This window comes from Triticum dicoccoides, chromosome 2B (assembly GCF_002162155.2).
Source record: "Triticum dicoccoides isolate Atlit2015 ecotype Zavitan chromosome 2B, WEW_v2.0, whole genome shotgun sequence".
Lineage (NCBI taxonomy): Eukaryota > Viridiplantae > Streptophyta > Magnoliopsida > Poales > Poaceae > Triticum > Triticum dicoccoides.
In genome coordinates this window covers 367,549,594-367,621,682 of record NC_041383.1, presented here as the reverse complement: position 1 = coordinate 367,621,682, position 72,089 = coordinate 367,549,594, and positions in this window count along the sequence as shown.

The window sequence follows — 72,089 nt, the reverse complement described above, 5'->3', positions numbered from 1 at the left end:
GATAACACTCTTCATGAATTAGTATCTCTTGAATATCACGGTTTAATCCTCCCCAAAATCTATCCATAAAATCATCTTCACTTTCTTCTAAAGAGGAATGCAACAAGGTAGTTTGTAAATCATCATAATATTTTGTTACAGTTTCACTACCTTGTTTTAAGTGTTGCAACTTCTTAATCATGCCACGAGTATAATAAGCAGGGACGAAAGTATGTCGCATGGCAAGTTTCAAATCATCCCAAGTAGTAGGTATATAATCAGGGTGTAACCGACAATATTCACTCCACCAAACCAAAGCATAACCAGTGAAAGAACCAACCGCAACCTTAACCTTTTTATGTTCATCGAAATTATGGGAAGCAAATATATTTTTTATGTCGAACTCCCATTCAATATATAAAGCAGGTTTAAAACGGCCATTAAATGGTGGTATAGATACATTAACCTGATCATGTGCATTTGGATGTTTGTGCACCTCTCGTGACGGTTGTGGTATTTGCAAAGGTGGTTGCACGTCTCCCGCGATCGACGAAGCCCATGAATTGACTCTGGATCCTGTCATGATTAGTAGAACAAGAAACAAAACCCAAAAATAATGTTCCTATAACTACTAGGATGTGGTGGTAAAACGCTCACAGTAAAGCAAATATCAATGTCTTACAAGTTCTTACCATGCAGCAGGCGGTGATCGGCAACCAGCGGTGTCAAGTAACTCCGAATATTGAGTAAAGCGATTGCCACGGGAGCGTACGTATACACGGTGTAGAAATATGTGGAGCTGGGTTGGCTATTATGGTAGCAAAAGATTAGCAATAATCAATTCAAAGATGCAATGTTGAATAAACGCTCAACGACGGTACTGTGCTGGTCCTAGGCTAGACCGGACTAGAGACGCGAGCCTAGAACACTAATGAGGTCACAGCGTAGCACAACTAGCATCAATAAAGGATACTAAGTAGCTCTTGACAGCAAGATATAAGTGAAGATCACAATGGCAGTGAAGATAATGATGAAAAATAACTGCCAAGCAGGATATACAACAACTCTCTCTCCAACTTTCCTCTTGAAAAGTTTGAGACAATTTTCTGATAAATTCTTTCAAAGAATGCTACTAACTCAAGCTTTCCAATGCAAAAAGAATCACTCAATTCCGAGTTGATATGAGGAGTCAAAGAATTCTAAAACTGGCCTAAAAAATTGGAACAAGCTGTGTTCACGAACTTCGGAGGGCAAAAAGACCTATTTAGAAGCCGATCTTGAGGTGTCAAATATTGAACTAGCTTCTGCAACTATTTAGATGCGGCTCGTCGCTATCTTCAATTTGAGTACTCACGGAGCCAAAACGGGCTTCGTATGAGGAAGATACACCTGTTTTACTGAACAGTGCGCAAAACAGATTCCAATCCGAATTCAGGTACGAGATTGATTCTAGATAGATCCAATTTTTTTTCTTCTCTTTTTTTTTTCTCACGCTTTTTTTTCTTCTCTCTCTTTTTCTTTCCTTTTTTTCTCTTTTTTTTTCTCTATCTTTTTTTTTCTCCCTCTTTCCAAGACAAACTAGATAAGATGCAGATTGGATCAGGCGAAGATGTGAATGACCTCAACTATGATTATGACAATGAACAGTGCATAGCAGATGGTGGAAATTAATAGATGGGATGGTGGACAGCGGAACGGATAATGATGCAGCGGCGGCGTGACTAATGTGAACAGAACTCGAAACTCTAAAGGAACTAGACACTAAGACCAGCAACTGACACGACGATGCAACCGATAATTCAACTATGCAAGCAATGAATAGAAAATTGCAAAGGCTCAGACTGGCTTGGATAAAGGATGAACAGATCTAACTTTTTTTGTGGCTTTTTCTTGGACAATAGGTAAGAAAATAAATCTAATCTAAGAAAAACTGGAAATTCTCACCGAGCAACCTGAAAACTGATACCACTTGATAGAGGCAAAGGTCCCGATCTTTCGATGAGATGATAACTATCGATTTGGTGGAGACGACTTTGACGATCCGACTACAAACATGCACGACGTTGCGTCTTAGCAATCGCTAAACCAATCTCCTGAGGTTACTGACGATGCTGGAAGCACGGTCAGCCTGACCACGAAGGTCTATTCCTGCAAGCAATCGAAGAACGAGCAAGAATATGATAAAGCAATCTGAATATTGCAAATATATATGAAGTATTGATAATGGTGGGGATCCGGAAGCGGTCTTGGTCTGGTCGTTGGACACAAACGAAGTACACGAAGTTGCAATGGCTAACTTTTAACTAAACAAATCCCAAGAAAAAGCTACTAGATGGATCTACTTATATAGGAGCAAGGGGTGGCGGCCAAGGAGGTGGGAGGACGTCCCAAGGCAGCCTAAAACTAAATCTAGGTCGTACAAGGCCAATGGGCCCAAGTGGAGGTGATGTAACACCTTTGGACTTGTAGTTTGACTCGGATTCTGCTGCAGCATCAGATTGTTTCGTCCACAACTCAACGCTCCGGACGAATTTGAAGGTGATTCCAATTGGGTTGGAAAGTGCACGAAATCTAGTTTCCAACAAAAAAAGAATCACCCAATTCGGAGTTCGTATGAAAAACTTGTGTGCGTTTTGAGTCAGGTGTGTCTGTGCAGTCCGAATCTGAATCCAGAACGTGAGAGACTTGGACTCTATCTTCTCTTGGGCCAAAAGTGACGTGAGAGAACTTTTTGGACAGCAAATAAACATCTCTTTCTTCCTTATCTTCATATGTGGATTGTACAAATGTCCCATACACCTGCAATTAGACAAAACACAAAAGTGTGTGAAGTATTTTTGTTCTGGATAACATAAATAGATTATTGAATAGTTTGCACTAGAAATCACCTGACAAATATGTTTGTATACAATATTTTTGGTCGTATCCAAGGTAGTCATGTCCTCATCATCCTCCCCTTTTTGAAAACAAAGCCGTCCTCGGCGTTGCTTAATATGAAATGTGGCTAAGAAAAGAGACAAGGTATACATGTTGTATATGTATATGTCATCTATTTTTACTTTCCTTGATTTTTGCACATATGACACATGTATACATGAGTAACTTTCATATATCATAAAATATAAAGGCAAAATATTATCATAAGTAGAAGGCATGAAAATATTGCAACTCAGTTTGCACATATAAGTGAAGCTCCTATTCCTATCAAATGATTGACAATATTCATCATTAAACCATCCCAACATTGGTGAATAAACCTTATTTGCATCAAATTTACATGCTACAACATGCTTAAATAAGCAAACATGCAATAAGTCATTCAACACAGAATCATCACCAAGATTAGAGGTCATATCAAAATGATTAAACATTGGTTCTTTTGCATCAATAGTTAATTCAATGGGTGCACCCAAAATTATTGGCATTTCAGTTGTTTGATCACATGGCAAAGTCAAATTATCAACGTAGTCCTCTAAAATAGGTGGTGTGATCAAAGTAGTGGGTAGCTCATCAGATGGTGCATTCAAATTGACAAGGCATTCATCATTCTCATGTAGAGATGGAAGATCAGTACCTTTGTCATTACCTCTTATGATCAACTCAGATGATGTAGCCACTCTCGGGGGCGATGTGTCACATGGTGGAGGTGATGTAGTCCTGACAACAACAGATGTGGTTGTCATAGTATGCCTAGTAGTTGAAGGAACAATCATATCAACTCTTGGAATGTGCATCGTGCGCTTGTTCTCCTCGTGGCCAACACGTCGTTTTATTTCCTGTTCAGCTTTGCAAGCAAGATGAAACAAATGGTCCATAGGATAACACTCTTCATGAATTAGTATCTCTTGAATATCACGGTTTAATCCTCCCCAAAATCTATCCATAAAATCATCTTCACTTTCTTCTAAAGAGGAATGCAACAAGGTAGTTTGTAAATCATCATAATATTTTGTTACAGTTTCACTACCTTGTTTTAAGTGTTGCAACTTCTTAATCATGTCACGAGTATAATAAGCAGGGACGGTGTCCCGATCTTTCGATGAGATGATACTACCGATTTGGTGGAGACGACTTTGACGATCCGACTACAAACGTGCACGACGTTGCGCCTTAGCAATCGCTAAACCAATCTCCTGAGGTTACTGACGATGCTGGAAGCACGGTCAGCCTGACCACGAAGGTCTATTCCTGCAAGCAATCGAAGAACGAGCAAGAATATGATAAAGCAATCTGAATATTGCAAATAAATATGAAGTATTGATAATGGTGGGGATCCGGAAGCGGTCTTGGTCTGGTCGTTGGACACAAACGAAGTACACGAAGTTGCAATGGCTAACTTTTAACTAAACAAATCCCAAGGAAAAGCTACTAGATGGATCTACTTATATAGGAGCAAGGGGTGGCGGCCAAGGAGGTGGGAGGACGTCCCAAGGCAGCCTAAAACTAAATCTAGGTCGTACAAGGCCAATGGGCCCAAGTGGAGGTGATGTAACACCTTTGGACTTATAGTTTGACTCGGATTCTGCTGCAGCATCAGATTGTTTCGTCCACAACTCAACGCTCCGGACGAATTTGAAGGTGATTCCAATTGGGTTGGAAAGTGCACGAAATCTAGTTTCCAACAAAAAAAGAATCACCCAATTCGGAGTCCGTATGAAAAACTTGTGTGCGTTTTGAGTCAGGTGTGTCTGTGCAGTCCGAATCTGAATCCAGAACGTGAGAGACTTGGACTCTATCTTCTCTTGGGCCAAAAGTGACGTGAGAGAACTTTTTGGACAGCAAATAAACATCTCTTTCTTCCTTATCTTCATATGTGGATTGTACAAATGTCCCATACACCTGCAATTAGACAAAACACAAAAGTGTGTGAAGTATTTTTGTTCTGGATAACATAAATAGATTATTGAATAGTTTGCACTAGAAATCACCTGACAAATATGCATGTATACAATATTTTTGGTCGTATCCAAGGTAGTCATGTCCTCATCACACTGTCAGTGACCATGGGCCGGTCCACACTGGCGTAAGTGGAGGCGTAAACTCAAAGTACGTCTCCTACATGTATCTATTCGAAATGTTTTTTTTTCTTTTTCTGTTTTATTTAAAAACAGAAATTTGACTAACCTTTGATTGGCTATAACTTTTTAAATATAACTCCAAATGAGTTGATTCTTTTTCCTACCTTCCTCAAATTTTGTCTAGCTTATTTTCATATTTATTTGAAAAAAATTCAAACAACGTTTTTGCACTATTTTGAAACTATGTGTAAATTTTAATATTTTCAAAAATAAGATTTGTTGGAGAGAGAAGAAAAGTTTCAAAAGTTTTGGAATGCACCCTGCCTCCCCACAACTTGAAGGCAAGCATTCTGAACCCTGGCATAATATCGTCGTGTGTTATTTGATACGGTTACAACACCCCTTGTCTCAGAGTTTTCTTTATTTTATGTGATGACATGAACATACTCACAAGTGCATATTGATGATTCCGTGCTATTGGAATTTGATATGTTGTGATAGTAATCACCATCATATGCGTTTCATGCATACCGGAAGGAAGCCGAGAAAGTCTCTGTCTTGGGTAGACACGAGCTTGTCTCTAGTTCCTCGTCGAGATAGTGGTGCCTGGTATGGCATGATGAGGTATGATGAGTGGTGATTCTGTCTATTGATTGAAATATATTTGTTATGCTAATCATGCAGGGAATACTTAAACCTCCTGAGTCGACCATAGATCGAATCTTGTTCCAGTAACCCCCATACTTGTTTCGTACTACCACTTGTCCCTGCGGCAGGTAGGGTACAGCTCAGTAAATTGTCAACCCCTCTCTTGGCACACACCATACAGAGAGGCCATAGTGGAAGATACCGGCTGCATCCGGTAGGCAGGCTATTTGGTCCGGGGGCATGGGTGTTTCCGGTTGGGAACAAGAGGGGGGCACCCCTTAGTAGCGCGCGGTATAAATTTGATCCCATGCTAATCAAGGTTGTAGCCTCCCCACTTAGAGTTTTGCTTGACAGGTGTCGTGGGTGATTCCAGACACCAGTAAGTTAAGCTGGTGTCTGCGGGTCAGGTGTGTTTTTAATTAAAAGACCATAGACGGAATTATTCTCGATGGACTAAAGGAATCCGTTACTCATGGGTAAAGTGATGAGGACATGACTACCTTGGATACGACCAAAAATATTGCATACATGCATATTTGTCAGGTGATTTCTAATGCAAACTATTCAATAATCTATTTATGTTATCCAGAACAAAAGTACTTCACACACTTTTGTGTTTTGTCTAATTGCAGGTGTATGGGACATTTGTACAATCCACATATGAAGATAAGCGAAAAGGAGATGTTTAGGTTGTGTTCAAAAAGTACTCTCACGTCACTTTTGGGCCAAGAGAAGATAGAGTCCAAGTCTCTCATGTTCTGGATTTAGATTCGGACTGCACAAACATACCTGACTCAAAACGCCAACAACTTTTTCATACGGACTCCGAATTGGGTGATTTCTTTTTTTGTTGGAAACTAGATTTCATTCTCTTTCCATCCTAATTGGATTCATCTTCAAATTCGTCCGGAGCGTTGAGTTACGGACGAAACAATCTGACGTTGCAGCAGAATCCGAGTCAAACTACAAGCCCAAAGGTGTTGCATCATCTCCACTTGGGCCCATGAGCCTTGTACGACCTAGGGTTAGTTTTAGGCTGCCTTGGTACGTCCTCCCACCTCCTTGGCCGCCACCCCTTGCTCCTATATAAGTAGATCCATCTAGTAGCTTTTTGCTTGGGATTTGTTTAGTTAAAAGTTAGCCATTGCAACTTCGTGTACTTCGTTTGTGTCCAACGACCAGACCAAGACCGCTTCCGGATCCCCACCATTATCAATACTTCATATATATTTGTGATATTCAGATTGCTTTATCATATTCTTGCTCGTTCTTCGATTGCTTGCAGGAATAGACCTTCGTGGTCAGGCTGACCGTGCTTCCAGCATCGTCAGTAACCTCAGGAGATTGGTTTAGCGGTTGCTAAGGCGCAACGTCGTGCACGTTTGTAGTCGGATCGTCAAAGTCGTCTCCACCAAATCGATAGTTATCATCTCATCGAAAGATCGGGACCCTCGCCTCTATCAAGTGGTATCAGTTTTCAGGTTGCTCGGTGAGAATTTCCAGTTTTTCCTAGATTAGATTTATTTTCTTACCTATTGTCCAAAAAAAGCCACAAAACAAAAGTTAGATCTATTCATCCTTTGTCCTAGCCAGACTGAGCCTTTGCAATTTTCTTTTCATTGTTTGCATTATTGAATTATCGGTTGCATCGCCGTGTCGAGTTGCTGGTCTTAGTGTCTAGTTCCTTTAGAGTTTTGAGTTCTGTTCACATTAGTCACGCAGCCGCTGCATCATTATCCCATCCGCTGTCCACCATCCCATCCACCAATTTCCAACATGTGCTACACACTGTTTATTGTCATAATCATAGTTGAGGTCACTCACATCTTCGCCTGATCGAATCTGCATCTTATCTAGTTTGTCTTGGAAAGAGGAAGAAAAAGAATATAAAGAAAAAAAAGAGAGAAAAAAGGAAAGAAAAAAAAAGAAAAAGAGGGAGAAGAAAAAGAAAAAAAAGCGTGAGAAAAAAAAAAGAGAGAAGAAAAAAAATTGGATCTATCTAGAATCAATCTCGTACCTGAATTCGGATTGGAATCTGTTTTGCGCACTGTTCAGTAAAACAGGTGTATCTTCCTCATACGAAGTCCGTTTTGGCTCCGTGAGTACTCAAATTGAAGATAGCGACGAGCCTCATCTAAATAGTTGCAGAAGCTAGTTCAATATTTGACATCTCAAAATCGGCTTCTAAATAGGTCTTTTTGCCCTCCGAAGTTCGTGAACACAGCTTGTTCCAATTTTTTAGGCCAGTTTTAGAATTCTTTGACTCCTCATATCAACTCGGAATTGAGTGATTCTTTTTGCATTGGAAAGCTTGAGTTGGTAGCATTCTTTGAAAGAATTTCTCAGAAAATTGTCTCAAACTTTTCAAGAGGAAAGTTGGAGAAAGAGTTGTTGTATATCCTGCTTGGCAGTTGTTTTTCATCATTATCTTCACTGCCGTTGTGATCTTCACTTATATCTTGCTGTCAAGAGCTACTTAGTATCCTTCATTGATGCTAGTTGTGCTACGCCTTAACCTCATTAGTGTTCTAGGCTCGCGTCTCTAGTCCGGTCTAGCCTAGGACTAGCACAGTACCGTCATTGAGCGTTTATTCAACATTGCATCTTTGAATTGATTATTGCTAATCTTTTGCTACCATATATAGCCAACCCAGCTCCACATATTTCTACACCGTGTATACGTACGCTCCCCTGGCAATCGCTTTACTCAATATTCGGAGTTACTGACACCGTTGGTTGCCGATCACCGCCTGCTGCATGGTAAGAACTTGTAAGACATTGATATTTGCTTTACTGTGAGCGTTTTACCACCACATACTAGTAGTTATAGGAACATTATTTTTGGGTTTTGTTTCTTGTTCTACTAATCATGACAGGATCCAGAGTCAATTCATGGGCTTTGTCGATCGCGGGAGACGTGCCACCACCTTTGCAAATACCACAACCGTCACGAGAGGTGCACAAACAACTAAATGCACATGATCAGGTTAATGTATCTATACCACCATTTAATGGCCGTTTTAAACCTGCTTTATATATTGAATGGGAGTTCGACATAAAAAATATATTTGCTTCCCATAATTTCGATGAACATAAAAAGGTTAAGGTTGCGGTTGGTTCTTTCACTGGTTATGCTTTGGTTTGGTGGAGTGAATATTGTCGGTTACACCCTGATTATATACCTACTACTTGGGATGATTTGAAACTTGCCATGCGACATACTTTCGTCCCTGCTTATTATACTCGTGACATGATTAAGAAGTTGCAACACTTAAAACAAGGTAGTGAAACTGTAACAAAATATTATGATGATTTACAAACTACCTTGTTGCATTCCTCTTTAGAAGAAAGTGAAGATGATTTTATGGATAGATTTTGGGGAGGATTAAACCGTGATATTCAAGAGATACTAATTCATGAAGAGTGTTATCCTATGGACCATTTGTTTCATCTTGCTTGCAAAGCTGAACAGGAAATAAAACGACGTGTTGGCCACGAGGAGAACAAGCGCACGGTGCACATTCGAAGAGTTGATATGATTGTTGCTTCAACTACTAGGCATACTATGACAACCACATCCGTTGTTGTCAGGACTACATCACCTCCACCATGTGACACATCGCCCCCGAGAGTGGCTACATCATCTGAGTTGATCATAAGAGGTAATGACAAAGGTACTGATCTTCCATCTCTACATGAGAATGATGAATGCCTTGTCAATTTGAATGCACCATCTGATGAGCTACCCACTACTTTGATCACACCACCTATTTTAGAGGACTACGTTGATAATTTGACTTTGCCATGTGATCAAACAACTGAAATACCAACAATTTTGAGTGCACCCATTGAATTAACTATTGATGCAAAAGAACCAATGTTTAATCGTTCCCCTGGCAATCGTTTTACACAATCTTCGGAGTTATTTGACACTGCTGGTTGCCTGTCACCACCTGCCGCATGGTAAGAACTTGTAAGATATTGATATTTGCTTTACTGTGAGCACTTTACAACCACATCCTAGTAGTTCATAGGAACATTAGTCTCGAATTTTGGTTCTTGTTTCTACTAATCATGACAGGTTCCAGAGATAGAAGTTCTTGGATGACGGACACATCTTCACCATCACGAGAGTTGGGACAACACACACAAGCATATGGTCGGGTTATCTCTTTACCATCATTTGAGGGTAGATTTAATCCTGCTATTTATCTAGCTTGGGAGCTTGAAGTAGAACAAGTTTTTAGTCACCATGATTTTTCTGAACTTGAGAGAGTACGAGCTACCATTAGAGCATTTACTGGTTTTGCTTCTGTTTGGTGGAGTGTACATTGTAAGAAAAACATTGATAACCAACCCACAACTTGGAAAGTTTTGAAAGCTGTAATGAGACAACAATTTTTTCCTCCTTACTATCGTCGTGAATTGCGTCGCAAATTGGAGCAATTAAAACAAGGCAGTAACACTGTTCATGCTTACTACCAAGATTCAAATCTTATATGCATCATTGTGACATACAAGAATCTGAGGATGATACAATGAATAGATTTTTTGGTGGTTTGAGCCATGATATTCAGGCAAGATTTCAGTATATTCCTCATTGCATTACTGGTATGTATGTCCGTGCTTGTACCTTTGAGAGACAAATATAGGAGGATGCATTGGGTGACTACAACAACTACTATTCCAGTTCATGCTCACCACCGCCGGTTGGTTACTCCACTATTGCACCTACTAGAGCAGCCCCACCTCGGATTGTGAGCGCGATATCATCTCAAGAGTATGGTACATTGTCAACGTCCGAACCTACATCAGCTACATCTCTGCGAGGTAATAGTAAAGGTCTTGATGATATAACTTCACATGAGAATGAAGCATGCCTAGTTAACTTGAATGCATCATGTGTTGAGTTACCTGTTGATTTGAGCACACCACCTATTTTAGAGACTCTTTTTACTGTCATGAATGCGTCATGTGATCAAACAACTGAAATATCAACAATTTTGAGTGCACCCATTGAATTAACTGTTGATGCAAAAGAACCAATGTTTAATCATTTTGATATGACCTCTAATCTTGATGATGATTCTGTGTCCAATGACTTATTGCATGTTTGCTTATTTAAGCATGTTGTAGCATGTAAATTTGATGCAAGTAAGGTTTATTCATCGAAGTTAGGATGGTTTAATGATGAACATTGCCAATCTTTTGAAGTGAATAAGAGCTTCACTTATATGTGCAAACTGAGTTGCAATATTTTCATGCCTTCTACTTCTTGTGATAATTTTTTGGCTTTAGATTTTATGAACAATGAAAGTTACTCATGTATACATGTGACATATGTGCAAAAATCAAGGGAAGTTAAAATGGATGACATATACATATACAACATGTACACCTTGTCTCTTTTGTTAGCCATATTTCAGATTAAGCAATGCCGAGGACGGCTTTGTTTTCAAAAAGGGGAGGATGATGAGGACATGACTACCTTGGATACGACCAAAAATATTGCATACATACATATTTGTCAGGTGATTTCTAATGCAAACTATTCAATAATCTATTTATGTTATCTAGAACAAAAGTACTTCACACACTTTTGTGTTTTGTCTAATTGCAGGTGTATGGGACATTTGTACAATCCACATATGAAGATAAGCGAAAAGGAGATGTTTAGGTTGTGTTCAAAAAGTACTCTCACGTCACTTTTGGGCCAAGAGAAGATAGAGTCCAAGTCTCTCATGTTCTGGATTTAGATTCGGACTGCACAAACATACCTGACTCAAAACGCCAACAACTTTTTCATACGGACTCCGAATTGGGTGATTCTTTTTTTGTTGGAAACTAGATTTCGTTCTCTTTCCATCCTAATTGGATTCATCTTCAAATTCGTCCGGAGCGTTGAGTTACGGACGAAACAATCTGACGTTGTAGCAGAATCCGAGTCAAACTACAAGCCCAAAGGTGTTGCATCATCTCCACTTGGGCCCATGAGCCTTGTACGACCTAGGGTTAGTTTTAGGCTGCCTTGGGACGTCCTCCCACCTCCTTGGCCGCCACCCCTTGCTCCTATATAAGTAGATCCATCTAGTAGCTTTTTGCTTGGGATTTGTTTAGTTAAAAGTTAGCCATTGCAACTTTGTGTACTTCGTTTGTGTCCAACGACCAGACCAAGACCGCTTCCGGATCCCCACCATTATCAATACTTCATATATATTTGCGATATTCAGATTGCTTTATCATATTCTTGCTCGTTCTTCGATTGCTTGCAGGAATAGACCTTCGTTGTCAGGCTGACCGTGCTTCCAGCATCGTCAGTAACCTCAGGAGATTGGTTTAGCGGTTGCTAAGGCACAACGTCGTGCACGTTTGTAGTCGGATCGTCAAAGTCATCTCCACCAAATCGATAGTTATCATCTCATCGAAAGATCGGGACCCTCACCTCTATCATAAAGAGTACACCCTCTGCAGAGATTAAATCTATTCAAATAGCCGTGTCCATGGTTAAGGTATACAGTCTGGGATGGGTCAAGTGTCGGTCTTAGTGTCGGTCTTCGGAGGAGAAACTGCTAAACCAGAACATGGATCCTGACTTGTTACTTAAGATGATTATGATTATTATTATTATGGACTAACCCTATATATTATTTGAATTATTGAGTATCCCTGGGACAGTTCTACCTCCTGGATATTTCTCTGTGATTACTTTCTTATAAGCCCTTTATGCGGTGTCGCTCAGACGCCCGACTGTGGCATGCTTGTTATTTTTATAAGCCCTTTATGTGGTGTCGCACAGACGCCTGACTGTGGCATGCTTGTTCTCTCTTTTATTTATAAGCCCTTTATGTGGTGTCGCTCAGACGCCCGACTGTGGCATGCCTGTTACTTCTATTATTTATAAGCCCTTTTGTGTGGTGTCGCTCAGATGCCCGACTGAGGCATGCTTTAAATTATTATCCTTTCGAGGCGTCGCTTCAGACACTCGATCGGTGCATTCTATTTCTACTCCATTACTGCTTATTCATGTTGTATCTGAATAACCTGCTTGTGTGCATCAGGGATTTTATTTTATGACTGTTGTTGTGATCATAGAATATTTCAGAGCAGGAATTATCGTTTGTTATATTATACCTGTGTTCATAATGTTTGCGAGTACATTCAAAAGTACTCACTGGCTTGTCCCTGGCTATTGTCTTGGCCAGATTTCTTGCATGGAGAGGAGCGTTGCGATGACAGCCCCGGAACCCACGCAATGGTGATAGCAGCCTCGCGAAGATAGGAGTTATCCTGGTCTGCTGTTCCTGTGGGAAATGGAGTCCCATAGACGCAGATGAACCACAAACCGCTTCCGCCATCAGCCACTAGAAATCTATTGTTGTACTCATAGGCCAGAATGGTCTTGTACTACGTATTATGTATTTTGCTTGGAGTTTCTGTATCAAGTTGGTGTCTCGCCAACTAACAGTAATCCTGGGGCTGGTGAGCACAAGGGCCATTTTCTGGGAAATTAATATCCCAAAAAATCCGGTCCTGACAAACTTGGTATCACAGTCAGGCTGACCATTGGCTCATCCTATCTTAGCCAGGTCGAAAAACCTAGGTTAACCATTCCACCAGACCTTAACGGAACCTCGGCCAAGCTTCTCGCATAAGATAGCCACACAGTGACCCCGGCACCCTTTTTGGCCGTCGGTGCCCAACCTATCAGCCTAGCCTGTCGATAACGCGCCAGTGATCGACACCTAAATTGTCTCATTCACAAGCGTGCGAAGGAAGACTCCGTCCCCTTTTTCTATAAAAAGGGCACGCTAGCCTCAACACAGCACAGCATAGCCTCTTCCTCAAACCGAGCTATAATGCCTGGCCCCGTCGTGCACAATGAGACCACAGCAACCAACCTTGGAGGTTTTGTGACCGTTCTAGCAAACCTCACCCGCCGTGCCTTTGCATTAGAAGAGCCCCCAGAATATGTTGTGTTCCAAGGACCCATGAGCGGTGAGAGCCGGCAATTCTGGGCCACTGTGCACATCTATGGTAGGGGTCTATCTCCAGAATGCCCCTACAGGTTCACCGGAAGGACAACTTCCTTCGAGCCACAAGCCATCCAACTAGCTGCCCGAGAGGCTATAGTTCAACTCCGGCACTTGTCGCCCAGAGTTAACTGTCGCTCGTTCTACTACTACCCCAGCCGTGACGGATATGGTAGGCCACCCCAGGTTGCCAACGGAGATCACGAGATGGATCCTGCTTTGTTGCATCTGGTGCGCTATGTAAGTGCACTAGAGGATCTGTTCGATCAAATCACTCTTGATCTGATCGCAGCTCGTGGAGAACTGATCTGCCGAGCCCCTGCAAGAGGAGAAGATGAGCCCGATGCCGACAACCCAGTCATACTGTTCGGACAACCGATCGAGTCCTTGAGGTCTGCCCTAGTCATCGACCAAAATACTTTGATGTCCCCAGAAGTGCTTCGTCGCCTTTTGGGAACACGCTCCTACGGGATTGTGGCCAACAACCCCCGCGATGGTCATCATCGCTTCCCCGACCCGGCAGTTCCTCAAACCCCTCCAGCTAACCCCGACGGTGAAACCCGTGGAGAAGCCTCAACGTCAACAAGGCATGCCCGCTTAGATATTAACGAGGTAGACTGAGTCACCCGAGTAGTACCGAGTCTTAGTATGTCCACGCCCTGTAACTGTGTGATCCTGTATCACCATAATTAAATGTTGTTTGCTTGTGATGAGGACATCAATACAATTGTTACACCCACAGCCCCTGCTGCTATACATACTGGACCAATTACTAGAGCTCGTGCACGCCAACTAAATTACCAGGTACTTTCGTTTCTTGGTAATGACTCTAATGTTCATGAGAATATGATGCTGCCTAAATTGGATACATTTGTTTTGCTTACAAATGAAGGGCCTAGCTTGGAGAAGGATGAACATTGGAGCAAGAACAAGCATGGAGATGATGGCATGCGCAAGGGGAACAAGAACGGAGTTACAAGTGATGATTTCAGGACTTTGAAGCCATCATAATGGGTGCATGAAGCCTTGGACGAAATATACAAGATGCCACTTCATAAATTTCGTCCCGAGGCTATTTTAGGTGCTGCGTCACCTTATTATTGGGCCAGGCCCATGTAATTTCGAAATACATAAGTATAGGCTATTTTTAGAGTCCGTATGTGTGGGGAAACAAGAGATAGGGTTGATTTCGGACCCCTCCACCAAGGGCCACGAAATTTCCCCCCTCTTCCTCCATATATACAGCCCTTAGGGCATCGTTTAGACTTTGGGTTTTGTTTAGATTAAAAGTTCGCCATAGCTGCAACTTCGCGTACTTCGTTTGTGTTCAACGACCAGACAAAGGCGTCACAGAACCCCACCTTGATCAATAAAGCTTTCATCTTATATTCGCAATATCCAGATTGCAATCATAGTTTCTTGCTTGTTCTTCGTTTGCTCGCAGGAAACAGACCCTCGTGGTCAGGTTGATCGTGCTCCGGCGTGGTCAATAACCTCTCGGAGTTGGTTTAGCGATTGCTAAGGCGCGACGTCCTCGCACGTTCGTAGTCGGATCGTCAAAGTCGACTTCCACCAAAGCGATATCCATCATCTCATCGAAAGACGGGACACCTTTGCCTCTATCAAGTGGTATCAGATTTCCAGGTTGCTCGGTGAGATTTTACAGTTTTTCGTAGTTTAGATCGAGTCTGTTATTCATACCTACAGTCCACGAAAAAGCCACAAAAAAAATTAGGGTTAGTTCATCATATCCGAACCAATCTGAGCCTTTGCATAATCTTTTTAGGGTTTTGCTTTGTTGAATTTGCGGTTGCATCGTCGTGTCTAGTTGCTGGTCTTAGAGTCTAGTCTTTTAGAGTTTCGAGTTCTGGTCATAAGTTGTCACGCCGCCGCCGCACCATCATCATCGCCCCTGCCATCTACCACCACCGCTTATCCGCCACCGCTCCGAATCCGTATCCATATACCACCACCAATCCGTGTCCATATACCACCATCGATCCATATCCATATACTACCACCGCTACCACCACCGCTGCCATCTACCACCACCATATATCCACCACCAATCCGAGTTCCTTGCATATTAGGTTTGTTTTCGAGATCCATCTAGATTCCGTTTCGTGTTTCCTTGCCGGAGTAGGTTTCGGAAAAAAAAATTCTGGTCGGGTAGCCACGCTCCGTTTAGGCCCAAAATTTTTCGAAAACGCATTTTTCGAAAAAATTTCTGGCTATCCTATTTTTAGGTGTTTCTGAGTGTTTTGAGACAGGTGCCATTATAGGAAGTTTTTTTTGACCCGTTTCCAGTTTTTGGGTCCGGGCAGTCGAAAAAAAAAATTGGTCGAACAAATTTCGTGCCCATCCTGTCCGTTTGAGCTAGGAAGAGTTTTCAGACACTCGCCATTATAGTGATTTTTCGCAAAAAAAAAGCAGCGCAAAAAAAAGAGCGCAAAAAAAAAGAGCAAAAAAAAATTCAGAGTGTGCTTTTCCCTTGTTTACGTGCCGCGCCGTGATTTTGTTGGTGTTCTAGGCTCGCGTCTCTAGCACAGTCTAGCCTAGGACCAGCACAGTACCGTCGTTGAGCGTTTATTCAACTTTGCATCTCTGAATTGATTATTGCTGACCCTTTTTGCTACCATATTATAAGCCTTCCCAGCTCCACATACATCTACGTTGTGCGTTTGACTCTCCCTGGTAATCGCTCTATCCAAGCTTTGAGAGTTTTGACTACAACGGTTGCCGATCACCGCCTGCTGCTGGGTAAGAACTGGTAAGAATTTGAGATTTGCTTGACGGATTTGTGATACACCACCACCACTTCTTAGTAGTCTGTAGGATCATATTCTTGTGTGTTGTGTTTCTATTGCTGCTAACCATGCTAGGATCACAAGCCGACGAGATTGACTGGGAGAACTTATCGAACAAGGAGGTTCATGATAAGTTTCAGCAAATGATGACTGAACAGGTGCAAGATGTGCTGAACAATTTTGAAGAGGCCATGGAGAAGATTACTGGCCTTGAGAAGACGTTCGAAACAAAGCTCGATAACAGATTTAATGAACTACTTGCGCGTCTTCCACCACCGGCTGCACCTGTCGCACCTCTGCAACAACAACAACTACGCCCCCTTCCGAATCAGTATGGACGAGCACAGCGTGTTCCTATTGAGCTAGGACAACATTCTGGTGCCGCTGCTACTGCTGTTGGTGCTTCTTTGGCTCCTGCTACTGCTGCTGCTGGTACCCAGGAGGATGATGATTATGTGGGAGATTATGAGGATGAGGTTGATCAAAATCCGAACTACGTGCAGCCACCAGCACCACCACCACCAGGTCGACCTCAGGTATATATTCGTAATGGTAGGCCCGCACCACCACCTCAGGTACGAGATGATGTCCATATTCCTAAACTGAAATTGAATATTCCACCATTTGAGGGTAGATATGTTCCTGATATATATCTTACTTGGGAGTTAGAAACTGAACAACGATTTACATGTTTACAATATCCTGAGGAGAGACGAGTTGCTGCTGCTGTTTGTGCTTTCACTAGTTTTGCATGTGTATGGTGGTCTGAACATTGTAGATTATATCCTATTCAAACTACTTGGGCTGCTTTGAAAACTGCTATGCGTACGCGTTGGGTTCCACCATATTATCAACGTGAATTGCTTCAAAAATTGCAGCGTTTAAGACAAGGGAAAAATTCTGTAGAAGAATATTATCAGGAATTACAAACTGGCATGATTAGATGTGGTATTGTTGAGGAGAATGAAGCTATGCTTGCACGTTTTCTGGGTGGATTAAATAGAGAGATTCAGACCATTCTAGACTATAAGGAGTATACTAATATCACTCGTTTATTCCATCTTGCTTGTAAAGCTGAACGTGAAGTGCAGGATCGACAAGCATTGGCGCGAACTAACTTTTCTGCAGGCCGACCTTCATCATGGACACCGCGTGCATCTTCTACTTCAACTGCACCAGCACCTCAATCAGGTGCCTCCTACAGCCGTGATACAAGAAAACAGGAACAACCACCATTATCTGCCAAGAGCGCACCTGCCGGGCCTGCACAGAGTTCTTCTTCTTTCAGGGCATCAACAGGGCACACAAGTGATATTATTTGTCGTCGTTGTAAGGGAGGAGGTCATTATGCGAGAGAATGCAAATCTCCGCGTGTGATGATTGCTACCGCGGATGGTGGATATGAGTCCGCTAGTGACTATGATGAGGAGACATTGGCTCTTATTACACGTGAAGAACATGGTGGAGATGATTCTGATCATGAGACGCAATACATGGCTCCTGAAGACGCTGACAGGTATGAATGTTTAGTTGCTCAACGTGGTTTGAGTGTGCAGGTCACACAAGCTGAGCAAAATCAGAGGCACAATTTGTTCCATACCAAGGGAGTTGTGAAGGAACGTTCTGTGCGCGTCATAATAGACGGAGGGAGCTGCAACAACTTGGCTAGCATGGAGATGGTGGAGAAGCTTTCTCTCACCACAAGACCACATCCACATCCTTACTACATCCAATGGTTCAACAACAGCGGCAAGGTTAAGGTAACACGTACTGTTCGTGTGCATTTTAGTATCTCTACATATGCTGATTATGTTGATTGTGATGTGGTACCTATGCAAGCATGTTCCTTATTACTTGGTAGACCATGGCAATTTGATAAAAATTCTGTACACCATGGTAGAAACAATCACTATACTCTTGTTCATAAGGATAAAAATATTACTTTGCTTCCTATGACTCCTGATTCCATTTTGAAAGATGATATTAATAGAGCTAATAAAGCACTACAGGAGAAGAATAAGAGTGAAAATCAGATTGTGGCAAAAGAATTTGAGCAACAAATGAAGCCTAATAATAAACCATCTAGTGTTGCTTCTGAAATTAAATTGAAAAGTGCATGTTTATTTGCCACCAAATCTGATATTGATGAGCTAGATTTCAGCAACTCTGTTTGCTATGCTTTTGTGTGCAAAGAGGCATTATTTTCATTCGAGGACGTGCCTTCCTCTTTGCCTCCTGCTGTCACTAACATTTTGCAGGAGTTCGCTGACGTTTTTCCACAAGACGTGCCACCGGGATTACCGCCTATTCGAGGGATTGAGCATCAGATTGACTTAATTCCCGGTGCTTCACTGCCAAACCGTGCACCATACCGTACCAATCCAGAGGAGACGAAGGAGATTATGCGTCAAGTACAAGAGCTTCTCGACAAAGGTTATATACGTGAATCCCTTAGTCCTTGTGCTGTTCCTATTATTCTAGTGCCGAAAAAGGATGGTACATCACGTATGTGTGTTGATTGTAGAGGCATTAATAATATTACTATTCGTTATCGTCATCCTATTCCTAGGCTAGATGATATGCTTGATGAATTGAGTGGCTCTACAATATTCTCCAAAGTTGATTTGCGTAGTGGCTACCATCAAATTCGTATGAAATTGGGAGATGAACGGAAAATAGCATTTAAAACTAAGTTTGGATTATATGAGTGGTTAGTCATGCCTTTTGGGTTAACTAATGCAGCTAGTACTTTCATGAGATTAATGAACGAAGTTTTACGTGCTTTCATTGGACGATTTGTGGTAGTTTACTTTGATGACATATTGATTTATAGCAGATCTTTGGAAGAACATTTGGAACATTTACGTGCTGTTTTTATTGCTCTACGTGATGCACGTTTGTTTGGTAACCTTGGGAAGTGCACCTTTTGCACCGACCGAGTATCTTTTCTTGGCTATGTTGTTACTCCACAGGGAATTGAAGTTGATAAAGCCAAGATTGAAGCTATTGAGAGTTGGCCGCAGCCCAAAACGGTCACACAAGTGAGGAGTTTTCTTGGCCTCGCTGGATTCTATAGGCGTTTTGTGAGAGATTTCAGCACCATTGCTGCACCTCTCAATGAGCTTACAAAGAAAGATGTGCCTTTTCTTTGGTGTACCGCACAGGAAGAAGCCTTCATGGTATTGAAAGATAAGTTGACACATGCTCCTTTACTCCAACTTCCTGATTTTAATAAGACTTTTGAGCTTGAATGTGATGCTAGTGGAATTGGATTAGGAGGTGTGTTATTACAAGATGGCAAACCTGTTGCATACTTTTCTGAAAAATTGAATGGGCCTAGTCTGAATTATTCTACTTATGATAAAGAATTATATGCTCTTGTTCGGACTTTAGAAACATGGCAACATTATTTATGGCCCAAAGAATTTGTTATACATTCTGATCATGAATCTTTGAAACATATTAAAAGTCAAGCTAAACTGAATCGTAGACATGCTAAATGGGTTGAATTCATTGAGACTTTCCCTTATGTCATTAAACACAAGAAGGGAAAAGAAAATGTTATTGCTGATGCATTGTCTCGTAGCTATACTATGCTTTCACAACTTGACTTCAAAATATTTGGTTTGGAGACCATCAAAGATCAATATGTGCATGATGCTGATTTTAAAGATGTAATGCAGAATTGCAAAGAAGGAAGAATGTGGAACAAGTTTGTCGCTAACGATGGATTTGTGTTTCGTGCTAACAAGCTATGCATTCCAGCTAGCTCCGTTCGTCTTTTGTTGTTGCAGGAGGCGCATGGAGGAGGATTGATGGGACACTTTGGCGTGAAGAAGACGGAGGACGTACTTGCTACACATTTCTTTTGGCCAAAGATGACACGGGATGTTGAGTGTTTTATTGCTCGCTGCACTACATGTCAAAAAGCTAAGTCACGACTCAATCCTCATGGTTTATATATGCCTTTGCCTGTACCTAGTATTCCTTGGGAGGATATATCTATGGACTTTGTTTTAGGTTTACCTCGAACAAAGAAGGGGAGGGATAGCATATTTGTTGTCGTGGATAGATTCTCGAAAATGGCACACTTTATACCATGTCATAAAAGCGATGATGCTGTTAATGTTGCTGATTTGTTCTTTCTTGAAATTATTCGCTTGCATGGTGTGCCAAATACTATTGTTTCAGATCGTGATACTAAATTTCTTAGCCACTTTTGGAGATGTTTATGGGCTAAGTTGGGGACTAAACTGCTTTTTAGTACTACTTGTCACCCCCAAACTGATGGACAAACTGAAGTAGTCAATAGAACGTTGTCTACTATGCTTAGGGCTGTTTTGAAGAATAATAAGAAAATGTGGGAGGAATGCTTGCCTCATATTGAATTTGCTTATAATCGTTCATTGCATTCTACTACTAAGATGTGCCCTTTGGAAGTTGTGTATGGTTTCCTACCTCGTGCACCTATTGATTTGTTGCCTCTTCCATCTTCGGAGAAGGTTAATTTTGATGCTAAACAACGTGCTGAATTGATTTTAAAAATGCATGAGTTAACTAAGGAAAACATTGAGCGCATGAATGCTAAATATAAACTTGCTGGAGATAAGGGTAGAAAACATGTTGTGTTTGCACCTGGAGATCTTGTTTGGTTACATTTGCGTAAGGATAGATTTCCTGATTTGCGCAAATCAAAGTTAATGCCACATGCTGATGGTCCCTTTAAGGTGTTAGAGAAAATAAATGATAATGCATATAAACTTGAGCTGCCTGCAGATTTTGGGGTTAGTCCCACTTTTAACATTGCAGATTTGAAGCCTTAGTTGGGTGAGGAAGATGAACTTCCGCCGAGGACGACTTCATTTCAAGAAGGGGAGGATGATGAGGACATCAATACAATTGTTACACCCACAGCCCCTGCTGCTATACATACTGGACCAATTACTAGAGCTCGTGCACGCCAACTAAATTACCAGGTACTTTCAATTCTTGGTAATGATTCTAATGTTCATGAGAATATGATGCTGCCTAAATTGGATACATTTGTTTTGCTTACAAATGAAGGGCCTAGCTTGGAGAAGGATGAACATTGGAGCAAGAACAAGCATGGAGATGATGGCATGCGCAAGGGGAACAAGAACGGAGTTACAAGTGATGATTTCAGGACTTTGAAGCCACCATAATGGGTGCATGAAGCCTTGGACGAAATATACAAGATGCCACTTCACAAATTTCGTCCCGAGGCTATTTTAGGTGCTGCGTCACCTTATTATTGGGCCAGGCCCATGTAATTTCGAAATACATAAGTATAGGCTATTTTTAGAGTCCGTATGTGTGGGGAAACAAGAGATAGGGTTGATTTCGGACCCCTCCACCAAGGGCCACGAAATTTCCCCCCTCTTCCTCCATATATACAGCACTTAGGGCATCGTTTAGACTTTGGGTTTTGTTTAGATTAAAAGTTCGCCATAGCTGCAACTTCGCGTACTTCGTTTGTGTTCAACGACCAGACAAAGGCGTCACAGAACCCCACCTTGATCAATAAAGCTTTCATCTTATATTCGCAATATCCAGATTGCAATCTTAGTTTCTTGCTTGTTCTTCGTTTGCTCGCAGGAAACAGACCCTCGTGGTCAGGTTGATCGTACTCCGGCGTGGTCAATAACCTCTCGGAGTTGGTTTAGCGATTGCTAAGGCGCGACGTCCTCGCACGTTCGTAGTCGGATCGTCAAAGTCGACTTCCACCAAAGCGATATCCATCATCTCATCGAAAGACGGGACACCTTTGCCTCTATCAGCTTGTGCGCCCCTATTTTAAATAGTAGCCATGCATAAGTATGTTGGTGTACGGTTGCATTTTTAATTCTGGGCATAGCCACCAAAAACCAACCCCGACGACACAAAGTTTGTACTATGAGTAAACTATTTGGTTCCAGCTAATAGGAGTAATATTTTCAAAACAACTCTTAGCACATCTTGAGGACGAGATTTTCTTACGGGGGGTAGTGTTGTAACACCCCAAAAATTTAACCATGATTTGTTTATTAAAATCTTGCTAGGAAATTAAATTTTTATTTTCTAGATTTTTGTTTGATTTCAGAACGTCTCTTTTCTTTGATATTGTGGAGTTTTCACTCCAAGTAAAAACTTTTCAAAAATATTGTTGGACTTGTATACCCTCTCAAGAAAAGCATTTCTTTTATCAGTGGAATTATTTATATAATTATTTTCCATGAGCTCTGTTTCCTTAAAAATGATTTTCTTAAGTTTTAGGGTCCCATTTGCACTACAACCCTTTGATAAATTTATTTAAAAATCCCACCAAAATTTGGGGATGACATATGATGTCCCTAAATCACTTTTATGCAAAAAATATCTTTTAGTCATTGGAAATTTTGAGCTTTAACCCATGTTTTCAAATATGGTCCAGTTTGCCCTTTTACACTACGACCTATTTAAATATTTCTTTAAAACTTCCACCAAAATTAGGGGATGTCAGTAGGAGTATATAATTCAACTTTGTGCAAAAATCCATTGGTGTTCTTTGAAAAATTTGAGCAAATCATCCTCTTTGGCTCTCTGGTCCAGTTGGGTGTTTTCTACTGCAGCTCTATTTTATTTTGCTCTAGTGCCCATGATCTTTCTCCTGCTTATTAACCACCCTACAAAACCCTTAAGTCCAGAAGAGTGGACCCATTGGAGTATTTTTGGTCCATGAAACTATGCCCTTTTCTTTCTGTCCAGAAATGGTTTTCTCAAAATCTTGCACTAACTAGTTTCTAGTTTTGCCAAACTAACATTGCCACCCCCTCAATCATCCAAAGAGACTATGATCTGGAGCTTTTGGCCACCCCAAGAGATGCCTAGATGCACATGGCATTTCATCGAACAGGTTAGGAGCATGGCCAGTTTTGGCATGCTTTTGGACTTGCATTATGAAGTTACCCTAATGGCCTAACCAGCATGTCCACTAAGCTCCTAGATGACTCTAATCTAGACCTGTTAATCCCTAGCCCCACCCAAGCCGCCTGGTAGGCATTGGCATTTTGCCAAACACCTCACGTGCGTGCGCTGGGCCTGCCCAGAGCGCACGTTTTGCACGCGCGTGCACCGAGCCACCGCGTCTCACTGCCGCCTCCCCGCGCTTGTTCTGGCCCTTCCCCACTCACAGCCAACACGCCCGCCCACTCCCTCGCCACGGAGCCGTCCCTGGAACCCCACAGCACCGCCGTCAGGTCGGCCGTGGCAACTAGCGGTCGGCCACGGCAGGCTCCTGCCCTTGACGGCGCCTCCCGAGCCACAACCGCGCGCCAGCTCGCCCTGAACAGCTCGATCTCATCCCCTCACCCTGCCAGACCCCGCCAGCCATCGCCACGTCGCCCTGCAACTATAGAACGGTGGTTCGCCATCGAGCTTATCCCCGGCCACCGCGGAACCGACCTCGGCCGACTATAAAAGGAGCCCCGAGCTCGTCCGGACCCTCGGGCAACCTCAAGCCACTCCTCCAAAGCCCCCACGGCCAGCAAGCTATGATGGGAAGCCTTCTTCCTCATCTCCGACCAGTTCGGACGCTGCCGCACTCCGGTCGCGTTCGTCGCGAGCAGGCCCTCCCCCGTCCATCCAGCAGCACCACCCGACTCCCCTTGACCATGCGGAGCTGCCCAGCCTCTCAAACACGACCGGGAACCACCATAGCGCGAAGCCCCAATTCACCCGAAGCTGCCATCCGCCGCGGAGCTCGCCGCCGGCGACTCCCTCCACCCCCACCAACCTAGCGACCATCAGGAGGACTGCCCTGGACTGGCAGATCCATCCCTGCCCTCTGGAGCCCGAGAGGAGCCGCCAATTGCCGGCGTCGATCGCCGGAGCCCCGTCTCTGTTCGGCCAGAGGAGGAAGGAGGCGGGGGCGACTGGTCAAACCTGACCAGTGGGCCCAAGGGACCCGCTGTCAGTGACCATGGGCCAGTCCACACTGACGTAAGTGGAGGCGTAAACTCAAAGTACGTCTCCTACATGTATCTATTCAAAATGTTTTTTTTCTTTTTTAGTTTTATTTAAAAACAGAAATCTGACTAAACTTTGATTGGCTATAACTTTTTAAATATAACTCCAAATGAGTTGATTCTTTTTCCTACCTTCCTCAAATTTTGTCTAGTTTATTTTCATATTTATTTGAAAAAAATTCAAACAACTTTTTTGCACTGTTTTGAAACTATGTGTTAATTTGAATATTTTCAAAAATAGGATTTGTTGGAGAGAGAAGAAAACTTTCAAAAGTTTTGGAATGCACCCTGCCTCTCCACAACTTGAAGGCAAGCATTCTGAACCCTGGCATAATATTGTCGTGTGTTATTTGATACGGTTACAACACCCCTTGTCTCGGAGTTTTTGTTATTTTATGTGATGACATGAACATACTCACAAGTGCATATTGATGATTCCGTGCTATTGGAATTTGATACGTTGTGATAGTAATCACCATCATATGCCTTTCATGCATACCGGAAGGAAGCCAAGAAAGTCTCTATCTTGGGTAGACACGAGCTTGTCTCTAGTTCCTCGTCGAGACAGTGGTGTCGGGTATGGCATGATGAGGTATGATGAGTGGTGATTCTATCTATTGATTGAAATATATTTGTTATGCTAATCATGCAGGGAATACTTCAACCTCCTGAGTCGACCATAGATCGAGTCTTGTTCTAGTAACCCCAATACTTGTTTCGTACTACCACTTGTCCTTGCCACAGGTAGGGTACAGTTTAGTAAATTGTCAACCCCTTTCTTGGCACACACCATACAGAGAGGCCATTGAAGATACCGGCTGCATCCGGTAGGCAGGCCACTTGGTCCGGTTGGGACCAAGACGGGGGCACCCCTTAGTAGCGCACGGTATAAATTTGATCTCATGCTAATCGAGGTTGTAGCCTCCCCACTTAGAGTTTTGCTTGACAGGTGTCGTGGGTGATTCCAGACACCATTAAGTTAAGCTGGTGTGTGCGGGTCAGGTGTATTTTCAATTAAAAGACCGTAGACGGAATTATTCTCGATGGACTAAAGGAATCTGTTACTCGTGGGTAAAGAGTACACCCTCTGCAGAGATTAAATCTTTTCGAATAGCCGTGTCCATGGTTAAGGACTACAGTCTGGGATGGGTCAAGTGTCGGTCTTAGTGTCGGTCTTCGAAGGAGAAATTGCTAAACCAGAACGTGGATCCTGACTTGTGACTTAAGATGATTATGATTATTATTATTATGGACTAACCCTATATATTATTTGAATTATTGAGTATCCCTGGGACGGTTATACCTCCTGGATATTTCTCTGTGATTACTTTCTTATAAGCCCTTTATGCGGTGTCGCTCAGACGCCTGACTGTGGCATGCTTGTTATTTTTATAAGCCCTTTATGTGGTGTCGCACAAACGCCTAACTATGGCATGCTTGTTCTCTCTTTTATTTATAAGCCCTTTATGTGGTGTCGCTCAGACGCCCGACTATGGCATGCTTGTTATATCTATTATTTATAAGCCCTTTTGTGTGGTGTCGCTCAGACGCTCGACTGACGCATGCTTTAAATTATTATCCTTTCGAGGTGTCGCTTCAGACACCCGATCTGTGCATTCTATTTCTACTCCATTACTACTTATTCGTGTTGTATCTGAATAACCTGCTTGTGTGCATCAGGGATTTTATTTTATGACTGACGTTGTGATCAAAGAATATTTTAGAGCAGGAATTATCGTTTGTTATATTATACCTGTGTTCATAATGTTTGCGAGTACATTCAAAAGTACTCACTGGCTTGTCCCTGGCCATTGTCTTGGCTAGATTTCTTGCATGGAGAGGAACGCTGCGATGATAGCCCAGGAACCCACGCAATGGTGATAGCAGCCTCGCGAAGATAGAAGTTATCCAGGTCAGCTGTTCCTATGGGAAATGGAGTCCCATAGACGCAGATGAACCACAAACCGCTTCCGCCATCAGCCACTAGAAATCTATTGTTGTGCTCATAGGCCAGAATGGTCTTGTACTACATATTATGTATTTTGCTTGGAGTTTCTGTATCAAGTTGGTGTCTGATGAGGACATGACTACCTTGGATATGACCAAAAATATTGCATATATGCATATTTGTCAGGTGATTTCTAGTGCAAACTATTCAATAATCTATTTATGTTATCCAGAACAAAAATACTTCACACACTTTTGTGTTTTGTGTAATTGCAGGTGTATGGGACATTTGTACAATCCACATATGAAGAGATGTTTATTTGCAGTCCAAAAAGTTCTCTCACGTCACTTTTGGCCCAAGAGAAGATAGAGTCCAAGTCTGTCACGTTCTGGATTCAGATTCGGACTGCACAGACATACCTGACTCAAAACGCACACAAGTTTTTCATACGGACTCCGAATTGGGTGATTCTTTTTTTATTGGAAACTAGATTTCGTGCACTTTCCAACCCAATTGGAATCACCTTCAAATTCGTCCGGAGCGTTGAGTTGTGGACGAAACAATCTGATGCTGCAGAAGAATCCGAGTCAAACTACAAGTCCAAAGGTGTTACATCACCTCCACTTGGGCCCATTGGCCTTGTACGACCTAGATTTAGTTTTAGGCTGCCTTGGGACGTCCTCCCACCTCCTTGGCCGCCACCCCTTACTCCTATACAAGTAGATCCATCTAGTAGCTTTTTCCTTGGGATTTGTTTAGTTAAAAGTTAGCCATTGCAACTTCGTGTACTTCGTTTGCACATATAAGTGAAGCTCTTATTCATTTCAAAAGATTGACAATGTTCATCATTAAACCATCCCAACATTGGTGAATAAACCTTACTTGCATCAAATTTACATGCTACAACATGCTTAAATAAGCAAACATGCAATAAGTCATTCAACATAGAATCATCACCAAGATTAGAGGTCATATCAAAATGATTAAACATTGGTTCTTTTGCATCAATAGTTAATTCAATGGGTGCACTCAAAATTGTTGGTATTTCAGTTGTTTGATCACATGGCAAAGTCAAATTATCAACGTAGTCCTCTAAAATAGGTGGTGTGATCAAAGTAGTGGGTAGCTCATCAGATGGTGCATTCAAATTGACAAGGAATTCATCATTCTCATGTAGAGATGGAAGATCAGTACCTTTGTCATTACCTCTTATGATCAACTCAGATGATGTAGCCACTCTCGGGGGCGATGTGTCACATGGTGGAGGTGATGTAGTCCTGACAACAACGGATGTGGTTGTCATAGTATGCCTAGTAGTTGAAGGAACAATCATATCAACTCCTGGAATGTGCACCGTGCGCTTGTTCTCCTTGTGGCCAACACGTCGTTTTATTTCCTGTTCAGCTTTGCAAGCAAGATGAAACAAATGGTCCATAGGATAATACTCTTCATGAATTAGTATCTCTTGAATATCACGGTTTAATCCTCCCCAAAATCTATCCATAAAATCATCTTCACTTTCTTCTAAAGAGGAATGCAACAAGGTAGTTTGTAAATCATCATAATATTTTGTTACAGTTTCACTACCTTGTTTTAAGTGTTGCAACTTCTTAATCATGTCACGAGTATAATAAGCAGGGACGAAAGTATGTCGCATGGCAAGTTTCAAATCATCCCAAGTAGTAGGTATATAATCAGGGTGTAACCGACAATATTCACTCCACCAAACCAAAGCATAACCAGTGAAAGAACCAACCGCAACCTTAACCTTTTTATGTTCATTGAAATTATGGGAAGCAAATATATTTTTTATGTCGAACTCCCATTCAATATATAAAGCAGGTTTAAAACGGCCATTAAATGGTGGTATAGATACATTAACCTGATCATGTGCATTTGGATGTTTGTGCACCTCTCGTGACGATTGTGGTATTTGCAAAGGTGGTGGCACGTCTCCCGCGATCGACAAAACCCATGAATTGACTCTGGATCCTGTCATGATTAGTAGAACAAGAAACAAAACCCAAAAATAATGTTCCTATAACTACTAGGATGTGGTGGTAAAACGCTCACAGTAAAGCAAATATCAATGTCTTACAAGTTCTTACCATGCAGCAGGCGGTGATCGGCAACCAGCGGTGTCAAGTAACTCCGAATATTGAGTAAAGCGATTGCCAGGGGAGCGTATGTATACACGGTGTAGAAATATGTGGAGCTGGGTTGGCTATATATGGTAGCAAAAGATTAGCAATAATCAATTCAAAGATGCAATGTTGAATAAACGCTCAACGACGGTACTGTGCTGGTCCTAGGCTAGACCGGACTAGAGACGCGAGCCTAGAACACTAATGAGGTCACGGCGTAGCACAACTAGCATCAATGAAGGATACTAAGTAGCTCTTGACAGCAAGATATAAGTGAAGATCACAACGGCAGTGAAGATAATGATGAAAAACAACTGCCAAGCAGGATATACAACAACTCTCTCTCCAACTTTCCTCTTGAAAAGTTTGAGACAATTTTCTGATAAATTTATTTCAAAGAATGCTACTAACTCAAGCTTTCCAATGCAAAAAGAATCACTCAATTCCGAGTTGATATGAGGAGTCAAAGAATTCTAAAACTCGCCTAAAAAATTGGAACAAGCTGTGTTCACGAACTTCGGAGGGCAAAAAGACCTATTTAGAAGCCGATTTTGAGGTGTCAAATATTGAACTAGCTTCTGCAACTATTTAGATGCGGCTCGTCGCTATCTTCAATTTGAGTACTCACGGAGCCAAAACGGACTTCGTATGAGGAAGATACACCTGTTTTACTGAACAGTGCGCAAAACAGATTTCAATCCGAATTCAGGTACGAGATTGATTCTAGATAGATCCAATTTTTTTTTCTTCTCTCTTTTTTTTCTCACGCTTTTTTTCTTTTTCTTCTCCCTCTTTTTCTTTTTTTTTCTTTCCTTTTTTCTCTCTTTTTTTTTCTTTATATTCTTTTTCTCCCTCTTTCCAAGACAAACTAGATAAGATGCAGATTCGATCAGGCGAAGATGTGAGTGACCTCAACTATTATTATGACAATGAATGGTGGGTAGCACGTGGTGGAAATTGATGGATGGGTGGTGGACAGCCGAAGAGATAATGATGCAGCGGTGGCGTGACTAATGTGAACAGAACTCGAAACTCTAAACGAACTAGACACTAAGACCAGCAACTCGACATGACGATGCAATCGATAATTCAATTATGCAATCAATGAAAAGAAAATTGCAAAGGCTCAGACTGGCTTGGACCAAGGATGAATAGATCTAACTCTTTTTTGTGGCTTTTTCTTGGGCAATAAGTAAGAAAGTAAATCTAATCTAGGAAAACTGGAAATTCTCACCGAGCAACCTGAAAACTGATACCACTTGATAGAGGCGGGGTGTCCCGATCTTTCGATGAGATGATAACTATCGATTTGGTGGAGACGACTTTGACGATCCGACTACAAACGTGCACGACGTTGCGCTTTAGCAATCGCTAAACCAACTCCGAGAGGTTATTGACCATGCTGGAGCACGATCAACCTGACCACGAAGGTCTATTCCTGCAAGCAATCGAAGAACGAGCAAGAATATGATAAAGCAATCTGAATATTGCGAATATATATGAAGTATTGATAATGGTGGGGATCCGGAAGCGGTCTTGGTCTGGTCGTTGGACACAAACGAAGTACACGAAGTTGCAATGGCTAACTTTTAACTAAACAAATCCCAAGGAAAAAGCTACTAGATGGATCTACTTATATAGGAGTAAGGGGTGGCGGCCAAGGAGGTGGGAGGACGTCCCAAGGCAGCCTAAAACTAAATCTAGGTCGTACAAGGCCAATGGGCCCAAGTGGAGGTGATGTAACACCTTTGGACTTGTAGTTTGACTCGGATTCTTCTGCAGCATCAGATTGTTTCGTCCACAACTCAACGCTCCGGACGAATTTGAAGGTGATTCCAATTGGGTTGGAAAGTGCACGAAATCTAGTTTCCAATAAAAAAAAGAATCACCCAATTCGGAGTTCGTATGAAAAACTTGTGTGCATTTTGAGTCAGGTATGTCTGTGCAGTCCGAATCTGAATCCAGAACGTGAGAGACTTGGACTCTATCTTCTCTTGGGCCAAAAGTGACGTGAGAGAACTTTTTGGACTGCAAATAAACATTTCTTTCTTCCTTATCTTCATATGTGGATTGTACAAATGTCCCATACACCTGCAATTACACAAAACACAAAAGTGTGTGAAGTATTTTTGTTCTGGATAACATAAATAGATTATTGAATAGTTTGCACTAGAAATCACCTGACAAATATGCATATATGCAATATTTTTGGTCATATCCAAGGTAGTCATGTCCTCATCATTCATCCTTGGTCCAAGCCAGTCTGAGCCTTTGCAATTTTTCTTTTCATTGATTGCATAATTGAATTATCGATTGCATCATCGTGTCGAGTTGCTGGTCTTAGTGTCTAGTTCGTTTAGAGTTTCGAGTTCTGTTCACATTAGTCACGCCACCGCTGCATCATTATCTCTTCCGCTGTCCACCACCCATCCATCAATTTCCACCACGTGCTACCCACCATTCATTGTCATAATAATAGTTGAGATCGTTCACATCTTCACTTGATCCAATCTGCATCTTATCTAGTTTGTTTTGGAAAGAGGGAGAAAAAAAGAGAGAGAAAAAAAGAGAGAAAAAAAGGAAAAAAAGTCAGAGAAAAAAAAGGAGAGAAAGAAAAAAAAAGTGTGAGGAAAAAAAAGAGAGAAGAAAAAAAAACAAAAAAATCGGCACAAACTTTTTCAGAGGAAAGTTGGAGACAAAGTTGTTGATATATCCTGCTTGGCTGTTGTTTCACCTCATTATCTTCACTGTTGTTGTGATCTTCACTTATATCTTGCTGTCAAGAGCTACTTAGTATCCTTCATTGATGCTAGTTGTGCTACGCCGTGACCTCATTAGTGTTCTAGGCTCGCGTCTCTAGTCCGGTCTAGCCTAGGACCAGCACAGTACCGTCGTTGAGCGTTTATTCAACATTGCATCTTTGAATTGATTATTGCTAATATTTTGCTACCATATATAGCCAACCCAGCTCCACATATTTCTACACCGTGTATACATACGCTCCCCTGGCAATCGCTTTACTCAATATTCAGAGTTACTTGACACCGCTGGTTGCCGATCACCGCCTGCTGCATGGTAAGAACTTGTAAGACATTGATATTTGCTTTACTGTGAGCGTTTTACCACCACATCCTAGTAGTTATAGGAACATTATTTTTGGGTTTTGTTTCTTGTTCTACTAATCATGACAGGATCCAGAGTCAATTCATGGGTTTTGTCGATCGCGGGAGACGTGCCACCACCTTTGCAAATACCACAACCGTCACGAGAGGTGCACAAACATCCAAATGCACATGATCAGGTTAATGTATCTATACCACCATTTAATGGCCGTTTTAAACCTGCTTTATATATTGAATGGGAGTTCGACATAAAAAATATATTTGCTTCCCATAATTTCAATGAACATAAAAAGGTTAAGGTTGCGGTTGGTTCTTTCACTGGTTATGCTTTGGTTTGGTGGAGTGAATATTGTCGGTTACACCCTGATTATATACCTACTACTTGGGATGATTTGAAACTTGCCATGCGACATACTTTCGTCCCTGCTTATTATACTCGTGACATGATTAAGAAGTTGCAACACTTAAAACAAGGTAGTGAAACTGTAACAAAATATTATGATGATTTACAAACTACCTTATTGCATTCCTCTTTTGATAGAGGCGAGGGTGTCCCGATCTTTCGATGAGATGATAACTATCGATTTGGTGGAGACGACTTTGACGATCCGACTACAAACGTGCACGACGTTGCGCCTTAGCAATCGCTAAACCAATCTCCTGAGGTTACTGACGATGCCGGAAGCACGGTCAGCCTGACCACGAAGGTCTATTCCTGCAAGCAATCGAAGAACGAGCAAGAATATGATAAAGCAATCTGAATATTGCAAATATATATGAGGTATTGATAATGGTGGGAATCCGTAAGCGGTCTTGGTCTGGTCGTTGGACACAAACGAAGTACACGAAGTTGCGTTGGCTAACTTTTAACTAAACAAATCCCAAGGAAAAGCTACTAGATGGATCTACTTATATAGGAGCAAGGGGTGGAGGCCAAGGAGGTGGGAGGACGTCCCAAGGCAGCCTAAAACTAAATCTAGGTCGTACAAGGCCAATGGGCCCAAGTGGAGGTGATGTAACACCTTTGGACTTGTAGTTTGACTCGGATTCTGCTGCAGCATCAGATTGTTTCGCCCACAACTCGACGCTCCGGACGAATTTGAAGGTGATTCCAATTGGGTTGGAAAGTGCACGAAATCTAGTTTCCAACAAAAAAAGAATCACCCAATTCGGAGTCCGTATGAAAAACTTGTGTGCGTTTTGAGTCAGGTGTGTCTGTGCAGTCCGAATCTGAATCCAGAACGTGAGAGACTTGGACTCTATCTTCTCTTGGGCCAAAAGTGACGTGAGAGAACTTTTTGGACAGCAAATAAACATCTCTTTCTTCCTTATCTTCATATGTGGATTGTACCCATAATTCAACTATGCAAGCAATGAAAAGAAAATTGCAAAGGCTCAGACTGGCTTGGACCAAGGATGAATAGATCTAACTCTTTTTTGTGGCTTTTTCTTGGACAATAGGTAAGAAAATAAATCTAATCTAGGAAAACTGGAAATTCTCACCGAGCAACCTGAAAACTGATACCACTTGATAGAGGCGAGGGTGTCCCGATCTTTCGATGAGATGATAACTATCGATTTGGTGGAGACGACTTTGACGATCCGACTACAAACGTGCACGACGTTGCGCCTTAGCAATCGCTAAACCAATCTCCTGAGGTTACTGACGCTGCCGGAAGCACGGTCAGCCTGACCACGAAGGTCTATTCCTGCAAGCAATCGAAGAACGAGCAAGAATATGATAAAGCAATCTGAATATTGCAAATATATATGAGGTATTGATAATGGTGGGGATCCGGAAGCGGTCTTGGTCTGGTCGTTGGACACAAACGAAGTACACGAAGTTGCAATGGCTAACTTTTAACTAAACAAATCCCAAGGAAAAGCTACTAGATGGATCTACTTATATAGGAGCAAGGGGTGGCGGCCAAGGAGGTGGGAGGACGTCCCAAGGCAGCCTAAAACTAAATCTAGGTCGTACAAGGCCAATGGGCCCAAGTGGAGGTGATGTAACACCTTTGGACTTGTAGTTTGACTCGGATTCTGCTGCAGCATCAGACTGTTTCGTCCACAACTCAACGCTCCGGACGAATTTGGAGGTGATTCCACTTGGGTTGGAAAGTGCACGAAATCTAGTTTCCAACAAAAAAAGAATCACCCAATTCGGAGTCCGTATGAAAAACTTGTGTGCGTTTTGAGTCAGGTATGTCTGTGCAGTCCGAATCTGAATCCAGAACGTGAGAGACTTGGACTCTATCTTCTCTTGGGCCAAAAGTGACGTGAGAGAACTTTTTGGACAGCAAATAAACATCTCTTTCTTCCTTATCTTCATATGTGGATTGTACAAATGTCCCATACACCTGCAATTAGACAAAACACAAAAGTGTGTGAAGTATTTTTGTTCTGGATAACACAAATAGATTATTGAATAGTTTGCACTAGAAATCACCTGACAAATATGCATATATGCAATATTTTTGGTCATATTCAAGGTAGTCATGTCCTCATCATCCCACCTCCTTGGCCGCCACCCCTTGCTCCTATATAAGTAGATCCATCTAGTAGCTTTTCCTTGGGATTTGTTTAGTTAAAAGTTAGCCATTGCAACTTCGTGTACTTCGTTTGTGTCCAACGACCAGACCAAGACCGCTTACGGATCCCCACCATTATCAATACTTCATATATATTTGCAATATTCAGATTGCTTTATCATATTCTTGCTCGTTCTTCGATTGCTTGCAGGAATAGACCTTCGTGGTCAGGCTGACCGTGCTTCCAGCATCGTCAGTAACCTCAGGAGATTGGTTTAGCGATTGCTAAGGCGCAACGTCGTGCACGTTTGTAGTCGGATTGTCAAAGTCATCTCCACCAAATCGATAGTTATCATCTCATCGAAAGATCGGGACACCCTCGCCTCTATCAAGTGGTATCAGTTTTCAGGTTGCTCGGTGAGAATTTCCAGTTTTCCTAGATTAAATTTATTTTCTTACCTATTTCCAGTTTTCACACAGCTTGTTCCAATTTTTCAGGCCAGTTTTAGAATTCTTTGACTCCTCATATCAACTCGGAATTGAGTGATTCTTTTTGCATTGGAAAGCTTGAGTTAGTAGCATTCTTTGAAAGAATTTATCAGAAAATTGTCTCAAACTTTTCAAGAGGAAAGTTGGAGAGAGAGTTGTTGTATATCCTGCTTGGCAGTTGTTTTTCATCATTATTTTCACTGCCGTTGTGATCTTCACTTATATCTTGCTGTCAAGAGCTACTTAGTATCCTTCATTGATGCTAGTTGTGCTACGCCGTGACCTCATTAGTGTTCTAGGCTCGCGTCTCTAGTCCGGTCTAGCCTAGGACCAGCACAGTACCGTCGTTGAGCGTTTATTCAACATTGCATCTTTGAATTGATTATTGCTAATATTTTGCTACCATATATAGCCAACTCAGCTCCACATATTTCTACACCGTGTATACGTACGCTCCCCTGGCAATCGCTTTACTCAATATTCGGAGTTACTTGACACCGCTGGTTGCCGATCACCGCCTGCTGCATGGTAAGAACTTGTAAGACATTGATATTTGCTTTACTGTGAGCGTTTTACCACCACATCCTAGTAGTTATAGGAACATTATTTTTGGGTTTTGTTTCTTGTTCTACTAATCATGACAGGATCCAGAGTCAATTCATGGGCTTTGTCGATCGCGGGAGACGTGCCACCACCTTTGCAAATACCACAACCGTCACGAGAGGTGCACAAACATCCAAATGCACATGATCAGGTTAATGTATCTATACCACCATTTAATGGCCGTTTTAAACCTGCTTTATATATTGAATGGGAGTTCGACATAAAAAATATATTTGCTTCCCATAATTTCAATGAACATAAAAAGGTTAAGGTTGCGGTTGGTTCTTTCACTGGTTATGCTTTGGTTTGGTGGAGTGAATATTGTCGGTTACACCCTGATTATATACCTACTACTTGGGATGATTTGAAACTTGCCATGCGACATACTTTCGTCCCTGCTTATTATACTCGTGACATGATTAAGAAGTTGCAACACATAAAACAAGGTAGTGAAACTGTAACAAAATATTATGATGATTTACAAACTACCTTGTTGCATTCCTCTTTGGAAGAAAGTGAAGATGATTTTATGGATAGATTTTGGGGAGGATTAAACCGTGATATTCAAGAGATACTAATTCATGAAGAGTGTTATCCTATGGACCATTTGTTTCATCTTGCTTGCAAAGCTGAACAGGAAATAAAACGACGTGTTGGCCACGAGGAGAACAAGCGCACGGTGCACATTCCAAGAGTTGATATGATTGTTCCTTCAACTACTAGGCATACTATGACAACCACATCCGTTGTTGTCAGGACTACATCACCTCCACCATGTGACACATCGCCCCCGAGAGTGGCTACATCATCTGAGTTGATCATAAGAGGTAATGACAAAGGTACTGATCTTCCATCTCTACATGAGAATGATGAATTCCTTGTCAATTTGAATGCACCATCTGATGAGCTACCCACTACTTTGATCACACCACCTATTTTAGAGGACTACGTTGATAATTTGACTTTGCCATGTGATCAAACAACTGAAATACCAACAATTTTGAGTGCACCCATTAAATTAACTATTGATGCAAAAGAACCAATGTTTAATCATTTTGATATGACCTCTAATCTTGGTGATGATTCTGTGTTGAATGACTTATTGCATGTTTGCTTATTTAAGCATGTTGTAGCATGTAAATTTGATGCAAGTAAGGTTTATTCACCAAAATTGGGATGGTTTAATGATGAACATTGTCAATCTTTTGAAATGAATAAGAGATTCACTTATATGTGCAAACTGAGTTGCAATATTTTCATGCCTTCTACTTCTTGTGCTAATTTTTTGGCTTTAGATTTTATGAACTATGCAAGTTACGCATCTATTCATGTGTCATATATGCAAAAATCAAGGGAAGTAAAAATGGATGACATATACATATACAACATGTACACCTTGTCTCTTTTGTTAGCCACATTTCAGATTAAGCAACGCCGAGGACGGCTTTATTTTCAAGAAGGGGAGGATGATGAGGACATGACTACCTTGGATATGACCAAAAATATTGCATATATGCATATTTGTCAGGTGATTTCTAGTGCAAACTATTCAATACTCTATTTATGTTATCCAGAACAAAAATACTTCACACACTTTTGTGTTTTGTGTAATTGCAGGTGTATGGGACATTTGTACAATCCACATATGAAGATAAGGAAGAAAGAGATGTTTATTTGCAGTCCAAAAAGTTCTTTCACGTCACTTTTGGCCCAAGAGAAGATAGAGTCCAAGTCTCTCACGTTCTGGATTCAGATTCGGACTGCACAGACATACCTGACTCAAAACACACACAAGTTTTTCATACGGACTCCGAATTGGGTGATTCTTTTTTTATTGGAAACTAGATTTCATGCACTTTCCAACACAATTGGAATCACCTTCAAATTCGTCCGGAGCGTTGAGTTGTGGACGAAACAATCTGATGCTGCAGAAGAATCCGAGTCAAACTACAAGTCCAAAGGTGTTACATCACCTCCACTTGGGCCCAATGGCTTTGTACGACCTAGATTTAGTTTTAGGCTGCCTTGGGACGTCCTCCCACCTCCTTGGCCGCCACCCCTTACTCCTATATAAGTAGATCCATCTAGTAGCTTTTTCCTTGGGTTTTGTTTAGATTAAAAGTTCGCCATAGCTGCAACTTCGCGTACTTCGTTTGTGTTCAACGACCAGACAAAGGCGTCACAGAACCCCACCTTGATCAATAAAGCTTTCATCTTATATTCGCAATATCCAGATTGCAATCTCAGTTTCTTGCTTGTTCTTCGTTTGCTCGCAGGAAACAGACCCTCGTGGTCAGGTTGATCGTGCTCCGGCGTGGTCAATAACCTCTCGGAGTTGGTTTAGCGATTGCTAAGGCGCGACGTCCTCGCACGTTCGTAGTCGGATCGTCAAAGTCGACTTCCACCAAAGCGATATCCATCATCTCATCGAAAGACGGGACACCTTTGCCTCTATCAGTGTCTCGCCAGCTAACAGTAATCTTGGGGCTGGTGAGCCCAAGGGCCATTTTCTAGGAAATTAATATCCCAAAAAATCCGGTCCTGACAAATATCACATCTAGGGGGAGCTTTACTCCAAGAATTGAGCTAAAGCAACTCTAATGGTATGAAAACAACAATGCTTTACGTAAAAGTGGTAACCCCACTTGTGCTTAAACGATGAGTATGACCTATGATCAAATGTTCTCATTTGAATCCTAAGTCAATATACTCATATATAGATGACCTAGTCATCGCCAATTGCTTGATAGATGCTAGAGTGATTGTGCATGCTTTGCCACATATTTCATTTGCCATTTTATTGTGTGAGAATGTTGAATGCATACTTTTCTCATTCGAGAACATCCATTTGTTGCTTTGATTGTTTGGCTCTTCTTATTTTGCCAAATGGATGGACAAGAATGCCTAAGAACCTCCTTTAGCTATCTATGTTTTTATTGTCTCAAACTCTATTCATGCTACATCACAAAGTTTGAACAAGTCAAATTCGAACCCTCTGGGTGAGGAGCACTCGGAGTCACCGATTTGTCATAGACTTAAACTTCCAAAACCTCTCTGTGCATTTCAGTCTGACCGATTCATCCATTTCGGTCATACCGAGTTCACTAAGTTGATCTAGTTTCAACCTCGATGCAACCGATTAGAACTTTTCAGTCACACCGAGTTGCAGTAACTGCTTGCAATTCTGCATCTCGGTGCCACCGAGTTGTTCCACTCGGTCACACCGACAGGGACAGGATATATATACCGACGGGTCAAAATTTAGAAATTCCTCCAAAACCTCTTCGCTCGCGCATGTCCTGCTCCGCCGCCTCAAGTCTCCGGATCGTCCTCTCGTCGCCAGCGACCTCCCACCACTGGTCTCTTCCACCGTCAACGGAAATCTTCACCTCCATTGTCGCTGTAGCGAGCTCATCGCCAAGTTAGGGTATGAGTGCGACACTTTGTGCATTCTTTTAACTCCAATTCTTAGCACAAAGACAATGCCATGTTTCTTTCCAAGTATGAGATCAATCTATCCACATAAAACATCCGTTAGATTAGTCTTAATTCAAAATTTAGGGTTAGGTTTCTGCCGAACTCATCTCGGACCGACCGAATTGTAGAAATCGGTCTCACTGATTTGGCTTAGGCCATTGCACATGTGATTTTCGGTTTGACCGAAAATTGCAAATCGGTGTGACCGAGTTCAGGACTTTGTGAAACCCTAGCAAACTCAGAGTCACCGAACGGTGTCTCGGTCAGACCGATTCCACTAGTTTAGACTCCAAAGTTGCTCGCTATCACCGAGTTTTACAAATCGGTAGCTCCAAAATACTTCCCGTGGAAAACTAAAACTACATTTTTGACTCATTCCTTTTGCAAAAACTCTGCACTTTTAGTCATAGGGTCAGCTCTCAGTTTGCAGTGCAGTATGTCTGATCAGAGTGACAGTTAGAACAAGTCTGAGGAGCAAATGGACCTAAGTGAGGGCACTAGTCCCTTTGGCAGCTATGATGAGGGTAGCAGGAGCACACCAAGCAACCTGCCTAAGGCACAAACTAGGCAGAGGAAGAAGAAAACTTCAGATTTAGAGGATGAAGACTTTGAAGTTGAGGAAGAGTGACTTCAAACAAAAAGGTGCTTAAGAAAGAGTATGCTGCTGCTGCTTCCACCAAGCCAGGTCAGCACAAGAAGGCACCTGCCAGGGGAGTGCCTATGTCAAAGGCCAGGGCATCAACACAAGAGGTAATGGAATTCACTCTTGAGGCCAAAGAAGATGGAGATGGAAAGAAGAGAAAAGAAAGGGTTAGGAAAACAGTTGCAAGAGTGCTTGGAAATCCATCTATGAGGAGAGATTCTGCAGGAGAGGAGGAAGAAGAGGATGTTGCACCTCCTCCCAAGTCACAAAAGCTGGTGGGAGATGCCATCAAGTCTAGGGATGCACCTTCAAAGCCCAAGACAGCCCCCACAGCTCGAGCTCAAGCCTCCAAGACTACACCCAAGAGAAGCACGAGGAACATTCCTGCTGCAGAGAAGAAAAAGGCCCCAGTGCCTGAGGTTGAAGAAGAAGATGATGAAGCCCAAGTGCTCAGGAAACTCAAGCCAAAGATACCAGACCATGATGACAATCATCCAGTGGAAGAAAACATGAAAGAGAGAAAGGATGCAGGTCTCAGACTATGGAGACAACCTGATCCATATGCTGTGAGGAGAAGGGCTGCTATGGACTGTAGATTTCACACCAAAGAACAACAAGATTTCTATGAGACAGTGTTGCTTGACAAGAAGCCCATTGTCTGTGATTTGAAATGCGTTGATTGGGAATATATTGATGAAAATGAAGATCATTTTCCAGGAGTGCATGAAAGCTTCAAGCTCAATGGATTTGACAAGTTTGTGGGTCAGAAGTTGACCAAATGGAATGATGAGCTCATTATGCAGTTTTACTCAACAGCTCATTTCTATCCTGATGGAAAGATTGTGTGGATGTAAGAAGGTACAAGGTACCAATCTTCTGTTGATGAGTGGGCCAAGCTCATAAAAGCCCCCAAAGAAGTTGAGAAAGACATTGATGTCTATGCTGAGAAAAAGAAGGATCACAACTCCATGGACAATATGTATGAGATAGCTGACAAAGCCTTGGAGACTCACAAGCTAGGCTTAGTGTACTACTTAATGTCTAGATTGGCCACAATGAACACTATTTTGAGGCACACCTTGTTGCCCAAATCAAGAGATCACAGGATGATTAGAGGCCATTCCATTAATCTTCTCCATCTCTTTGATTTGCCCCAAAGATTCAAAGTCATGAGTTTGATTGTTGAGACAATCAAGAGAACAGTTGCAGGAAGGTGACTGAGGTTCAAACAGTAGTTGAGCAGCTCTAGGAAGAAGCTGAGGAGAGGAAGGGGAAAGCAACTACATAAGTGTTCTAGAGAGTACCTAGGGCACAGAGGTCTGCAGCAATGCCAGTGCCAGACACTAGAGCTACAACATCAGCACCTGCAGCCACAGCTCTAGTTGCCCCTCTAGTGGCAACTCCACTAGCTCCATCAACTTCAACAAATGCTTTCATCCTTGGAGTCCTCTCAGCACCACCTCCTGAAGATCAAGATTAGAGAGCCGCATAGCACTATGCATTTTCAAGCTTTTTGGTAACTTGTTGCCAAAGGGGGAGAAAGTGTATAGATCATAGGCTTTGGAGAGAGAGAATTTTGCTTCTTTTGCTACTTATTTGCTTTGCTTGCTTGGTTGATACTTTATGCTTATGTGTGTGAGATACTTTGTATGGTCATGTATTTGATCATATCATTCTTAATGCTTGTGCTTGGATGATGATATTATCTATCTTTTATGTATGATCATTCATTTTGCCTTGGTGATGAGTGCTTGTTCCTATTTTTTCATTCTGAGTGCTCTACCAAGATGTATGTGACATGGAAGAGTGACCCATGATCCTAATTGGTTGTGCATTTGCATTCAAAAGCAAATCTTAAATAATGCACAAATTTAGGGGGAGCTCTTGCTTATCACATACTTCTCAAAGCGACGATGTTCTTCATTCTTATTATCATTTATAGAAGCTTTGATCTATATGTTGTCATCAATTACCAAAATGGGGGAGATTGAAAGTGCAACTAAACCCTAGGTGGTTTTGGTAATTCTTAACAACATATAGCTCACTGAACTAATGCTCTTTCAAGATGATCATTTCAGAAAGTTCAATGATTGGCATGGCATGGACTAGAGATGTGGACCCCTCAAAATGCTAAGGACACATATTGGCAACAAGCTCAAGACTCTACATTTTCATTTTAGTGATCCAAGACCACCTTGAGTCCGTAGGAAATCCAATACTATTAAAAGGGGATGAGGTGTTGCTTAATGGTTTACTTGCTCAAAATGCTTAGTGATATGCTCCAAAACCCTCAACCACTTTCTCATTTCCACATATGTCCTAAACCTAAAAGTCAAATTCGGCCCCACCGATTTGATCTATCCGGCGCCACCAAGTTCATTTGACATAGCCACTTCCACAAACCCTAATAACTTCGGTTTCACCGATGGGGATCTCGGTCTACCAAGATGGGATTGCAAACTCCCTGTTTCCTTTTCGTAATGTTTTGGTCCCACTGAAATGAGCGAATCGGTCCCATGGAGTTCGCAATGCAAACTCCTTGTTTCCTTTTCGTAACATTTCGGTCTCACCGAGATGAGTGAATCGGTCCCACCGAGTTTGCCTGACCAACTCTCTATGAGCCTATTACAGAAATCGGTCCCACCGTGTTCATGTGATCGGTCTCGCCGAGATTACATTATGCCCTAACCCTAGCGCATCGGTTCCACAGAGTTGATTGTATTGGTCCCACCGAAAACCCTAACATTCATATTTTGACCTAAATTGGTCTGACCGAGTTTTACCATTCGGTCTCACCGAGTTTGGGAATCTGTGTGTAACGGTTAGATTTTGTGTGGAGGCTATATATACCCCTCCACCCATTCTTCATTCATGGAGAAAGCCATCAGAATGTGCCTACACTTCCAACATTCATTTTCTGAGAGAGAACCACCTACTCATGTGTTCAGATCAATATATTCCATTCCAACCACAAGAATCTTGATCTCTCGCCTTCCCCAAGTTGCTTTCTACTGAAATCATCTTTCCACCATAGCCAAATCTGTGAGAGAGAGTTGAGTGTTGGGGAGACTATCATTTGAAGCACAAAAGCAAGGAGTTCATCATCAACACACCATATATTACCTTTTGGAGAGTGGTGTCTCCTAGATTGGTTAGGTGTCACTTGGGAGCCTCCGTCAAGATTGTGGAGTTGAACCAAGAAGTTTGTGAGGGCAAGGAGATCGCCTATTTCGTGAAGATCTACCCAAGTGAGGCAAGTCCTTCGTGGGCGATGGCCATGGTGGGATAGACAAGGTTGCTTCTTCGTGGACCCTTCGTGGGTGGAGCCCTTCGTGGACTCGTGCAGCTGTTACCTTTCGTGGGTTGAAGTCTCCATCAACGTGGATGTACAATAGCATCACCTATCGGAACCACGCCAAAATCTCCGTGCCAACATTGCGTTTGCTCCCTCCAAACTCCTCCCATTTACTTTCTTGCAAGTTGCATGCTTTACTTTCCGCTGCTCATATACTCTTTGCATGCTTGCTTGAATTGTATTGTGATTGCTTGACTTGTGCTAACTTGCTAAAATCTGCCAAGAATTAAAATTGGGAAAAGGTTAGGTTTTATTTGGTCAAGAAGTCTAATCACTCCCCTCTAGACATACTTTCGATCCTACACTAACTCTGCAGGCTGACAGGGCACATTAAATGCGTCGCTCAACGTCACATCGTTGCTCGCTCGTCAAGCCTTGCCGGGCTTATTCTGCCAGCTCCATGCCTGCTTGTTCGACACGTCGCAGGATGGGTGTCATTTGTAGGTTTTCCTATAGAAACGGGCTGCCGTGTGGCGAGTGGTTGCCACGTAATCACTTTGCGGCTTGACACGGCACTGATCCATGACGTGGGTTGTTGGGGAGTGGTTGATGAGGTGTTTCCTGCCTCCGTGAGTGCCGGGGAAGCCTGCCGGGACGCCTTGGTTGCTTTCTTCCGGGGGTGGCTCTGCCCTTGCCAAGCACATTTTCCCGGCATGGGAGGCTTTCCTGCTGGTGGTATCTGGCTTCTCTGGTTTGATCTTGGTCCTCTTGTTCTCCATGCTGGTCCTTTGAAGATCTTGATCTCTTGTACTCTGGCATGGCCTGATGCCACAATCTTGTTCCCATGCCTGTGCATAGTCAGGGCAACATACCCAGGGTCTCTTGCACAGACAAGGAGCTTTCTTCGTCGGTCAAGCTCTCCACACAGCACCCTAAGCGAGCACCCGAGCTCCCAAAAACCTTGACAGAAAGGAAACCATCCTCCATTAACTTAAAATGGAGGATGTGATCTTCCGACAAGCTATGGGCATGAGCAAAAGTCTTCCAGCCTCGACGGAAGTACATATCATGAGGGACGGGGAAGTCTACATCCACTCCGCCATTCCCGCAACCCATCATGTGCAGTCTTAACGCTCGCGGTTGCTCAAGCTCCATCACGCTTGCAAATGGAGTAGGAAGAGGGAGGTGATCATGTGGAGGCTTGTACAGCCTGATGACGAACTTCAGAGGATGGTCTCCGACGTGGCCTTCCATCGGAGGAGGAGCCTCCGGTGGATGCACGGTTAGAGCGCCGCCCCATCCTCCTCCTCCCCGTCCGCCGTGAAGACCATGGCTTCGTCCTCTCCCTCCTCCTCTCATGGTGGGTTCTGCCCCGCACTCTCAGGAGGAGGAGGGAGACACAGCCAAGCAGAAGCTCTCATCGCCACCATTGAGGCACCACCACGTCCTCGCCCTCTTGTCATGGCGGGCGAAGAAAGTTCGAGGAAAGGGAGAAGCAAGGTGTGTGAGCAAACACGCCACTCCTACTCCCCCCCTTTTATAGGAGAATGAGGCGGGGGCTAGCCTCTCATCCGGAAGGTGAACGCCCTTCTACTCCAATGCGGCTTCCCTGCGCCTTCAACGTCTCAAGAAATCAAGGCCGACTGTTGGTGTCAAAACCGGCGGATCTTGGGTAGGGGGTCCCGAACTGTGCATCCAGGCGGATGGTAACAGGAGACAAGGGACACGATGTTTTACCCAGGTTCGAGCCCTCTTGATGGAGGTAAAACCCTACAACCTGCTTGATTAATATTGATGATGTGTGTTATAAGAGTGGATCTACCATGAGATCAAGGAGGCTAAACCCTAGAAGCTAGCCTATGGTATGATTGTTGTTCGTCCTACGGACTAAAGCCATCCGGTTTATATAGACACCGGAGAGGGCTAGGGTTACACAGAGTCGGTTACAATGGTAGGAGATCTACATATCCGTATCGCCAAGCTTGTCTTCCACGCCAAGGAAAGTCCCATCCGGACACGGGACGAAGTCTTCAATCTTGTATCTTCATAGTCTTGGAGTCCGGCCGATGATGATAGTTCGGCTATCCGGACACCCCCTAGTCCAGGACTCCCTCAGTAGCCCCTGAACCAGGCTTCAATGACGACGAGTCCGGCGCGCATATTGTCTTCGGCATTGCAAGGCGGGTTCCTCCTCCGAATAATTTATGGAAGATTGTGAACACCAAGATAGTGGCCGGCTCTGCAAAATAAATTCCACATACCACCGTAGAGAGAATAATATTTACACAAGTTCAATCTACTGACGTATTTGGTGGCGTGACATCACACCACTACCAAGCCTTTACTCGAATTGTTTTTATTGTACCACCTCAGCGCGTTTAGCGAAGCAGTTTCCTTGGCACGTCTTGTCGAAGCAGAGATCGTGTTCCCCTTATTCCGGGATTCCCATCAATACGGACGTGGGTAACCCAACCGCGCCCATTGCCACGCCCCCTCCATCGAAGGCGGGTTCCAAACGGTCACGGGGACGGCTCTTGGTATTCTTCCTCTTTATAATGAGACCAAGGCCAGTTCTTTTTCTTCAATCCTCAATCGAATCCGCCCCTTACCCCCGAGTTCCAACACCCAGGGCTCCGATTCGGGTACCTTCGACCTTCGACAATGTCCGGCTCCGACCTACGAGGCCGGTGGATGCCCTCTTCCGTCATGGAAGAAGACGTGCTAAAGCTGAGAGACGCCAGGTACTTGACCTACGAGATTTCACATATGTTGCCTGCCCGAGGGCAAGTTATTCCTACTCCCGAGCCCGGCGAGAGTGTTGTGTTCGTGTCTCACCTCCGTCGAGGTTTAGGCTTCCCGATGGATCCCTTCGTGAGGGGGCTCATGTTTTACTATGGGCTGGAATTCCATGACTTGGCTCCGGAGTCCATCCTCCACATCGCATCATTCATTGTCGTTTGCGAAGCTTTCCTCCGCACTGATAGAGGCAAAGGTGTCCCGTCTTTCTATGAGATGATGGATATCGCTTTGGTGGCAGTCGACTTTGACGATCCGACTACGAACGTGCGAGGACGTCGCGCCTTAGCAATCGCTAAACCAACTCCGAGAGGTTATTGACCACGCCGGAGCACGATTAACCTGACCACGAGGGTCTGTTTCCTGCAAGCAAACTAAGAACAAGCAAGAAACTGAGATTGCAATCTGGATATTGCGAATATAAGATGAAAGCTTTATTGATCAAGGTGGGGTTCTGTGACGCCTTTGTCTGGTCGTTGAACACAAACGAAGTACGCGAAGTTGCAGCTATGGCGAACTTTAATCTAAACAAAACCCAAAATCTAAACGGTGCCCTAAGGGCTGTATATATGGAGGAAGAGAGGGGAATTTCGTGGCCCTTGGTGGAGGGGTCCGAAATCAACCCTATCTCTTGTTTCCCCACACATACGAACTCTAAAAATAGCCTATACTTATGTATTTCGAAATTACATGGGCCTGGCCCAATAAAAAGGTGACGCAGCACCTATAATAGCCTCGGGACGAAATTTATGAACTGGCATCTTGTATATTTCGTCCAAGACTTCATGCACCCATTATGGTGGCTTCAAAGTCCTGAAATCATCACTTGTAACTCCGTTCTTGTTCCCCTTGCGCATGGCATCATCTCCATGCTTGTTCTTGCTCCAATGTTCATCCTTCTCCAAGCTAGGCCCTTCATTTGTAAGCAAAACAAATGTATCCAATTTAGGCAGCATCATATTCTCATGAACATTAGAATCATTACCAAGAAACGAAAGTACCTGATAATTTAATTGGCGTGCGCGAGCTCTAGTAATTGGTCCCGTATATGTAGCAGTAGGGGCTGTGGGTGTAACAATGGTATTGATGTCCTCATCATCCTCCCCTTCTTGAAATGAAGTCGTCCTCGACGGAAGCTCATCTTCCTCACCCAAATAAGGCTTCCAATCTGCAATGTTAAAAGTGGGACTAACCCCAAAATCTGCAGGCAGCTCAAGTTTATATGCATTATCATTTATTTTCTCTAACACCTTAAAGGGACCATCAGCACGTGGCATTAACTTTGATTTGCGCAAATCCGGAAATCTATCCTTACGCAAATGTAACCAAACAAGATCTCCAGGTGCAAACACAACATGTTTTCTACCCTTATCTCCAGCAAGTTTATATTTAGCATTCATACGCTCAATGTTTTCCTTAGTTAACTCATGCATTTTTAAAATCAATTCAGCACATTGTTTAGCATCAAAATTAACCTTCTCCGAAGATGGAAGAGGCAACAAATCAATAGGTGCACGAGGTAGGAAACCATACACAACTTCAAAAGGGCACATCTTAGTAGTAGAATGCAATGAACGATTATAAGCAAATTCAATATGAGGCAAGGATTCCTCCCACATTTTCTTATTATTCTTCAAAACAGCCCTAAGCATAGTAGACAACGTTCTATTGACTACTTTAGTTTGTCCATCAGTTTGGGGGTGACAAGTAGTACTAAAAAGCAGTTTAGTCCCCAACTTAGCCCATAAACATCTCCGAAAGTGGCTAAGAAATTTAGTACCACGATCTGAAACAATAGTATTTGGCACATGATAGAGGCAAAGGTGTCCCGTCTTTCGATGAGATGGTGGATTTCGCTTTGGTGGAAGTCGACTTTGACGATCCGACTACGAACGTGTGAGGACGTCGCGCCTTAGCAATCGCTAAACCAACTCCGAGAGGTTATTGACCACGCCGGAGCACGATCAACCTGACCACGAGGGTCTGTTTCCTGCGAGCAAACGAAGAACAAGCAAGAAACTAAGATTGCAATCTGGATATTGCGAATATAAGATGAAAGCTTTATTGATCAAGGTGGGGTTCTGTGACGCCTTTGTCTGGTCGTTGAACACAAACGAAGTACGCGAAGTTGCAGCTATGGCGAACTTTTAATCTAAACAAAACCCAAAGTCTAAACGATGCCCTAAGGGCTGTATATATGGAGGAAGAGGGGGGAATTTCGTGGCCCTTGGTGGAGGAGTCCGAAATCAACCCTATCTCTTGTTTCCCCACACATACGGACTCTAAAAATAGCCTATACTTATGTATTTCGAAATTACATGGGCCTGGCCCAATAATAAGGTGACGCAGCACCTAAAATAGCCTCGGGACGAAATTTATGAAGTGGCATCTTGTATATTTCGTCCAAGGCTTCATGCACCCATTTTGGGCCTAAACGGAGCTTTGATTTGCGCAAATCAGGAAATCTATCCTTACGCAAATGTAACCAAACAAGATCTCCAGGTGCAAACACAACATGTTTTCTACCCTTATCTCCAGCAAGTTTATATTTAGCATTCATACGCTCAATGTTTTCCTTAGTTAACTCATGCATTTTTAAAATCAATTCAGCACGTTGTTTAGCATCAAAATTAACCTTCTCCGAAGATGGAAGAGGCAACAAATCAATAGGTGCACGAGGTAGGAAACCATACACAACTTCAAAAGGGCACATCTTAGTAGTAGAATGCAATGAACGATTATAAGCAAATTCAATATGAGGCAAGCATTCCTCCCACATTTTCTTATTATTCTTCAAAACAGCCCTAAGCATAGTAGACAACGTTCTATTGACTACTTCAGTTTGTCCATCAGTTTGGGGGTGACAAGTAGTACTAAAAAGCAGTTTAGTCCCCAACTTAGCCCATAAACATCTCCAAAAGTGGCTAAGAAATTTAGTATCACGATCTGAAACAATAGTATTTGGCACACCATGCAAGCAAATAATTTCACGAAAGAACAAATCAGCAACATTAACAGCATCATCGCTTTTATGACATGGTATAAAGTGTGCCATTTTCGAGAATCTATCCACGACAACAAATATGCTATCTGATGAGGACATCAATACAATTGTTACACCCACAGCCCCTGCTGCTATACATACTGGACCAATTACTAGAGCTCGTGCACGCCAACTAAATTACCAGGTACTTTCGTTTCTTGGTAATGATTCTAATGTTCATGAGAATATGATGCTGCCTAAATTGGATACATTTGTTTTGCTTACAAATGAAGGGCCTAGCTTGGAGAAGGATGAACATTGGAGCAAGAACAAGCATGGAGATGATGGCATGCGCAAGGGAAACAAGAACGGAGTTACAAGTGATGATTTCAGGACTTTGAAGCCACCATAATGGGTGCATGAAGCCTTGGACGAAATATACAAGATGCCACTTCATAAGTTTCGTCCCGAGGCTCTTTTAGGTGCTGCGTCACCTTATTATTGGGCCAGGCCCATGTAATTTCGAAATACATAAGTATAGGCTATTTTTAGAGTCCGTATGTGTGGGGAAACAAGAGATAGGGTTGATTTCGGACTCCTCCACCAAGGGCCACGAAATTCCCCCCTCTTCCTCCATATATACAGCCCTTAGGGCATCGTTTAGACTTTGGGTTTTGTTTAGATTAAAAGTTCGCCATAGCTGCAACTTCGCGTACTTCGTTTGTGTTCAACGACCAGACAAAGGCGTCACAGAACCCCACCTTGATCAATAAAGCTTTCATCTTATATTCACAATATCCAGATTGCAATCTTAGTTTCTTGCTTGTTCTTCGTTTGCTCGCAGGAAACAGACCCTCGTGGTCAGGTTGATCGTGCTCCGGCGTGGTCAATAACCTCTCGGAGTTGGTTTAGCGATTGCTAAGGCACGACGTCCTCGCACGTTCGTAGTCGGATCGTCAAAGTCGACTTCCACCAAAGCGAAATCCACCATCTCATCGAAAGACGGGACACCTTTGCCTCTATCAGTGGTGGTATATGGACACGGATTGGTGGTGGTATATGGATACGGATTCGGAGCGGTGGTGGTAGACGGCAGGGGCGATGATGATGGTGCGGCGGCGGCGTGACAACTTATGACCAGAACTCGAAACTCTAAAAGACTAGACTCTAAGACCAGCAACTAGACACGACGATGCAACCGCAAATTCAACAAAGCAAAACCCTAAAAAGATTATGCAAAGGCTCAGATTGGTTCGGATATGATGAACTAACCCTAATTTTTTTTTGGTGGCTTTTTCGTGGACTGTAGGTATGAAGAACAGACTCGATCTAAACTACGAAAAACTGTAAAATCTCACCGAGCAACCTGGAAATCTGATACCACTTGATAGAGGCAAAGGTGTCCCGTCTTTCGATGAGATGGTGGATTTCGCTTTGGTGGAAGTCGACTTTGACGATCCGACTACGAACGTGCGAGGACGTCGCGCCTTAGCAATCGCTAAACCAACTCCGAGAGGTTATTGACCACGCCAGAGCACGATCAACCTGACCACGAGGGTCTGTTTCCTGCGAGCAAACGAAGAACAAGCAAGAAACTAAGATTGCAATCTGGATATTGCGAATATAAGATGAAAACTTTATTGATCAAGGTGGGGTTCTGTGACGCCTTTGTCTGGTCGTTGAACACAAACGAAGTACGCGAAGTTGCAGCTATGGCGAACTTTTAATCTAAACAAAACCCAAAGTCTAAACGATGCCCTAAGGGCTGTATATATGGAGGAAGAGGGGGGAATTTCGTGGCCCTTGGTGGAGGAGTCCGAAATCAACCCTATCTCTTGTTTCCCCACACATACGGACTCTAAAAATAGCCTATACTTATGTATTTCGAAATTACATGGGCCTGGCCCAATAATAAGGTGACGCAGCACCTAAAAGAGCCTCGGGACGAAACTTATGAAGTGGCATCTTGTATATTTCGTCCAAGGCTTCATGCACCCATTATGGTGGCTTCAAAGTCCTGAAATCATCACTTGTAACTCCGTTCTTGTTTCCCTTGCGCATGCCATCATCTCCATGCTTGTTCTTGCTCCAATGTTCATCCTTCTCCAAGCTAGGCCCTTCATTTGTAAGCAAAACAAATGTATCCAATTTAGGCAGCATCATATTCTCATGAACATTAGAATCATTACCAAGAAACGAAAGTACCTGGTAATTTAGTTGGCGTGCACGAGCTCTAGTAATTGGTCCAGTATGTATAGCAGCAGGGGTTGTGGGTGTAACAATTGTATTGATGTCCTCATCATCCTCCCCTTCTTGAAATGAAGTCGTCCTCGACGGAAGTTCATCTTCCTCACCCAAATAAGGCTTCAAATCTGCAATGTTAAAAGTGGGACTAACCCCAAAATCTGCAGGCAGCTCAAGTTTATATGCATTCTCATTTATTTTCTCTAACACCTTAAAGGGACCATCAGCACGTGGCATTAACTTTGATTTGCGCAAATCAGGAAATCTATCCTTACGCAAATGTAACCAAACAAGATCTCCAGGTGCAAACACAACATGTTTTCTACCCTTATCTCCAGCAAGTTTATATTTAGCATTCATGCGCTCAATGTTTTCCTTAGTTAACTCATGCATTTTTAAAATCAATTCAGCACGTTGTTTAGCATCAAAATTAACCTTCTCCGAAGATGGAAGAGGCAACAAATCAATAGGTGCACGAGGTAGGAAACCATACACAACTTCAAAAGGGCACATCTTAGTAGTAGAATGCAATGAACGATTATAAGCAAATTCAATATGAGGCAAGCATTCCTCCCACATTTTCTTATTATTCTTCAAAACAGCCCTCAGCATAGTAGACAACGTTCTATTGACTACTTCAGTTTGTCCATCAGTTTGGGGGTGACAAGTAGTACTAAAAAGCAGTTTAGTCCCCAACTTAGCCCATAAACATCTCCAAAAGTGGCTAAGAAATTTAGTATCACGATCTGAAACAATAGTATTTGGCACACCATGCAAGCGAATAATTTCACGAAAGAACAAATCAGCAACATTAACAGCATCATCGCTTTTATGACATGGTATAAAGTGTGCCATTTTCGAGAATCTATCCACGACAACAAATATGCTATCCCTCCCCTTCTTTGTTCGAGGTAAACCTAAAACAAAGTCCATAGATATATCCTCCCAAGGAACACTAGGTACAGGCAAAGGCATATATAAACCATGAGGATTGAGTCGTGACTTAGCTTTTTGACATATAGTGCATCGAGCAATAAAATGCTCAACATCCCGTCTCATCTTTGGCGAAAAGAAATGTGTAGCAAGTACGTCCTCCGTCTTCTTCACGCCAAAGTGTCCCATTAATCCTCCTCCATGCGCCTCCTGCAACAACAAAAGACGAACGGAGCTAGCTGGAATGCATAGCTTGTTAGCACGAAACACAAATCCATCGTTAACGACAAACTTGTTCCACATTCTTCCTTCTTTACAATTCTGCATTACATCTTTAAAATTAGCATCATGCACATATTGATCTTTGATGGTCTCCAAACCAAATATTTTGAAGTCAAGTTGTGAAAGCATAGTATAGCGACGAGACAATGCATCAGCAATAACATTTTCTTTTCCCTTCTTGTGTTTAATGACATAAGGGAAAGTCTCAATGAATTCAACCCATTTAGCATGTCTACGATTCAGTTTAGCTTGACTTTTAATATGTTTCAAAGATTCATGATCAGAATGTATAACAAACTCTTTGGGCCATAAATAATGTTGCCATGTTTCTAAAGTCCGAAGAAGAGCATATAATTCTTTATCATAAGTAGAATAATTCAGACTAGGCCCACTCAATTTTTCAGAAAAGTATGCAACAGGTTTGCCATCTTGTAATAACACACCTCCTAATCCAATTCCACTAGCATCACATTCAAGCTCAAAAGTCTTATTAAAATCAGGAAGTTGGAGTAAAGGAGCATGTGTCAACTTATCTTTCAATACCGTGAAGGCTTCTTCCTGTGCGGTACCCCAAACAAAAGGCACATCCTTCTTTGTAAGCTCGTTGAGAGGTGCAGCAATGGTGCTGAAATCTCTCACAAAACGCCTATAGAATCCAGCGAGGCCAAGAAAACTCCTCACTTGTGTGACCGTTTTGGGCTGCGGCCAACTCTCAATAGCTTCAATCTTGGCTTTGTCAACTTCAATTCCCTGTGGAGTAACAACATAGCCAAGAAAAGATACTCGGTCGGTGCAAAAGGTGCACTTCCCAAGGTTACCAAACAAACGTGCATCACGTAGAGCAATAAAAACAGCACGTAAATGTTCCAAATGTTCTTCCAATGATCTGCTATAAATCAGTATGTCATCAAAGTAAACTACCACAAATCGTCCAATGAAAGCACGTAAAACTTCGTTCATTAATCTCATGAAAGTACTAGGTGCATTAGTTAACCCAAAAGGCATGACTAACCACTCATATAATCCAAACTTAGTTTTAAATGCTGTTTTCCATTCATCTCCCAATTTCATACGAATTTGATGGTAGCCACTACGCAAATCAACTTTGGAGAATATTGTAGAGCCACTCAATTCATCAAGCATATCATCTAGCCTAGGAATAGGATGACGATAACGAATAGTAATATTATTAATGCCTCTACAATCAACACACATACGTGATGTACCATCCTTTTTCGGCACTAGAATAATAGGAACAGCACAAGGACTAAGGGATTCGCGTATATAACCTTTGTCGAGAAGCTCTTGTACTTGGCGCATAATCTCCTTCGTCTCCTCTGGATTGGTACGGTATGGTGCACGGTTTGGCAGTGAAGCACCGGGAATTAAGTCAATCTGATGCTCAATCCCTCGAATAGGCGGTAATCTTGGTGGCACGTCTTGTGGAAAGACGTCAGCGAACTCCTGCAAAATGTTAGTGACAGCAGGAGGCAAAGAGGAAGGCACGTCCTCGAATGAAAATAATGCCTCTTTGCACACAAAAGCATAGCAAACAGATTTGCTGAAATCTAGCTCATCAATATCAGATTTGGTGGCAAATAAACATGCACTTTTCAATTTAATTTCAGAAGCAACACTAGATGGTTTATTATTAGGCTTCATTTGTTGCTCAAATTCTTTTGCCACAATCTGATTTTCACTCTTATTCGTCTCCTGTTTTGCTTTATTAGCCCTATTAATATCATCTTTCAAAATGGAATCAGGAGTCATAGGAAGCAAAGTAATATTTTTATCCTTATGAACAAGAGTATAGTGATTGTTTCTACCATGGTGTACAGAATTTTTATCAAATTGCCATGGTCTACCAAGTAATCAGGAACATGCTTGCATAGGTACCACATCACAATCAACATAATCAGCATATGTAGAGATACTAAAATGCACACGAACAGTACGTGTTACCTTAACCTTGCCGCTGTTGTTGAACCATTGGATGTAGTAAGGATGTGGATGTGGTCTTGTGGTGAGAGAAAGCTTCTCCACCATCTCCATGCTAGCCAAGTTGTTGCAGCTCCCTCCGTCTATTATGACGCGCACAGAACGTTCCTTCACAACTCCCTTGGTATGGAACAAATTGTGCCTCTGATTTTGCTCAGCTTGTGTGACCTGCACACTCAAAACACGTTGAGCAACTAAACATTCATACCTATCAGCGTCTTCAGGAGCCATGTATTGCGTCTCATGATCAGAATCATCTCCACCATGTTCTTCACGTGTAATAAGAGCCAATGTCTCCTCATCATAGTCACTAGCGGACTCATATCCACCATCCGCGGTAGCAATCATCACACGCGGAGATTTGCATTCCCTCGCATACTGACCTCCTCCCTTACAACGACGACAAATAATATCACTTGTGTGCCCTGTTGATGCCATGGAAGAAGAAGAACGCTGTGCAGGCCCCGCAGGTGCGCTCTTGGCAGATAATGGTGGTTGTGCCTGTTTTCTTGTATCACGGCTGGAGGTGGCACCGGATGGAGGTGCTGGTGCTGTGGAAGTAGAAGATGCACGCGGTGTCCATGATGAAGGTCGGCCTGCAGAAAAGTTAGTTCGCCCCAATGCTTGTCGATCCTGCACTTCACGTTCAGCTTTACAAGCAAGATGGAATAAACGAGTGATATTAGTATACTCCTTATAGTCTAGAATGGTCTGAATCTCTCTATTTAATCCACCCAGAAAACGTGCAAGCATAGCTTCATTCTCCTCAACAATACCACATCTAATCAAGCCAGTTTGTAATTCCTGATAATATTCTTCTACAGAATTTTTCCCTTGTCTTAAACGCTGCAATTTTTGAAGCAATTCACGTTCATAATATGGTGGAACCCAACGCGTACGCATAGCAGTTTTCAAAGCAGCCCAAGTAGTTGGAATAGGATATAATCTACAATGTTCAGACCACCATACACATGCAAAACTAGTGAAAGCACAAACGGCAGCAGCAACTCGTCTCTCCTCAGGATATTGTAAACATGTAAATCGTTGTTCAGTTTCTAACTCCCAAGTAAGATATATATCAGGAACATATCTACCCTCAAATGGTGGAATATTCAATTTCAGTTTAGGAATATGGACATCATCTCGTACCTGAGGTGGTGGTGCAAGCCTACCATTACGAATATATACCTGAGGTCGACCTGCTGGTGGTGGTACAGGTGGCTGCACGTAGTGTTGATTTTGATCAACCTCATCCTCATAGTCTCCCACATAATCATCCTCCTCCGCATCAGCAGCAGGAGCCACAGAAGTATCAACAGCAGCACCAACAGTTTGGCCAAACGCAAGAGGAACACGGCTTGCTCGGCGGAGGTCTGCTTCGCGACGTGGAGGTAGTCGTTGTTGTTGTTGTTGTTGGAGAGGTGCGTTAGCTGCAGCGGGTGGTGGTGGTGGAAGACGCGCGAGCAATTCATTAAACTTGTTATCGAGCTTTGTTTCGAACGTCTTCTCAAAGCCAGTGATCTTCTCCATGGCCTCTTCAAAATTGTTCAGCACATCTTGCACCTGTTCAATCATCATTTGCTGAAACTTATCATGAAGCTCCTTGTTCGATAAATTCTCCCAGTCAATCTCGTCGGCTTGTGATCCTGGCATGGTTAGCAGCAATAGAAACACACAAGAATATGATCCTACAGACTACGAACAAGTGGTGGTGGTGGGTGTCACAAATCCGTCAAGCAAATCTCAAATTCTTACCAGTTCTTACCCAGCAGCAGGCGGTGATCGGCAACCGTTGTAGTCAAAAACTCTCAAAGCTTGGATAGAGCGATTACCAGGGAGAGTCAAACGCACGACGTAGATGTATGTGGAGCTGGGAAGGCTTATAATATGGTAGCAAAAAGGGTCAGCAATAATCAATTCAGAGATGCAAAGTTGAATAAACGCTCAACGACGGTACTGTGCTGGTCCTAGGCTAGACTGTGCTAGAGACGCGAGCCTAGAACACTAACAAAATCACGGCGCGGCACGTAAACAAGGGAAAAGCACACTCTGAATTTTCTTTTTCGCTCTTTTTTTTTCGCGAAAAATCACTATAATGGCGAGTGTCTCAAAACTCTTCCTAGCTCAAACTGACAGGATGGGCACGAAATTTTTTCGACCAAATTTTTTTTTTTCGACTGCCCGGACCCAAAAACTGGAAACGGGTCAAAAAAAACTTCCTATAATGGCACCTGTCTCAAAACACTCAGAAACACCTAAAAATAGGATAGCCAGAAATTTTTTCGAAAAATGCGTTTTCGAAAAATTTTGGGCCTAAACGGAGCGTGGCTACCCGACTCTTTTTTTTTTCCAAAACCTACTCCGGCAAGGAAACACAAATCGGAATCTAGATGGATCCCGAAAACAAACCTAATAAGCAAAGAACTCGGATTGGTGGTGGATATATGGTGGTGGTATATGGCAGCGGTGGTGGTAGCGGTGGTAGTATATGGATATGGATCGGTGGTGGTATATGGACACGGATTGGTGGTGGTATATGGATACGGATTCGGTGCGGTGGTGGTAGATGGCAGGGGCGATGATGATGGTGCGGCGGCGGCGTGACAACTTATGACCAGAACTCGAAACTCTAAAAGACTAGACTCTAAGACCAGCAACTAGACACGACGATGCAACCGCAAATTCAACAAAGCAAAACCCTAAAAAGATTATGCAAGGCTCAGATTGGTTCGGATATGATGAACTAACCCTAATTTTTTTTGTGGCTTTTTCGTGGACTATAGGTATGAAGACAGACTCGATCTAAACTACGAAAAACTGTAAATTCTCACCGAGCAACCTGGAAATCTGATACCACTTGATAGAGGCAAAGGTGTCCCGTCTTTCGATGAGATGGTGGATTTCGCTTTGGTGGAAGTCGACTTTGACGATCCGACTACGAACGTGTGAGGACGTCGCGCCTTAGCAATCGCTAAACCAACTCCGAGAGGTTATTGACCACGCCGGAGCACGATCAACCTGACCACGAGGGTCTGTTTCCTGCGAGCAAACGAAGAACAAGCAAGAAACTAAGATTGCAATCTGGATATTGCGAATATAAGATGAAAGCTTTATTGATCAAGGTGGGGTTCTGTGACGCCTTTGTCTGGTCGTTGAACACAAACGAAGTACGCGAAGTTGCAGCTATGGCGAACTTTTAATCTAAACAAAACCCAAAGTCTAAACGATGCCCTAAGGGCTGTATATATGGAGGAAGAGGGGGGAATTTCGTGGCCCTTGGTGGACGAGTCTGAAATCAACCCTATCTCTTGTTTCCCCACACATACGGACTCTAAAAATAGCCTATACTTATGTATTTCGAAATTACATGGGCCTGGCCCAATAATAAGGTGACGCAGCACCTAAAAGAGCCTCGGGACGAAACTTATGAAGTGGCATCTTGTATATTTCGTCCAAGGCTTCATGCACCCATTATGGTGGCTTCAAAGTCCTGAAATCATCACTTGTAACTCCGTTCTTGTTTCCCTTGCGCATGCCATCATCTCCATGCTTGTTCTTGCTCCAATGTTCATCCTTCTCCAAGCTAGGCCCTTCATTTGTAAGCAAAACAAATGTATCCAATTTAGGCAGCATCATATTCTCATGAACATTAGAATCATTACCAAGAAACGAAAGTACCTGGTAATTTAGTTGGCGTGCACGAGCTCTAGTAATTGGTCCAGTATGTATAGCAGCAGGGGCTGTGGGTGTAACAATTGTATTGATGTCCTCATCAGCACACCATGCAAGCGAATAATTTCACGAAAGAACAAATCAGCAACATTAACAGCATCATCGCTTTTATGACATGGTATAAAGTGTGCCATTTTCGAGAATCTATCCACGACAACAAATATGCTATCCCTCCCCTTCTTTGTTCGAGGTAAACCTAAAACAAAGTCCATATATATATCCTCCCAAGGAACACTAGGTACAGGTAACGGCATATATAAACCATGAGAATTGAGTCGTGACTTAGCTTTTTGACATGTAGTGCAGCGAGCAATAAAACGCTCAACATCCCGTCTCATCTTTGGCCAAAAGAAATGTGTAGCAAGTACGTCCTCCGTCTTCTTCACGCCAAAGTGTCCCATTAATCCTCCTCCATGCGCCTCCTGCAACAACAAAAGACGAACGGAGCTAGCTGGAATGCATAGCTTGTTAGCACGAAACACAAATCCATCGTTAACAACGAACTTGTTCCACATTCTTCCTTCTTTACAATTCTGCATTACATCTTTAAAATCAGCATCATGCACATATTGATCTTTGATGGTCTCCAAACCAAATATTTTGAAGTCAAGTTGTGAAAGCATAGTATAGCGGCGAGACAATGCATCAGCAATAACATTTTCTTTTCCCTTCTTGTGTTTAATGACATAAGGAAAAGTCTCAATGAATTCAACCCATTTAGCATGTCTACGATTCAGTTTAGCTTGACTTTTAATATGTTTCAAAGATTCATGATCAGAATGTATAACAAATTCTTTGGGACATAAATAATGTTGCCATGTTTCTAAAGTCCGAACAAGAGCATATAATTCTTTATCATAAGTAGAATAATTCAGACTAGGCCCACTCAATTTTTCAGAAAAGTATGCAACAGGTTTGCCATCTTGTAATAACACACCGCCTAATCCAATTCCACTAGCATCACATTCAAGCTCAAAAGTCTTATTAAAATCTGGAAGTTGGAGTAAAGGAGCATGTGTCAACTTATCTTTCAATACCGAGAAGGTTTCTTCCTGTGCGGTACCCCAAAGAAAAGGCACATCTTTCTTTGTAAGCTCATTGAGAGGTGCAGCAATGGTGCTAAAATCTCTCACAAAACGCCTATAGAATCCAGCGAGGCCAAGAAAACTCCTCACTTGTGTGACCGTTTTGGGTTGCGGCCAACTCTCAATAGCTTCAATCTTGGCTTTATCAACTTCAATTCCCTGTGGAGTAACAACATAGCCAAGAAAAGATACTCGGTCGGTGCAAAAGGTGCACTTCCCAAGGTTACCAAACAAACGTGCATCACGTAGAGCAATAAAAACAGCACGTAAATGTTCCAAATGTTCTTCCAAAGATCTGCTATAAATCAATATGTCATCAAAGTAAACTACCACAAATCGTCCAATGAAAGCACGTAAAACTTCGTTCATTAATCTCATGAAAGTACTAGGTGCATTAGTTAACCCAAAAGGCATGACTAACCACTAATATAATCCAAACTTAGTTTTGAATGCTGTTTTCCATTCATCTCCCAATTTCATACGAATTTGATGGTATCCACTACGCAAATCAACTTTGGAGAATATTGTAGAGCCACTCAATTCATCAAGCATATCATCTAGCCTAGGAATAGGATGACGATAACGAATAGTAATATTATTAATGCCTCTACAATCAACACACATACGTGATGTACCATCCTTTTTCGGCACTAGAATAATAGGAACAACACAAGGACTAAGGGATTCGTGTATATAACCTTTGTCGAGAAGCTCTTGTACTTGACGCATAATCTCCTTCGTCTCCTCTGGATTGGTACGGTATGGTGCACGGTTTGGCAGTGAAGCACCGGGAATTAAGTCAATCTGATGCTCAATCCCTCGAATAGGCGGTAATCCCGGTGGCACGTCTTGTGGAAAGACGTCAGCGAACTCCTGCAAAATGTTAGTGACAGCAGGAGGCAAAGAGGAAGGCACGTCCTCGAATGAAAATAATGCCGCTTTGCACACAAAAGCATAGCAAACAGATTTGCTGAAATCTAGCTCATCAATATCAGATTTGGTGGCAAATAAACATGCACTTTTCAATTTAATTTCAGAAGCAACACTAGATGGTTTATTATTAGGCTTCATTTGCTGCTCAAATTCTTTTGCCACAATCTGATTTTCACTCTTATTCGTCTCCTGTTTTGCTTTATTAGCTCTATTAATATTATCTTTCAAAATGGAATCAGGAGTCATAGGAAGCAAAGTAATATTTTTATCCTTATGAACAAGAGTATAGTGATTGTTTCTACCATGGTGTACAGAATTTTTATCAAATTGCCATGGTCTACCAAGTAATAAGGAACATGCTTGCATAGGTACCACATCACAATCAACATAATCAGCATATGTAGAGATACTAAAATGCACACGAACAGTACGTGTTACCTTAACCTTGCCGCTGTTGTTGAACCATTGGATGTAGTAAGGATGTGGATGTGGTCTTGTGGTGAGAGAAAGCTTCTCCACCATCTCCATGCTAGCCAAGTTGTTGCAGCTCCCTCCATCTATGATGACGCGCACAGAACATTCTTTCACAACTCCCATGGTATGGAACAAATTGTGCCTCTGATTTTGCTCAGCTTGTGTGACCTGCACACTCAAAACACGTTGAGCAACTAAACATTCATACCTGTCAGCGTCTTCAGGAGCCATGTATTGCGTCTCATGATCAGAATCATCTCCACCATGTTCTTCACGTGTAATAAGAGCCAAAGTCTCCTCATCATAGTCACTAGCGGACTCATATCCACCATCCGCGGTAGCAATCATCACACACGGAGATTTGCATTCTCTCGCATAATGACCTCCTCCCTTACAACGACGACAAATAATATCATTTGTGTGCCCTGTTGATGCCATGGAAGAAGAAGAACGCTGTGCAGGCCCTGCAGGTGCGCTCTTGGCAGATAATGGTGGTTGTGCCTGTTTTCTTGTATCACGGCTGGAGGTGGCACCGGATGGAGGTGCTGGTGCAGTTGAAGTAGAAGATGCACGTGGTGTCCATGATGAAGGTCGGCCTACAGAAAAGTTAGTTCGCCCCAATGCTTGTCGATCCTGCACTTCACATTCAGCTTTACAAGCAAGATGGAATAAACGAGTGATATTAGTATACTCCTTATAGTCTAGAATGGTCTGAATCTCTCTATTTAATCCACCCAGAAAACGTGCAAGCATAGCTTCATTCTCCTCAACAATACCACATCTAATCATGCCAGTTTGTAATTCCTGATAATATTCTTCTACAGAATTTTTCCCTTGTCTTAAACGCTGCAATTTTTGAAGCAATTCACGTTGATAATATGGTGGAATCCAACGCGTACGCATAGCAGTTTTCGAAGCAGCCCAAGTAGTTGGAATAGGATATAATCTACAATGTTCAGACCACCATACACATGCAAAATAGTGAAAGCACAAACAGCAGCAGCAACTCGTCTCTCCTCAGGATATTGTAAACATGTAAATCGTTGTTCAGTTTCTAACTCCCAAGTAAGATATATATCAGGAACATATATACCCTCAAATGGTGGAATATTCAATTTCAGTTTAGGAATATGGACATCATCTCGTACCTAAGGTGGTGGTGCAGGCCTACCATTACGAATATATACCTGAGGTCGACCTGCTGGTGGTGGTACAGGTGGCTGCACGTAGTGCGGATTTTGATCAACCTCATCCTCATAATCTCCCACATAATCATCCTCCTCCGCATCAGCAGCAGGAGCCACAGAAGTATCAACAGCAGCACCAACAGTTTGGCCAAAAGCAAGAGGAACACGGCTTGCTCGGCGGAGGTCTGTTTCGCGATGTGGAGGTAGTCGTTGTTGTTGTTGTTGTTGTTGTTGTTGGAGAGGTGCGTTAGGTGCAGCGGGTGGTGGTGGTGGAAGACGCGCGGGCAATTCATTAAACTTGTTATCGAGCTTTGTTTCGAACGTCTTCTCAAAGCCAGTGATCTTCTCCATGGCCTCTTCAAAATTGTTCAGCACATCTTGCACCTGTTCAGTCATCATTTGCTGAAACTTATCATGAAGCTCCTTGTTCGATAAATTCTCCCAGTCAATCTCGTCGGCTTGTGATCCTGGCATGGTTAGCAGCAATAGAAACACACAAGAATATGATCCTACAGACTACGAACAAGTGGTGGTGGTGGGTGTCACAAATCTGTCAAGCAAAACTCAAATTCTTACCAGTTCTTACCCAGCAACAGGCGGTGATCGGCAACCGTTGTAGTCAAAACTCTCAAAGCTTGGATAGAGCAATTACCAGGGAGAGTCAAACGCACGACGTAGATGTATGTGGAGCTGGGAAGGCTTATAATATGGTAGCAAAAAGGGTCAGCAATAATCAATTCAGAGATGCAAAGTTGAATAAACGCTCAACGACGGTACTGTGCTGGTCCTAGGCTAGACTGTGCTAGAGACGCGAGCCTAGAACACCAACAAAATCACGGCGCGGCACGTAAACAAGGGAGGAGCACACTCTGAATTTTTTTTCTCTTTTTTTTGCACTCTTTTTTTCCTCATTTTTTTTGCTCCGCAAAATATATTTTTTTCGAAAAAGTCTACAAATGGTCTAAAAACTGCCTAGCCAGAATTTTCTAGACTTTTTTTTGAAAAAGTCTACAAATTTCCTTTTTTTTTGAAATTGGAACTATTTTTCTTCTGCGGATGGCTCGGAAGTTGGGGAGTCCTTCTCTGTCACGACTCGGAGTATCGCGTGATCTGGAAATCAAGAACAATGCAACAATTACTAGACTCGGACTAGGACTGGTGGCGGAGATGAATCTGGTGGAACTCGGACTGGTGGCGGAGATGAATCTGGTGGAACACGGACAGGTGGCGGATATATGTTGCAGGTGAACTCGGATTGGCGTGATGGCAGCGGATATGTGGTGGCGTATATGGATTCGGGTTGGCGGTGAATATGTGGTGGTGGTATATGGCAACAGCGACGATGATGATGCGGTGGTGATATATGCCAGCGGCGATGTGACAACCTGTGAACAGAACTCGAAACTCTAAAAGACTAGACGCTAAGACCAGCAACTGGACACGATGATGCAACCGCAAATTCAACAAAGCAAATACAGAAAAGATTATGCAAGGCTCAGATTGGTTCAGATGGGATGAACTAACCCTAATTTTTTTTGGCTTTTTCGTGGACTATGGGTATGAAGAACAGACTCGATCTAAACTACAAAAAACTGTAAAATCTCACCGAGCAACCTGGAAATCTGATACCACTTGATAGAGGCAAAGGTGTCCCGTCTTTCGATGAGATGATGGATATCGCTTTGGTGGCAGTCGGCTTTGACGATCCGACTACGAACGTGCGAGGACGTCGCGACTTAGCAATCGCTAAACCAACTCCGAGAGGTTATTGACCACGCCGGAGCACGATCAACCTGACCACGAGGGTCTGTTTCCTGCAAGCAAACAAAGAACAAGCAAGAAACTGAGATTGCAATCTGGATATTGCGAATATAAGATGAAAGCTTTATTGATCAAGGTGGGGTTCTGTGACGCCTTTGTCTGGTCGTTGAACACAAACGAAGTACGCGAAGTTGCAGCTATGGCGAACTTTAATCTAAACAAAACCCAAAATCTAAATGGTGCCCTAAGGGCTGTATATATGGAGGAAGAGAGGGGAATTTCGTGGCCCTTGGTGGAGGGGTCCGAAATCAACCCTATCTCTTGTTTCCCCACACATACGGACTCTAAAAATAGACTATACTTATGTATTTCGAAATTACATGGGCCTGGCCCAATAAAAAGGTGACGCAGCACCTATAATAGCCTCGGGACGAAATTTATGAAGTGGCATCTTGTATATTTCGTCCAAGGCTTCATGCACCCATTATGGTGGCTTCAAAGTCTTGAAATCATCACTTGTAACTCCGTTCTTGTTCCCCTTGCGCATGCCATCATCTCCATGCTTGTTCTTGCTCCAATGTTCATCCTTCTCCAAGCTAGGCCCTTCATTTGTAAGCAAAACAAATGTATCCAATTTAGGCAGCATCATATTCTCATGAACATTAGAATCATTACCAAGAAACGAAAGTACCTGATAATTTAATTGGCGTGCGCGAGCTCTAGTAATTGGTCCCGTATATGTAGCAGTAGGGGCTGTGGGTGTAACAATGGTATTGATGTCCTCATCACGCACTACCCCTCACTTCGGCTTGTGGCTCAAAACCTTCAACGTGGAGCCGAAGATGATTGAGGGGCGTCAGGCAGAGTGCGGCGGGGCGGTTATAAGCAAGAGGGCCGATGCTCCATGGCCCGAGGGCTCTTTTCAGGAGGAGCTCGGCTCGTGGCAACAGGAGTGGTTCTATATCACCGCTCCAAGGGGCAGCAGGCAGAAGCCGTCGCCCGTCTTTCGCTCGGGCCCTCCACAACAGCTGACGTCATGGGTCAACAAGGGGCTTAACTGGGGGCCGCCCAAAGACGTACCCCTGTTGCAGGACCGGATTCGAGACCTCCAAGAAAGGGAGATTAATCTGGTGGTGGTGGCACAGGTTATGCTGATCCGGTGCCTTCTGCCCTGCAAACGTCGCCCCCTCCGCCTGTGGGAATTTAATCCGGAGGGGCCACGAGCTCTCCAACACTTCATGGGTTTGACACCCGCGGAGATGTACAAACTGTTCTTCGGATCGCAAGAGATGCGTCCGGACTTGACCGAGGACACCGGCCTAAGCTGCAATCGCCCGGATACTCAAGTAAGTAGCCCTGTGTCCGGACATATTGTCCATTTATTTATCATGGGTTTGCCTTTTAACCAGCTATCCCTTGGACAGGAGTGGATAGCGCAAGCAAAACTGATACAGTGTCCGGCCCCCCTCCCTGAGACCACGCCGGATCCCATGTTAGTCAAAATGTTGGAGTTCGCGCCTTCGGAGGAGGGCGAAGGGGGGCACAGGGAAACTACCACCTCCGCCAAGGAGGCTTTCAGTAAGGGGGGAATCGAGAGTCCCTCCTTCCAGGGGGAGAAGAGGACTGCTTCTGAAGACCCGGAGGCCAAGGCCTCAAAGCGGGGAAAGAAATCTGCACCGGAAGGTCCTGTGCCGGGAAGGGCCCCGGCCGCACAGTCCCCCATAGGAATCAGCCCTCCAGCAAGACGTAAGAAAAAGGGGGGATTTTGTAATAGGGAACGCCCCTATATTATTTCCAAAGGTAACCGAAGTTTTCACCTTGTAGTTTGGATCTCAGCCCATCTCAGCAGAGCTCAACTTCGGGGGACCTTCGTCCGGAGATGATGGAAAGCGAGACGCCTCCATCTACCGCCCTGATAGAGGCGGGGTGTCCTGATCTTTCGATGAGATGATAACTATCGATTTGGTGGAGACGACTTTGACGATCCGACTACAAACGTGCAACGACGTTGTGCCTTAGCAATCGCTAAACCAACTCCGAGAGGTTATTGACCATGCCGGAGCACGGTCAACCTGACCACGAAGGTCTATTCCTGCAAGAAATCGAAGAACAAGCAAGAATATGATAAAAGCAATCTGAATATCGCGAATATGTATGAAGTATTGATAATGGTGGGGATCCGAAAAGTGGTCTTGGTCTGGTCGTTGGACACAAACGAAGTACACGAAGTTGCAATGGCCAACTTTTAACTAAACAAATTCCAAGGAAAAACTACTAGATGGATCTACTTATATAGGAGCAAGGGGTGGCGGCCAAGGAGGTGGGAGGACGTCCCAAGGCAGCCTAAAACTAAATCTAGGTCGTATGATGAGGACATGACTACCTTGGATATGACTAAAAATATTGCATATATGCATATTTGTCAGGTGATTTCTAGTGCAAACTATTCAATAATCTATTTATGTTATCCAGAACAAAAATACTTCACACACTTTTGTGTTTTGTCTAATTGCAGGTGTATGGGACATTTGTACAATCCACATATGAAGATAAGGAAGAAAGAGATGTTTATTTGCTGTCCAAAAAGTTCTCTCACGTCACTTTTGGCCCAAGAGAAGATAGAGTCCAAGTCTCTCACGTTCTGGATTCAGATTCGGACTGCACAGACATACCTGACTCAAAACGCACACAAGTTTTTCATACGGACTCCGAATTGGGTGATTCTTTTTTTGTTGGAAACTAGATTTCGTGCACTGATAGAGGCAAAGGTGTCCCGTCTTTCGATGAGATGGTGGATTTCGCTTTGGTGGAAGTCGACGTTGACGATCCGACTACGAACGTGCGAGGACGTCGCGCCTTAGCAATCGCTAAACCAACTCCGAGAGGTTATTGACCACGCCGGAGCACGATCAACCTGACCACGAGGGTCTGTTTCCTGCAAGCAAACGAAGAACAAGCAAGAAACTAAGATTGCAATCTGGATATTGCGAATATAAGATGAAAGCTTTATTGATCAAGGTGGGGTTCTGTGACGCCTTTGTCTGGTCGTTGAACACAAACGAAGTACGCGAAGTTGCAGCTATGGCGAACTTTTAATCTAAACAAAACCCAAAGTCTAAACGATGCCCTAAGGGCTGTATATATGGAGGAAGAGGGGGGAATTTCGTGGCCCTTGGTGGAGGGGTCCGAAATCAACCCTATCTCTTGTTTCCCCACACATACGGACTCTAAAAATAGCCTATACTTATGTATTTCGAAATTACATGGGCCTGGCCCAATAATAAGGTGACGCGGCACCTAAAATAGCCTCGGGACAAAATTTATGAAGTGGCATCTTGTATATTTCGTCCAAGGCTTCATGCACCCATTATGGTGGCTTCAAAGTCCTGAAATCATCATTTGTAACTCCGTTCTTGTTCCCATTGCGCATGCCATCATCTCCATGCTTGTTCTTGCTCCAATGTTCATCCTTCTCCAAGCTAGGCCCTTCATTTGTAAGCAAAACTGATAGAGGCAAAGGTGTCCCGTCTTTCGATGAGAGGATAGGTATCGCTTTGGTGGAAGTCGACTTTGACGATCCGACTACGAACGTGCGAGGACGTCGCGCCTTAGCAATCGCTAAACCAACTCCGAGAGGTTATTGACCACGCCGGAGCACGGTCAACCTGACCACGAGGGTCTCTTTCCTGCGAGCAAACGAAGAACAAGCAAGAAACTAAGATTGCAATCTGGATATTGCGAATATAAGATGAAAGCTTTATTGATCAAGTTGGGGTTCTGTGACGCCTTTGTCTGGTCGTTGAACACAAACGAAGTACGCGAAGTTGCAGCTATGGCAAACTTTTAATCTAAACAAAACCCAAAGTCTAAACGATGCCCTAAGGGCTGTATATATGGAGGAAGAGGGGGGAATTTCGTGGCCCTTGGTGGAGGGGTCCGAAATCAACCCTATCTCTTGTTTCCCCACACATACGGACTCTAAAAATAGCCTATACTTATGTATTTCGAATTTACATGGGCCTGGCCCAATAATAAGGTGACGCAACACCTAAAATAGCCTCGGGACGAAATTTATGAAGTGGCATCTTGTATATTTCGTCCAAGGCTTCATGCACCCATTATGGTGGCTTCAAAGTCCTGAAATCATCACTTGTAACTCCGTTCTTGTTCCCCTTGCGCATGCCATCATCTCCATGCTTGTTCTTGCTCCAATGTTCATCCTTCTCCAAGCTAGGCCCTTCATTTGTAAGCAAAACAAATGTATCCAATTTAGGCAGCATCATATTCTCATGAACATTAGAATCATTACCAAGAAACGAAAGTACCTGGTAATTTAGTTGGCGTGCACGAGCTCTAGTAATTGGTCCAGTATGTATAGCAGCAGGGGCTGTGGGTGTAACAATTGTATTAATGTCCTCATCATCCTCCCCTTCTTGAAATGAAGTCGTCCTCGACGGAAGTTCATCTTCCTCACCCAAATAAGGCTTCAAATCTGCAATGTTAAAAGTGGGACTAACCCCAAAATCTGCAGGTAGCTCAAGTTTATATGCATTATCATTTATTTTCTCTAACACCTTAAAGGGACCATCAGCACGTGGCATTAACTTTGATTTGCGCAAATCAGGAAATCTATCCTTACGCAAATGTAACCAAACAAGATCTCCAGGTGCAAACACAACATGTTTTCTACCCTTATCTCCAGCAAGTTTATATTTAGCATTCATGCGCTCAATGTTTTCCTTAGTTAACTCATGCATTTTTAAAATCAATTCAACACGTTGTTTAGCATCAAAATTAACCTTCTCCGAAGATGGAAGAGGCAACAAATCAATAGGTGCACGAGGTAGGAAACCCTACACAACTTCAAAAGGGCACATCTTAGTAGTAGAATGCAATGAACGATTATAAGCAAATTCAATATGAGGCAAGCATTCCTCCCACATTTTCTTATTATTCTTCAAAACAGCCCTAAGCATAGTAGACAACGTTCTATTGACTACTTCAGTTTGTCCATCAGTTTGGGGGTGACAAGTAGTACTAAAAAGCAGTTTAGTCCCCAACTTAGCCCATAAACATCTCCAAAAGTGGCTAAGAAATTTAGTATCACGATCTGAAACAATAGTATTTGGCACACCATGCAAGCGAATAATTTCACGAAAGAACAAATCAGCAACATTAACAGCATCATCACTTTTATGACATGGTATAAAGTGTGCCATTTTCGAGAATCTATCCACGACAACAAATATGCTATCCCTCCCCTTCTTTGTTCGAGGTAAACCTAAAACAAAGTCCATAGATATATCCTCCCAAGGAACACTAGGTACAGGCAAAGGCATATATAAACCATGAGGATTGAGTCGTGACATAGCTTTTTGACATGTAGTGCAGCGAGCAATAAAACACTCAACATCCCGTCTCATCTTTGGCCAAAAGAAATGTGTAGCAAGTACGTCCTCCGTCTTCTTCACGCCAAAGTGTCCCATTAATCCTCCTCCATGCGCCTCCTGCAACAACAAAAGACGAACGGAGCTAGCTGGAATGCATAGCTTGTTAGCAGGAAACACAAATCCATCGTTAACAACAAACTTGTTCCACATTCTTCCTTCCTTACAATTCTGCATTACATCTTTAAAATCAGCATCATGCACATATTGATCTTTGATGGTCTCCAAACCAAATATTTTGAAGTCAAGTTGTGAAAGCATAGTATAGCGACGAGACAATGCATCAGCAATAACATTTTCTTTTCCCTTCTTGTGTTTAATGACATAAGGGAAAGTCTCAATGAATTCAACCCATTTAGCATGTCTACGATTCAGTTTAGCTTGACTTTTAATATGTTTCAAAGATTCATGATCAGAATGTATAACAAATTCTTTGGGCCATAAATAATGTTGCCATGTTTCTAAAGTCCGAACAAGAGCATATAATTCTTTATCATAAGTAGAATAATTCAGACTAGGCCCACTCAATTTTTCAGAAAAGTATGCAACAGGTTTGCCATCTTGTAATAACACACCTCCTAATCCAATTCCACTAGCATCACATCCAAGCTCAAAAGTCTTATTAAAATCAGGAAGTTGGCGTAAAGGAGCATGTGTCAACTTATATTTCAATACCGTGAAGGCTTCTTCCTGTGCAGTACCCCAAACAAAAGGCACATCCTTCTTTGTAAGCTCGTTGAGAGGTGCAGCAATGGTGCTGAAATCTCTCACAAAACGCCTATAGAATCCAGCGAGGCCAAGAAAACTCCTCACTTGTGTGACCGTTTTGGGCTGCGGCCAACTCTCAATAGCTTCAATCTTGGCTTTGTCAACTTCAATTCCCTGTGGAGTAACAACATAGCCAAGAAAAGATACTCGGTCGGTGCAAAAGGTGCACTTCCCAAGGTTACCAAACAAACGTGCATCTCGTAGAGCAATAAAAACAGCACGTAAATGTTCCAAATGTTCTTCCAAAGATCTGCTATAAATCAGTATGTCATCAAAGTAAACTACCACAAATCGTCCAATGAAAGCACGTAAAACTTCGTTCGTTAATCTCATGAAAGTACTAGGTGCATTAGTTAACCCAAAAGGCATGACTAACCACTCATATAATCCAAACTTAGTTTTAAATGCTGTTTTCCATTCATCTCCCAATTTCATACGAATTTGATGGTAGCCACTACGCAAATCAACTTTGGAGAATATTGTAGAGCCACTCAATTCATCAAGCATATCATCTAGCCTAGGAATAGGATGACGATAACGAATAGTAATATTATTAATGCCTCTACAATCAACACACATACGTGATGTACCATCCTTTTTCGGCACTAGAATAATAGGAACATCACAAGGACTAAGGGATTCGCGTATATAACCTTTGTCGAGAAGCCCTTGTACTTGACGCATAATCTCCTTCGTCTCCTCTGGATTGGTACGGTATGGTGCACGGTTTGGCAGTGAAGCACCGGGAATTAAGTCAATCTGATGCTCAATCCCTCGAATAGGCGGTAATCCCGGTGGCACGTCTTGTGGAAAAACGTCAGCGAACTCCTGCAAAATGTTAGGGACAGCAGGAGGCAAGGAGGAAGGCACGTCCTCGAATGAAAATAATGCCTCTTTGCACAAAAAAGCATAGCAAACAGATTTGCTGAAATCTAGCTCAGCAATATCAGATTTGGTGGCAAATAAACATGCACTTTTCAATTTAATTTCAGAAGCAACACTAGATGGTTTATTATTAGGCTTCATTTGTTGCTCAAATTCTTTTGCCACAATCTGATTTTCACTCTTATTCTTCTCCTGTTGTGCTTTATTAGCTCGATTAATATCATCTTTCAAAATGGAATCAGGAGTCATAGGAAGCAAAGTAATATTTTTATCCTTATGAACAAGAGTATAGTGATTGTTTCTACCATGGTGTACAGAATTTTTATCAAATTGCCATGGTCTACCAAGTAATAAGGAACATGCTTGCATAGGTACCACATCACAATCAACATAATCAGCATATGTAGAGATACTAAAATGCACACGAACAGTACGTGTTACCTTAACCTTGCCGCTGTTGTTGAACCATTGGATGTAGTAAGGATGTGGATGTGGTCTTGTGGTGAGAGAAAGCTTCTCCACCATCTCCATGCTAGCCAAGTTGTTGCAGCTCCCTCCGTCTATTATGACGCGCATAGAACGTTCCTTCACAACTCCCTTGGTATGGAACAAATTGTGCCTCTGATTTTGCTCAGCTTGTGTGACCTGCACACTCAAAACACGTTGAGCAACTAAACATTCATACCTGTCAGCGTCTTCAGGAGCCATGTTGATGAGGACATCAATACAATTGTTACACCCACAGCCCCTGCTGCTATACATACTGGACCAATTACTAGAGCTCGTGCACGCCAACTAAATTACCAGGTACTTTCGTTTCTTGGTAATGATTCTAATGTTCATGAGAATATGATGCTGCCTAAATTGGATACATTTGTTTTGCTTACAAATGAAGGTCCTAGCTTGGAGAAGGATGAACATTGGAGCAAGAACAAGCATGGAGATGATGGCATGCGCAAGGGGAACAAGAACGGAGTTACAAGTGATGATTTCAGGACTTTGAAGCCACCATAATGGGTGCATGAAGCCTTGGACGAAATATACAAGATGCCACTTCATAAATTTCGTCCCGAGGCTATTTTAGGTGCTGCGTCACCTTATTATTGGGCCAGGCCCATGTAATTTCGAAATACATAAGTATAGGCTATTTTTAGAGTCCGTATGTGTGGGGAAACAAGAGATAGGGTTGATTTCGGACCCCTCCACCAAGGGCCACGAAATTCCCCCCTCTTTCTCCATATATACAGCCCTTAGGGCATCGTTTAGACTTTGGGGTTTTGTTTAGATTAAAAGTTCGCCATAGCTGCAACTTCGCGCACTTCGTTTGTGTTCAACGACCAGACAAAGGCGTCACAGAACCCCACCTTGATCAATAAAGCTTTCATCTTATATTCGCAATATCCAGATTGCAATCTTAGTTTCTTGCTTGTTCTTCGTTTGCTCGCAGGAAATAGACCCTCGTGGTCAGGTTGATCGTGCTCCGGCGTGGTCAATAACCTCTCGGAGTTGGTTTAGCGATTGCTAAGGCGCGACGTCCTCGCACGTTCGTAGTCGGATCGTCAAAGTCGACTTCCACCAAAGCGATATCCATCATCTCATCGAAAGACGGGACACCTTTGCCTCTATCAATGTCATTAAACACAAGAAGGGAAAAGAAAATGTTATTGCTGATGCATTGTCTTGTCGCTATACTATGCTTTCACAACTTGACTTCAAAATCTTTGGTTTGGAGACCATCAAAGATCAATATGTGCATGATGCTGATTTTAAATATGTAATGCAGAATTGTAAAGAAGGAAGAATGTGGAACAAGTTCGTCGTTAACGATGGATTTGTGTTTCGTG